General features: G+C 42.6%; 1 protein-coding gene across 2 annotated transcripts; it reads right to left on the bottom strand.

Annotated features, from left to right (window-relative positions):
- Positions 1 to 31,787: 31,787 nt before the first annotated feature.
- On the bottom strand, positions 31,788 to 67,038 carry LOC311105384 (Friend leukemia integration 1 transcription factor-like). 2 transcript variants are annotated; one of them, XM_084147528.1, is made up of 10 exons: positions 66,915 to 67,038; positions 64,258 to 64,346; positions 54,508 to 54,719; positions 54,018 to 54,175; positions 53,053 to 53,256; positions 46,019 to 46,087; positions 35,428 to 35,487; positions 34,999 to 35,058; positions 34,801 to 34,848; positions 31,788 to 34,432 (listed from the first exon to the last, which is right to left on the bottom strand). In XM_084147528.1, the coding sequence occupies exons 2-10, from the start codon at positions 64,300 to 64,302 to the stop codon at positions 33,903 to 33,905; spliced, it is 1,386 nt and encodes a 461-aa protein (XP_084003654.1). In that variant the 5' UTR covers positions 64,303 to 64,346; positions 66,915 to 67,038; the 3' UTR covers positions 31,788 to 33,902. The 2 variants fall into 2 exon arrangements, with proteins under 2 accessions (XP_084003654.1, XP_084003655.1); XM_084147529.1 differs by lacking the exons at positions 64,258 to 64,346; positions 66,915 to 67,038 and adding an exon at positions 60,039 to 60,148.
- Between the last annotated feature and the right edge of the window lie 5,051 nt (positions 67,039 to 72,089).

Genomic DNA, 72,089 nt, shown 5'->3' with positions numbered 1-72,089 from the left:
ACACTTCATAAGCCTCTCATTCACAATTTGAAAAGCACTTGATAATGCCGCAAAATTCATGGTGGCATCCCCTTTGTGTGGCCGTAATGCACCCTAAAAAAATCAATGCCTTTTGCGGCCAGTGGCCATTGTGCCCTTGGCCCGGAGTGCTGCTTTGTGCCCTTCTCCCTGAGTGCTGCGCACTCCGAAGCACCTCTCACTCACATGGCTGTCCATGATCGGGTCTTTCTCACAGGCTACAAGTGAAGACAGACACATCGGGGACGCAAATGCTTGCATCCTTATCCAATTCCGAGGTGCATATTGAAGATATTGGAAGAACTGTCCACATTTACTTTTCATCAGCCAACAATATGAGTAGGCCTAATGAACAGCAAAAGCACGAGCCTACAGTGGCTTGCGAAAGTATTCACTCCCCTTGGCATTTTTTCTATTTTGTTGCCTTACAACCTGGAATTAAAATAGATTTTTGTGGGGTTTGTATCATTTGACAACATGCCTACCACTTTGAAGATGCAAAATATATTTTATTGTGAAACAAACAAGAAATAAGACAAAAAAACAGAAACCTTGAGCATGCATAACTATTCACCCCCCCCAAAGTCAATACTTTGTAGAGCCACCTTTTGCAGCAATTACAGCTGCAAGTCTCTTGGGGTATGTCTCTATAAGCTTGGCACATCTATCCACTGGGATTTTTGCCCATTCTTCAAGGCAAAACTGCTCCAGCTCCTTCAAGTTGGATGGGTTCCGCTGGTGTACAGCAATTTTCATAAGTCATACCACAGATTCTCAATTAGATTGAGGTCTGGGCTTTGACTAGGCCATTCCAAGACATTTAAATGTTTCCCCTTAAACCACTCAAGTGTTGCTTTAGCAGTATGCTTAGGGTCATTGTCCTGCTGGAAGGTGAAACTCTGTCCCAGTCTCAAATCTCTGGAAGACTGAAACAGGTTTCCCTCAAGAATTTCCCTGTATTTAGTGCCATCCCATCATTCCATCAATTCTGACCCATTTCCCAGTCATGCCGAAGAAAAACATCCCCACAGCATGATGCTGCCACCACCATGCTTCACTGTGGGGATGGTGTTCTCGGGGTGATGAGAGGTGTTGGGTTTGTGCCAGACATAGCGTTTTCCTTGATGGCCAAAAAGCTCAATTTTAGTCTCATCTGACCAGAGTACCTTCTTCCATATGTTTGGGGAGTCTCCCACATGGCTTTTGGCGACAACCAAACGTGTTTGCTTATTTTTTTATTTAAGCAATGGCTTTTTTCTGGCCACTCTTCCGTAAAGCCCAGCTCTGTGGAGTGTATGGCTTAAAGTGGTCCTATGGACAGATACACCAATCTCTGCTGTGGAGCTTTGCAGCTCCTTCAGGGTTATCTTTGGTCTCTTTGTTGCCTCTCTGATTAATGCCCTCCTTGCCTGGTCCGTGAGTTTTGGTAGGCGGCCCTCTCTTGGCAGGTTTGTTGTGGTGCCATATTCTTTCCATTTTTTAATAATTTAATAGGGCTCCATGGGATGTTAAAAGTTTCGTATATTTTTTTATAACCCAACCCTGATCTGTACTTCTCCATAACTTTGTCCCTGACATGTTTGGAGAGCTCCTTGGTCTTCATAATGCCGCTTGCTTGGTGGTGCCCCTTGCTTAGTGGTGTTGCAGACTCTGGGGCCTTTCAGAACAGGTGTATACATACTGAGATCATATGACATATCATGTGACACTTAGATTGCACACAGGGGGACTTTATTTAACTAACTATGTGACTTCAGAAGGTAATTGGTTGCACCTGATCTTATTTAGGGGCTTCATAGCAAAGGGGGTGAATACATATGCACGCACCACTTTTCAGTTATTTATTTTTTAGCATTTTTTGAAACAAGTAATTTTTTTCATTTCTCTTCACCAATTTGGACTATTTTGTGCATGTCCATTACATGAAATCCAAATAAAAATCAATTTAAATTACAGGTTGTAATGCAACAAAATAGGAAAAACGCCAAGGGGGATGAATACTTTTGCAAGGCACTGTGTGTCAAACTACTATCCCCCATAGTACAAAAGTTGACCTATTCTATTCTGTGTGAGAAATAAATATTCCAAATAAAGTCTGGGACAGTTGTGGGATGTGATAGATCCCAAATTAATACAACCACTAGCATCAAAATACCTTTTTTACGCAATGTGGCTAACGCAACAGATCAGAACGTTTAGCTTAAAATGTTGATAAATTATTAGGCTATTTCTTCACATTATAAGTGCAGCAATGTGCACATGACAGTAGGCTATAAGCACGAATATTCCATTAGCGGGAAAACACCATTATCAAAAGTGACTGCAAATGCAATTATGCATTAATGCTTTTATTATAAAGGTGCATTTTTATGGTGAAAATTATCTTCCCCAAACTTGAAACTCATGCGCTGCTTATGTATGTCAGTTAGGCTCTACACCCCTTGTAAAGCGGATTAATTTGGCTAATTTTAAGAAGTTATTTGTTGTGATACAAACCTTATCAAAACATATAGGCCTATGGGCTAGGCTAGGCTAGAAAAAGTCACAAAAAAAGGCATTGTTTCTTATGTTGGGCATCAGTCACAAGTGATAACAAGTGATAGGCTAATATTGTCACCCATAAGACTATTCTTGATTTAATCCTGTCTTTACATATGCTAAATAATATATGTGTGAAATTTGTTTTTAGTCGAGGCCATCACTCTGTTTTCTCAGCAATTGCATAGCCTATAGAAATGTTGCGCAACATGAGCTCATGGGCTCTCATTAAGTGTTTGATTAGATTTTCGATTCTATTTGCATTGATGTCAGAGTGATTAGAGGGACAATAGAGTGCTGAGTACCAGGCAGTTAGCAAGTTTGGTAGGCAACTGATGACCATCAGCAGCGTCAGAGCTTGGAGAAGCCTAATTACCGTGACTAAACGGTCACGTGGAATTTGACTGCCTTCATGACTCGTGTCTGTCGGTGTGGCGGTAATACCGTTAACGCAACAGTCCTAGCCATAAGACTGCTGAATCGTTAATTAATGGTTAATTAATGCTTACCCGGAATATCTGCACTGACCCTATCTTGAACTGACTCTATGCAGACTGACAATACTATTTATACACACTATATACACACTCACATACTACACTGACACTCATACAAAACCCAAACAAATTCACATACACTGAATACGCGTAGACACACACAAACACAGATACCAATACAACACAAACACACACATGCACACACACACACACACACACACACCAATACAACACAAAACACACATACACAGGGTGTTATTTGTTGAAAAAGATAACACAACCCTCTGTATGTGTGTTTGTGTTGTGTTGGTATGTGTGTGTGTCTGTGTGTATCCCAGGACAGCGGAGTCACTCACCACCTTCCGGAGACATTTGAAACCCCACCTCTTTAAGGAATACCTGGGATAGGCTAAAGTATTCCTTCTAACCCCCCCCCCCCCCCAAATTGTAAAGTGGTTATCCCACTGGCTATAGGGTGAACGCACCAATTTGTGAGTCGCTCTGGCTAAGAGCGTCTGCTAAATGACGTTAATGTGCCCTTGAGCAAGGCACTTAACCCTAATTGCTCCTGTAAGTCGCTCTGGTTAAGAGCGTCTGCTAAATGACTAAAATGTAAATGTAAAATGTAAATGTAAAATGTATGTGTGTTTGTGAAGTAACCAAAAATTGGGGGCAGGGCTACTGATGTAAAGGCTAATATGAAGAGGGTGCTGGCTAAGGCTACAACTGGCGAGTGTAGAGAGTATAGTCCCTCCTATAGCTCAGTTGGTAGAGCATGGTGCTTGCAATGCCAGAGTTGTGTGTTCGATTCCCATGGGGGGCCAGAATGAAAAATTTATGCACTCACTAACTGTAAGTTGCTCTGGATAAGAGCATCTGCTAAATGACTAAAATGTAAATATAGGGATATTGTTATCCACGTCGGGATCAACAATGTCAGGATGAAACAGTCAGAGGTCACCAAGCGCAACATAGCTTCATAGTGTAAATTAGCTAGAAAGATGTGTTGAGTAATTGTTTCTGGCCCAGTTAGGGGGAGTGATGAGCTCTACAGCAGAGCCCCCCAAAATATATAATTTGTACATAATTGGCGCTCTTTCTGGGATTCATCCACAAACAGGACCAAGCCTGACCTGCTGAGGAGTGATGGACTACATCCTAGCTGGAGGGGTGCGCTCATCTTATATACCAACATAGACAGGGCTCTAACTCCTCTACCTTCACAATGAGATAGGGTGCAGGCTGTTAGCCAGCCTTCTAGCTTAGTGGAGTCTGCCACTAGCACAGTCAGTGTAGTCAGCTCATTTATCCCCATAGAGACCGTGTCTGTGCCTCGATCTAGTTTGGTTAAAACTAAACATGGCGGTGTTCGCCTTTGCAATTTCACTGTAATAAAGACATTCCTGTCATTATTGAAAGAGATTGTAATATCTTACATCTCAAAATAGGGCTAGTTAATGTTAGATTCCTCACTTCCAAGGCGGTCATAGTCAATTAGCTAATCACTGATCATAACCTTGATGTGATTCGTCTTTTGAGTGTCTACAGTCGTGGTCAAAGGTTTTGAGAATGACACAAGTATTGGTCTTCACAAAGTTCGCTGCTTCATTGTTATGAGATATTTTTGTCAGATGTTACTATGGTATACTGAAGTATAATTACAAGCATTCCATAAGTGTCAAAGGCTTTTATTGACAATTACATTAAGTTTATGCAAAGAGTCAATATTTGCAGTGTTGACCCTTCTTTTTCAAGACCTCTGCAATCCGCCCTGGCATGCTGTCAATTAACTTCTGGGCCAGATCCTGACTGATGGCAGCCCATTCTTGCATAATCAATGCTTGGATTTTGTCAGAATTTGTGGGTTTTTGTTTGTCCACCCGCCTCTTGAGGATAGACCACAAGTTCTCAATGGGATTAAGGTCTGGGGAGTTTCCTGGCCATGGACCCAAAATGTCGATGTTTTGTTCCCAGAGCCACTTAGTTATCACTTTTGCCTTATGGCAACGTGCTCCATCATGCTGGAAAAGGCATTGGTCGTCATCAAACTGTTCTTGGATGGTTGGGAGAAGTTGCTCTCTTGGTACCATTCTTTATTCATGGCTGTGTTCTTAGGCAAAATTGTGAGTGAGCCCACTCCCTTGGCTGAGAAGCAACCCCACACATTAATGGTCTCAGGATGATTTACTGTTGGCATGACACAGGACTGATGGTAGCGCTCACCTTGTCTTCTCCGGACAAGGTGTTTTCCGGATGCCCCAAACAATAGGAAATGGGATTCATCAGAGAAAATGACTTTACCCCAGTCCTCAGCAGTCCAATCCCTGTACCTTTTGCAGAATATCAGTCTGTCCCTAATGTTTTTCCTGGAGAGAAGTCGCTTCTTTGCTGCCATTCTTGACACCAGGCCATCCTCCAAAAGTCTTCGCCTCACTGTGCATGCAGATGCACTCACACCTGCCTGCTGCCATTCCTGAGCTAGCTCTGCACTGGTGGTGCTCCGATCCCGCAGCTGAATCAACTTTAGGAGACGGTCCTGGCGCTTGCTGGACTTTCTTGGGCGCCCTGACGCCTTCTTCACAACAATTGAACCTCTCTCCTTGAAGTTCTTGATGATCCGATAAATGGTTGATTTAGGTGCAATCTTACTAGCAGCAATATCCTTGCCTGTGAAGCCCTTTTTGTGCAAAGCAATGATGACTGCACGTGTTTCCTTGCAAGTAACCATGGTTAACAGAGGAAGAACAATGATTTCAAGCACCACCCTCCTTTTAAAGCTTCTAGTCTGTTATTCTAACTCAATCACCATGACAGAGTGATCTCCAGCCTTGTCCTCGTCAACACTCTCACCTGTGTTAACGAGAGAATCACTGTCAAGTTCTGCGTGATTTCTGGCTGACCACAGCTCTGCCCAAACTTGAAAACGGCTTTATCCTTGATGAACGCAAAGGATAACTCAAAACTGTTCACTTTATGATTTTTTATTGTCATAAAGATGGAACAGAATAGCTTGATAACCTTCAAACCACACAAACAAAAACCCATGGATTAGTTACAAATAACCCTCAATTCCACTTTCTCAAAAATAAGCATAAACTAATGTTACTGAATCCTCAAACCTAACCAAACAATCATTTCATCATTTAGATTAACCTAGGATCATTGCAAGTTAATAATTAAATATCAATATCATAATTAAACATTTAACAATACACATGATTATAGTAACGTTACTGTCAAGTACTACGTTCACATAATGAAGTCTTCACTATTTAATTTAATTAATAATTGTATTGTATGTTACAACCAAACCAAAAGGGCATATAGAAGCATGAATTCACAACACATTCTGTCCTACCAGTTGCGTCTTTGGATGATCAGGAGCTGTGGTCATTGGTATCTCTTCTCAGGAATGAGTGAGAGCCAAGTAAGCTTTTTACCAAACATTTCGATGCCATGCACATGCACTGCTTGTGGGTGCGCAGGTTAATATGGTCCCCAGAGCACTTCCTGGTGGTTGGTTTCAACAGCTCCGGTTGCATGGTTGCCCCCTGCAGGTTGGGAGTGCTTTGAGCACCCTGGGTGGATTTAGGCTTGAGTGCTCGGTATAGCTTGTAGTCAGGAATTGACACAACACCTCCCACTTGACCTCCTGGTTCTTCAACCCAAGGAGGTCACACAGAACTGTGATGTGTTGGATTCAGTTACACTATTTTTGATCCTGTTGCTGCTGCTCTTCAACTGGAAGCAAGACAACTATCCGTCTGACATCCCTGTGAAGAACTGTTGCTGGTATCTTGATTGAATGGTTTTCCATCTTTTTAGTGGGCTTCACAGTTGCGACTGGGTAGCTGGGGAAGGATCGGAGATATACATCCCTCACAATTCCCTTCTTGTCAGTGTTAACGTCAATAACTCTGGCAAGCCTGTACTGCAGTTTTTTCTTCATTAAAGATTTGGAATCTTCCTCCACAGAGCAAGAGTCCAGTGTTTTCCTCTTTGACCACAGCAAGCCTGCTGAGTGTGGTGTCTGGCCAGGTTACATCCTTTTGGGCTGCAAGGAAGAGATCCCTGAGTGCATCTTCACACTCCATGATGGTAAGTGTAGCTTTCTTGATTCTGGACTTGATCTCAAGAGCTGAAGGAATTTCCTTTTTCTTTGGCTTGCTTGTGGTGGTGGTCTTGGCTAGCATTTCTTTCCACCTTGTGGCAGCTCTCCACACCCAGGCAATGACTCTTGTCAACCTGGTTAAACTGCTGAACTTGCTGATGTTAAGGATATTCCCCACTGAATAACCAGAAGGTGGTCTTTGGACTTGGATTTGGTGCCCTCTTCCATTAGGGCTGCTTTGCAGGTCTTTACCTTTGTCAGAGGTTGGAGATATTGGTATACGTGGAGCATGTTGGATTTTTTTCCCCACCTGCGCTCGGGTCAGTGCTGCTGTAAAACATTTCCTTTGGAGCTTGTTTATGCCTTCTTTGGCATCTGCAGCGACTTCTTTGGCTGATTTTGTCGGCCAATCCTCTACAGGTCGTTTCAGAAACTCTGGGCCGTTCTGCCACACAGAGTTCTCTTTGAGGTCCTCTGGGGTTGCTCCTCTTGTCATGAGGTCAGCAATGTTTTGCTCACCTGGAATCCATCTCCAGTCCTCAACTGATGTGGACTTCTGGATCTCTCCCACTCTGTTTGCAAAAAAGGTCTGGTACCCATAACTGTCCCTTTGGATTGCACCCAGCACAGTTTGACTATCTAACAGATGGATCCAACGTCCTACTTGCATCCGACTGTGCTTTTCAATGTATTTCCTGAGTCTTGCAGCGAACACAGCAACACAGACTTCAGCCTTCACTGGTTCTCCCTTTTGGTCAAGTGGTGTAAGCTTGGCTTTGGACTCAACAAGTCGGACCAGGATGCCTTGCTCGGTCTCCCACCTGAAGTATGCCACTGCTCCATAACTCTGGTCGCTCCCATCTGAGAATGTTATTCCCCAGGGTTCTCCAATCCTTTTGACTGGAGTCAGGCTTCTATGGAAGGTAATTTGGTTGAGGTGTCTGTATTCCTCAAACAGGCGGATTGCTTCTCCTCTAAGTTTCTCAGACAGAGGTGTGTCCCATGTGTCTCTTGTTAGAGCTTTGCCTCCAGTTTCTTGGAATGCTTTTCTGACTAAAATGGCTCCTTTCTGTTTGGCAGGTGTTGCAAGGCCTATTGGGTCGTACAAACTAGCTACTTGGCTAAGCAGTTGCCTTCTGGTCAGTGGGTTTGGAGTTTTCATTCTCACTTCCTCTCCAACGAGATCTTGACTGATCCTCATCTTCTTTTGTCTCTTTGAGAAGTTTATCGAGGTCATGAGGTACAGTTTGTCTGATTCGACTAAATAACCAACTCCAAGGGCTCTGTTGTCTCCTTCTCTCACTTGGTTGGGGAGGATGAAGACTTCATCTGATGATGTTGGATGTTCTGATGTAGATGTTTGCCTCCCACTTTGGCCTGATCGGACCCACGGCTTGAGGAAGAATCCACCTGCCTTTAGGATTTCTTCGACTTTTTTGGTGGTTCCGTCTAGCTTTTCCAGGTCATTATGGGATGTCAGGATGTCATCTACGTAGGAATCCTCTTCAAGGACCCTCCGTTCCTCTTTCAGATGTGTGAACATGGGCAACTTCGCTGTTTCTCTCATGGCTAGTTGTGCGATACACCCTGCTGGTCGATCGCCCATGTTGACCCTGGTGATGGCATATTCCTCAATGTCCCCATCATCACCGTCTCTCCAGAGGAATCTATGGAGGTGCATCTCCAGGTCTTCGAGCCACACAGAATTGTACATCTTTTTGATGACGCCGAGAGCAGCATGGATTCCTCTCCTGAACCTTAGCAGTACCGCTCGAATAGGATTAAGTACATCAGGCCCTTTCAGAAGAAGGTCATTCATGCTGCTTCCTCTAAACCTCTGGCTGCTGTTCCATACCAGTCGGACAGGTGTAGTTATAGAGTGTGGGTTTGGTGCTATCAAGTGACTGACGTACCATACTGGACCTTTCCAGTCGGCAATGGTCTTTCTAGTGAGTTTCTTTGCTGCCTTCCTTTCCACCATCTCATGAACCTGAGTTGTGTATGCTGCACGCCAATCTGGTTCTCTCTTGAGTTGTTTCTCCGTCCTCAGAAACGTGGCTTTCACTGCGCTTCTGTTGTTGGGCAGGGAACTTGGATCTTCAATCCAAGGGTATTTTGTGTCCCAGTGAGGCTCCTGACTATGCACATCTGACTCCACGTAACTGAGACCTTGCCTGATTATCTCAAGCTCTCTTTCTTCACTAAGAGTCATGTCTTTGCCTCCTGGTTGACAGTTACCACAACGACATCCTCCACACATGGGTTCACAGGCCGCACCAATGCTGTCCCACTTCCACCAGTCCAAGAACTCTTTGCCAATAACAGTGGTTTTAGTTTCAGCTCTAGATTCTTGCATCTCAGCAATTTCTTGATACTTTACTGCTGTGATTCTCATAGATCGTGCAAAATGAGTTTCAGAATTGTGCAGGGCCATGTCCACTACTTCACAGAGGTCTGGATGTGCTCCTCCAACGGTCTTTCCTAAAGGGCTCTCCCACAGGACAAGATCTCCTACTACCTTTACTCTCTGTGGAGCAAGTCTTCCTTCCCGGTGGCTTATGAGAAGCTCAACATGTTCTGGTCTGTGAAGGTCTTCCAGGTTGGTATCGGGGAAGAACTTCTTGAGGTGTTGTGCTTTGATTGCTCTGTGAACTTTTGCAATTTCATCCAACCCATAACAGATCAGCTCATGAGCTTTCTCCGTGCCTCTTGGTGTCTTGACTCTCACCTTGAGTAAGTATCTTTTGGTCTTCACCTTCATGGCCATGCCTCCAACTCCATGGACGACTAGTGTGATCCTTTCACTTCGAAGCTTCAGTCTCCTGGCGGCTGTGTGAGTGATGTAGTTGGTGTCTGATGCTAAGTCAATGAGAGTTCCAATTTTCTGCCCTGCGTTAGTAGTTACTTCGAGAAGCATAAGAATAACTGGTAATTCACGTGTGCTTGAGTCCATTACCCCAGGAAGGCTTCCTCCAGTGCAGTGTGATTTTGCCATGTTGGTGAAAGCATTCCTGAATTTTTCTGCCACGTCCGGGGTGAGCTCACGTATTAATCTCTCTTGCTCCTCTGTGAATGTTTGCCTCCTGGTGCTGGGTTTTTCCACTTTCACGTATTCTTTCCTCTCAGCCCCTCCTTTAAGGCAGAGAAAGAAATGGTGATCCGAGGAGCTTCCTCTTTTGCAGTCTCTGTTTCTGCAAAGGTAAGTGTCCGTACATTCCTCATCCTCTCCATGACATCTGAGGCATCTTCTGCATGCTCCCAGTCTTTCGACAGCATTCAGCTTCTCACTAGGCTTTAGTTCTTTGAACTGCTTACAAAAGAAAATCTTCTCATGGTGCTTTTCATCTCCACACACAACGCATCCTCCCTTTCTCGTGGACCTTGTGGAAGCATACCGCTTCTCCGGGTACGTAGCTTTCTTTTCAGGTTTTTCACTTACACCCAACTGGTCTAGTTTCTCCAGTATGTCCTCTTGTGTCTTTAAAAATCTTAGAAGGCTGTCGAAGTGATTGTCAGGTGTGACTCCATTTCTTGGGTTGACCATGAATGTCAGCCAGTCCCTCTTCATGTTATCCGGCAGCTTGCTCTCTATGGATCTGATGACAAGGGGATTCTTTATGGCTCCACTGCTTTCGAGCTCCGTGAGGTCATTCAGGGCCTTTTCCACAGCTTGAATCAGGTCAATAACCTTCCTTGGTTGGTGTGACTTTAAAGGAGGGATCCTCTCCAGGTCCTCAATTATCTCCAAAGCAATTGTTGGCTTGTTTCCATACCGGTTTTGGAGTACTCCAAACATGTCTTCAGCACTGTTATATGATGACAGGCGCAGGTCTCTACATATTCTCTCGTCCACACTGTCAAGAAGTTGAAACTTCTTCAACTCCACTGAACCAGTCGGCTCTCCCTGCTTTTGCAGGCTCTCCCAGTCTTTCCTCCATCTGTGGAAATTCCTCCTAAGCCCAGTGAATTTAGGTAGACTGGTTGGTTTTATTCTCACCACTGGTTGTGGGACTGCTCTTGGTTGAAGCTCTGTAGGTCTTCTGTCCTCTTCTGCAATTCTCTGTGCGATGAGGAATTCTGTTCTTTTGGCCTCGAGGTTACTGCCGAATATTCTCAGATCTTTTACTCTGCCTTTCAGATCTGCAGTCTCATCGTGTGGGACCCATTTTTCCCAGTCTTTCAGGCTTTCACTTGCATCATGGATTAGCTTCCTCGCTCTTTCCAGCTGTAGTTCATAGCCGTCCCTGTTAATAGCAGTGACGGGGGTTTCTTTGGCTCTGTCACAGGCTTTCTCCGCTTCTTGGATTGCAAAGTCTACCTCCTCTTTACCGTATCTTGGCCAGAGGTTGAATTGGACTGCCTCCCGGATTTCCTCCAATTTCATGTCGCACTCTTCAATCGTCCTTTCAAGATCAGCATGCTGGTCCTTGTCGAGCTTGACCTCTTCATCTCCCTTAGTTCCCGCTTCAGCCAGTAGGCCAGCCGCGTAGTCATCAGTTGAATCACCGACACTTCTAGCCAGGGAACTGAGCTTGCTGAACTCCTCTTGTAGTTCATGCTTAATCATACCAGCTGCAGCTTTACTCAGGTAGTTCGCTTGTCTGGTGAAAGCAGATTTGGCTAAGGTCCGCTCTTGCTTCAGTTGCTTGACTGTTTTCCCAAAAGTTTCCTTGGCCATGGTGTAGAGTTTCACAGGCAATTCTTCCTTTGCGTCGACAGCTTGACTTCAGCCCTTTGATCCTCGTCCTCACTGCCGCGCTGGTTATCAACTGTCAAGTTCTGCGTGATTTCTGGCTGACCACAGCTCTGCCCAAACTTGAAAACGGCTTTATCCTTGATGAACGCAAAGGATAACTCAAAACTGTTCACTTTATGATTTTTTATTGTCATAAAGATGGAACAGAATAGCTTGATAACCTTCAAACCACACAAACAAAAACCCATGGATTAGTTACAAATAACCCTCAATTCCACTTTCTCAAAAATAAGCATAAACTAATGTTACTGAATCCTCAAACCTAACCAAACAATCATTTCATCATTTAGATTAACCTAGGATCATTGCAAGTTAATAATTAAATATCAATATCATAATTAAACATTTAACAATACACATGATTATAGTAACGTTACTGTCAAGTACTACGTTCACATAATGAAGTCTTCACTATTTAATTTAATTAATAATTGTATTGTATGTTACAACCAAACCAAAAGGGCATATAGAAGCATGAATTCACAACACATTCTGTCCTACCAGTTGCGTCTTTGGATGATCAGGAGCTGTGGTCATTGGTATCTCTTCTCAGGAATGAGTGAGAGCCAAGTAAGCTTTTTACCAAACATTTCGATGCCATGCACATGCACTGCTTGTGGGTGCGCAGGTTAATATGGTCCCCAAGGCACTTCCTGGTGGTTGGTTTCAACAGCTCCGGTTGCATGGTTGCCCCCTGCAGGTTGGGAGTGCTTTGAGCACCCTGGGTGGATTTAGGCTTGAGTGCTCGGTATAGCTTGTAGTCAGGAATTGACACAACAATCACTGACATGATGGCAGCTGGTCCTTTTGTGGCAGGGCTGAAATGCAGTGGAAATGTTTTTGGGGGATTAAGTTCATTTTTATGGCAAAGAGGGACTTTGGAATTAATTGCAATTCATCTGATCACTCTTCATAACATTCTGGAGTATATGCAAATTGCCATCATCAAAACTGATGCAGCAGACTTTAGTCTGTAGTCATGAAATCTATGCAGCCTACTCAATCACTTTTTATAGCTACTGTTTACAGGCCTCCTGGACCGTATAAAGTTTTCCTCACTGACTTCCCTGAATTCTTATAGTAATATTCTACGTTTTGGTGACTTCAATATTCACATGGGAAACTCCACAGACCCACTCCAAAAGGCTTTCGGCTTCATTATCGACTCAGTGGGTTTTGTCCAGCATGTCTCTGGACCTACACATTGCCATAGCCATACCCTGGATCTAGTTTAGTCCCGTGGAATAAATATAGTGGATCTAAATGTTTTTCCTCATAATCCTGGACTATCGGACCACCATCATATTACGTTTACAATCGCAACAACCCTACCCAAGGATTATCAAAAGCTGCGCTTTAAATTTTCAGACAACCCAAAGATTCCTAGATGCCCTTCCAGACTCCCTCCACCTACCCAAGGACGTCTGAGGATCTAAATGTAACCTTGCGTAATACCCCACAAGCAGTCACACCCCAAACAACTAAAAACATTTGTCACAAGAAATGAGCTCCCTGGTATACAGAAAATACCCGAGCCCTGAAACAAGCTTCCAGAAAAGTGGAACGGAAATGGCGCTCCACCAAACTGGAAGTCTTCCAACTAGCTTGGAAAGACAGTACCGTGCAATATTGAAGCTAATTGTAGAGATTTTTTTTCTATTGATAATGTCAAATTAACAGCCACACAGAAAGACTCATGTGAAGGTGAAATTACAGAGGAGGAACTTCTGGATGCAATTAAAGACTTTAAGTCCGGGAAAACTCCAGGGTTGGATGGCATACCAATCGAGGTATACCAAACCTTTTTTGATATACTAAGAGGACCGTTATTAGCATGTTTTAACCACTCCTATGTAAATGGTAGATTATCTGACACTCAAGAAGAAGGTCTGATCTCATTATTACTGAAACAGGATACAAGTGGAAAATATAAAGATCCAGTCCATTTACAAAATTGGAGGCCCCTTACACTTCAGTGTTGTGATCCAAAAATCCTAGCAAAATGTATAGCGCATAGAATTAAAAAGGTATTGTCGGATATTATTCATTCTAATCAGACAGGTTTTTTACATGGAAGATACATTGGAGATAATATAAGGCAAGTATTGGAAACAATAGAACACTATGGAAAATATGGGAAACCAGGCCTGCTATTCATAGCAGACTTCGAAAAGGCATTTGATAAAGTTCGACTGGAATTTATATATAAATGCCTGGAGCATTTCAATTTTGGAGAATCTCTTATAAAATGGGTCAAAATCATGTATAGTAACCCTAGGTGTAAAATAGTAAATAATGGCTATTTCTCAGAATGTTTTAAACTGTCAAGAGGAGTGAAACAAGGTTGTCCACTATCGGCATATCTATTTATTGTGGCCATCGAGATGTTAGCTATTAAAATCAGATCCAAAAATAATATCAGAGGATTAGAAATACAGGGCTTAAAAACAAAGGTGTCATTGTACGCAGATGATTCATGTTTTCTTTTAGATCCACAACTAGAATCCCTCCACAGCCTCATAGAGGATCTAGATACATTTTCTAACCTCTCTGGATTAAAACCAAATTATGACAAATGTACTATAATACGTATTGGATCACTAAAAAATACAATCTTTACATTACCATGTAGTTTACCAATAAAATGGTCTGATGGTGATGTGGATATACTCGGAATAAATATCCCAAAGGAAATAAATGATCTCACTTCAATAAATTTTAATAGAAAGTTAGCAAAAATAGATAAGATCTTACTACCATGGAAAGGAAAATACCTGTCAATTTGTGGAAAAATCACCCTGATTAACTCTTTAGTATTATCCCAGTTTACCTATTTGCTTATGGTCTTGCCTACGCCTAGCAAACAGTTTTTTAAATTATATGAGAAAAAAATATTCAATTTTATTTGGAACGGCAAGCCAGACAAAATTAAAAGAGCATATTTATATAATGAATATGAATTCGGAGGACAGAAATTATTAAATATTAAAGCATTAGACCTATCACTAAAATCTTCAGTCATCCAAAAGTTATACTTAAATCCGAACTTGTTCTCAAGCAAATTAGTAAGATTGTCTCACCCACTGTTCAAGAAAGGCCTTTTTCCCTTTATTCAGATTACAACCTCTCACTTTCAGTTATTTGAAAAGGAAATAATCTCCCAAATGTCACTATTTCTAAAACAAGCCATAGAAAGTTGGTTGCAATTTCAATTTAATCCTCCAGAAACGACAGAACAAATAATGCAACAAATATTGTGGTTAAATTCAAATATACTAATTGACAAAAAACCTTTATTTTTTGACAGAATGTTTAAAAAAGGTATAATCTTCGTAAATGATATCATCTGTAGGACTGGTGGAGTTATGTCGCACATGCAGCTAACAAAAACATATGGAAATGTCTGCTCTACCCAAAATTACAACCAAATAATTGCAGCCTTACCGCAAAAGTGGAAGAGGAAAGTTGAAGGGGGAGAAAGTAAGGAACTTGTCTGTCGGCCTTGCATTAAAGAACATAATTGGTTAAGGAAAACTGTGATAAATAAAAAAGTATATCAGTTTCACTTAAGGACCAAAGGATTGACAGCCGTCCCATATAGATTGCAAAATAGTTGGGAAGAGATCTTTGACGTACCGATCCCATGGCATAGTGTTTTATGAACTGACACGCAAAACGACACCGGATTCAAAAATTAGAATCTTTCAATTTAAATTATTATATAAAATTCTTGCTACCAATAGAATGTTATTTATATGGGGGACACAATCTTCCCAGCTCTGCAGATTTTGCTGTGAAGAGATAGAATCATTAGATCATTTGTTTTGGTTCTGTCCATTTGTAGCTTGTTTTTGGACACAGGTCCAGGAATGGCTAAAGGATTGCAATATTTACCTGGAACTAACCTTGCAGATAGCATTACTGGGTGATCTGAAAAGTCATAGTCAATCAATCAATAATATAATAATACTTTTAGCAAAAATGTTTATTTTTAATTCACAATCTGTAGAAGCAATGAGAATAGAAAGGTTCAGAACTTTTGTAAAACATCACAGTACGGTTGAAATATATATGGCAAATAGAAATCCTATATGGATGGTGTTAAGAGATAGATGGGAGGTATTGAATAGAGTTGAAGGATGGGACTAATAACAAATAAAAACAAATAATAACAAAGATAGCTAATAATGTAAGCATACTGTGTCCATAATAAGTATATAGGTTGTATGTTGGGAGCTTTTGGGAAAGAGCACAGTTAGAAAGATATGGCATTTAGAAGCAAACCGGATGGACATCATGAAAATGATCGGAGAGGTTGAGAGTAGAAGAAGTTCAGGAGCAAATATATATATATATATATATATATATATATATATATATATATATATATATATATATATATATATATATATATATATATATATATATATTTATTGTAAAATTAACTCTGTCCATAAGGTGTAGATAGTAAGTATAGACCGGAAGTAGAGGCCTGGGCGTTGTTGTTCACTAATTTACTCCAAGTAGGGAAAGGATGGTGGGGTTGAAAAGTAATAAAGGGGAATATATATATAAAAAATAAAAAAAACATGGGGGATTGGAAGTGATGCAGACAATTACATTAATAGAGGATACAATCTATCTGCAATATTAAGCTGATCCATCCCCCCCCAAAAAAAAAAAAATATATATATATATATATATATATTGAAGAACCCTCACTGCTGCTCGATCAGCCTATTTTTCCAACCTAACTGAGGAGAATAAGAACAATCCAAAATGTATTTTTGATACTGTCGCAAATTTAACTAAAAAGCAGCATTCCCCAAGAGAGGATGGCTTTCACTTCAGCAGTGATGAATTCATGAACTTCTTTGACGAAAAGATAATGATCATTAGAAAGCAAATTTCGGACTCCTCTTTGAATCTGAGTATCTCTCCAAAGCTCAGTTGTCCTGAGTCTGCACAGAACTGCCAGGACCTAGGATCAATGGAGACACTCAAGTTATTTTATCCTGTGTCTCTTGACACATTCATGAAAATGGTTATGGCCTCTAAACCTTCCAGCTGCATACTGGACCCTATTCCAACTAAACTACTGAAAGAGCTACTTCCTGTGCTTGGCACTCCTATGTTGTAAATAATAAACGTCTCCCTATCCTCCGGATGTGTACCAAACTCACTAAAAGTGGCAGTAATAAAGCCACTCTTGAAAAAGCCAAACCTTGAACCGGACAATTAAAAACATTATCGGCCTACAGTTGAAATCGGAAGTTTACATTCACCTTAGCCAAATACATTTAAACTCAGTTTTTCACAATTCCTGACATTTAATCCTTGTAAAAATTCCCTGTCTTAGGTCAGTTAGGATCACCACTTTATTTTAAGAATGTGAAATGTCAGAATAATAGTAGAGAGAATGACTTATTTCAGCTTTTATTTCTTTAATCACATTCCCAGTGGGTCAGAAGTTTACATACACTCAATTAGTATTTGGTAGCATTGCCTTTAAATTGTTTAACTTGGGTCAAAAAAAGCTTCCCACAATAAGTGGTGTAACTGAGTCAGGATTGTAGGCCTCCTTGCTCGCACGCGCATTTTCAGTTCTGCCCACAAATTTTCTATAGGATTGAGGTCAGGGCTTTGTGGGATGGTGTTCTTCGGCTTCCAAGCATCCCCCTTTTTCCTCCAAACATAACGATGGTCATTATGGCCAAACAGTTCTATTTTCGTTTCATCAGACCAGAGGACATTTCTCCAAAAAGTACGATCGTTGTCCCCATGTGCAGTTCCAAACCGTAGTCTGGCTTTTTTATGGCGGTTTTGGAGCAGTGGCATCTTCCTTGCTGAGCGGCCTTTCTGGTTATGTTGATATAGGACTCGTTTTACTGTGGATATAGATAATTTTGTACCTGTTTCCTCCAGCATCTTCACAAGGTCCTTTGCTGTTGTTCTGGGATTGATTTGCACTTTTTGCACCAAAGTACGTTCATCTCTAGGAGACAGAACGCGTATCCTTCCTGAGCGGTATGACAGCTGCGTGGTCCCATCGTGTTTATACTTGCGTACTATTGTTTTTACAGATGAACGTGGTACCTTCAGGCGTTTGGAAATTGCTCCCAAGGATGAACCAGACATGTGAAGGTCTACAATTTTTTTTCTGAGGTCTTGGCTGATTTCTTTTGATTTTCCCATGATGTCAAGCAAAGAGGCACTGAGTTTGAAGGTAGTCCTTGAAATACATCCACAGGTACACCTACAATTGACTCAAATTGTGTCAATTAGCCTATCAGAAGCTTCTAAAGCCATGACATCATTTTCTGGAATTTTCCAAGCTGTTTAAAGGCACCGTCAACTTAGTGTATGTCAACTTCTGACCCACTGGAATTGTGATACAGTGAATTATAAATGAAATAGTCTGTCTGGAAACAATTGTTGGAAAAATGACGTGTCATGCACAAAGTAGATGTCCTAACCGACTTGCCAAAACTATAGTTTGTTAACAAGTCATTTGTGGAGTGGTTGAAAAACGAGTTTTAATGACTAAGTGTATGTAAACTTCCGACTTCAACTGTATATCTAATCTCCCATTCCAGTAAAAAAAAAATTAAAAAGCTCACTGCCTTCCTGAAGATAAATAATGTTTACGGAATGCTTCAGTCTGGATTTAGACCCCATCATAGTACTGAGACTGCAGTCATGAAGGTGGTAAATTACCTTTTAATGGCGTCAGACCAAGGATCTGCATCTGTCCTTGTGCTCCTAGACCTTAGTGCCGCTTTTGACACCATTGATCATCATATTCTTTTGGAGATATTGGAAACCCTAATTGGTCTACATGGACAAGTTCTTGCCTGGTTTAGATCTTATCTGTCAGAAAGATATCAGTTTGTGTCAGGTGTCAGTGTGCAGTGGTAGGACGGAGTCAGGTGCAGAACACAGAACTGAGTAAATAACGATCTTTACTCTGAAAACAACAAATCTAATTTCCACGCAGGGAAATACAACAGCTCACAGCAGTATACAACACCAAACAAAGAACAATCACGCACAACACCATGAGGGAACCAGAGGGTTAAATAGGGAAACAAATTAACGTGATGGGAACCAGGTGTGTACAATACAGACAAAACAAATCGGATCGGTGGCAGCTAGAAAGCCGGTGACGATGACCACCGATAGCCGCCCGCACAAGGAGAGGCACCAACTTTGGCGGAAGTCGTGACAGTTTGTCCCTGTGGATGGTTTGTCCTCTGACAAATCAGTTGTAAGTTTTGGTGTTTCTCAAGGTTCCATTTTAGGACCACTATTGTTTTCACTATATATTCTACCTCTTGGCGATGTCATTCGGAAGCACAATGCCAACTTTCACTGCTATGCGGACGACACACAGCTGTACATTTCGATGAAACATGGTGAAGCCCCAAAATTGCCTACCCTGGAAGCCTGTGTTTCAGACATAAGCAAGTGGATGGCGGCAAATTTTTTACTTTTAAACTTGGACAAAACAGAGATGCTAGTTCTAGGTCCCAAGAAACAAAGAGATCTGCTGTTGGATCTGACAATTAATCTTGATGGTTGTACAGTCGTCTCATATAAAACTGTGAAGGACCTTGGCATTACTCTGGACCCTGATCTCTCTTTTGATGAACATATGAAGAATATTTCAAGTGCAGCTTTTTTCCATCTTCGTAATATTGCAAAAATCAGAAACTTTTTGTCCAAAAATTATGCAGAAAAGCTAGTCCGTGCTTTTGTCACTTCTAGATTTGACTAAATAAACTTCAGTTAGTGCTAAACTCGGCTGCTAGAATCTTGACTAGAACCAAAACATTTAATCATATTACTCCAGGTGCTAGCCTCTCTTAAGGCTTACTGTTAAGCTAGGGCTGATTTCAAGGTTTTACTGCTAACCTACAAAGCATTACATGGACTTGCTCCTACCTATCTCTCCGATTTGGTCCTGCCGTACATACCTACACATACACTACTGGTGAAAAGATTTAGAACACCTCCATCTTTCCATTTTTTATTGGAATTCACACAGCTTAATGTCTTAATGTACTCTGAAATTAAAGCATAGAAAAAATAAACAATTGGAGACAAAAATTAATGGAATCATTTTGTTTAACAAAATGTAATCTACTTTTTTGACTCCTTTTGCAGACATGACAGCCGAACACACTCGTGGCATTCTTTCTACAACGGAAATCAAATATTGTTCGGAAAGTTCTTCCCAACACCGTTGCAGAAGTTACCACAAATGTGTTGCACTTGTAGGTTGCTTTGCTTTCACCTTTCTGCCCAGTTCATCCCAAACCTGCTCGATAGGGTTTAAGTCTGGAGACTGTGCTGGCCATTCCATGATTTGAAGCCTACCGTCTTAGTTAGTTCTGACAGCCTGGAGGTATGTTCTGGGTCATTATCTTGCTGTAGGAACCCCTGACCAACTAGGCGGACACCAGATGGTATTGCATGGCGCCGCAAAATGCTGTGGTAGCCATTTTGGTTCAGGGTGCCACTCACTCTGTGCAAGTCGCCGACTCTGGATCCAGCAAAAGAGCCCCAGACCATCACGCTTCCTCCTCCACAGTTGGTGTCACACACAGAGGAGCCATCCTTTCGCCTACTCGACGGCATATAAAAACCCTGCGTGATGAACCTTAGATTTCAAGGCAAGCCTCTTTTTCTATTTTTTTCCATCTTAGCAATGGCTTTCTTACTGCCACTCGACCTGTCCAACCTGCAGCTCGAACTCTTCCCTTCACAGTTGAAACTGAGACTTGCTTACTTCGACCAGTGTTAAGCTGTGCTTGAAGATGTTGTCCTGTGAGCCGCCTATCACGCAAGCTTTTGACTCTCAGAAACTTGTCTTCTGATTCTGTTGTGGCTTTGAGTCTGCCAGACCTCCTGTCAAGAGTTTCCTCCAGTTTCTGTGCCTTTTGATGATGTAGGAGACTGTACTCACTGACACCTTGGCTTTCTTTGCAATTTCTCTAAAGGAAAGACCTACACTTTTAAGGGTTATAATGGTCTGTCTGTCTTCCTTTGTTAATTGCCTTTTTCTCGCCATTATGATAGCAATATACTACTTCCTGCAGTACAATACTGTCCAAATAATGCTTAAGAGGGTGTAATAACACAGTCTGTTCCAACACTGCTTTTATACAAACAGAGGGTTTGTAAGTAATCAACAAAAGTTGGGACACCTGTAGGAATTGTTAGCATCACCTTTCAAGGCTTAATTTACTTGCATTGCTGCAGAACAGCTGTAAGTTGTTAACCCATTACTTGTTCCCTGAAAAAGGCCTCATTTTATAACTCTGAAACTTTCTTTTAAACCTCTGGCAGTTTATCACTTACCTTTGTACCATTTCAGGTTATTCACTGAACTTGAACTGCTTAAATTTCAATAACACCTGGAAAAATTGGGGTGTACACTACGGTCACAAGACGCAGGCCTCCTTATTGTACCAAAAACGGGGACCCAAACCAGCGACCTATCAGCCCCCGGCCCAAGCTCCCAACTGCCAGGCCACCAGCCCTCCAAGATCCCCCCCACAGTTCCCCGAGAGCTGCCCCTCAACCATCAGAGACCCCCCCCCCCAACCCCCACAGTCCCCACCCACCCACCCGAAAAAATACAAAACTCATAATAAAATACAATAAAATAATTCCATTCCCCACCCATTTTACTTTTATCTTTGGATCGTCATTCTATCCCCCGCCCAGACACTCCACTCCCACTTGTCTCCAATTCCACATCCAAACCTCAGCCCATCCCTCCTACCTCTGCTGTCCACCCTCTTCGGATTTCTACGCGCCATATACCTGTATCTTTCAACTATGCTGTGATGTTTAACATACAATTTTAATCTATCTAATCGAATAGTATCCACAGATTGCGAGTTGAAGATAAATACTTTTACTAGGAGTATCTGTTGATATCCCTCTATTGGTGTGGGGGCTGTGCTTTGGCAAAGTGGGTGGGGTTATATCCTGCCTGGTTGGCCTTGTCCGGGGGTATCGTCGGTTGGGGCCACAGTGTCCCCCGAACCCCCTGTCTCAGCCTCCGGTATCTATGCTGCAATAGTCTGTGCCAGGGGGCTAGGGTCAGTCTGCTATATCTGGTGTAATTCTCCTGACTTATTTGGTGTCCTGTGTGAATTGAATTATTATTATCCATCTCATTCTCTCTCTCTCTCCCTCTCTCCCTCCCCTCCCGGAGGACCAGAGCCCTAGGATCATGCCTCAGGTCTACCTAGCCTGATAACTCCTGGCTGTCCCCAGTCCACCTGGTCATGCTGCTGCTTCAGTTTCAACTGTTCTGCCTGCGGCTATGGAACCCTGACCTGTTCACTGGACGCGCTACCTTTTCCCAGACCTGCTGTTTTCATCTCTCTCGCTCTCTCTCTCTCTCTCTCTCTCTCTCTCTCTCTCCTCTCTCTCCTCTCTCTCTCTCCTCTCTCTCTCTCTCTCCTCTCTCTCTCTCTCTCCTCTCTCTCTCTCTCTCTACCGCAACTGCTGTCTTGACGTCTGAATGCTCGGCTATGAAAAGCCAACTGACATTTACTCCTGAGGTACTGACCTGTTGCACCCTCTACAACCACTGTGATTATTATTTGACCCTGCTGGTCATCTATGAACATTTGAACATCTTGAAGAACATCTTGAAGAACAATCTGTCCTTAATGGCCATGTACTCTTATAATCTCCACCCAGCACAGCCAGAAGAGGACTGGCATCCCCTCAGAGCCTGGTTCTTCTCTAGGTTTCTTCCTAGGTTTCTGTCTTTCTAGGGAGTTTTTCCTAGCCACCATGATTCTACATATCCATTGCTTGCTGTTTGGGGTTTTAGGCTCGGTTTCTGTATAAGCACTTCGTGACAACTGCTGCTGTATGTAGAAATGGGCTTATAAATACATTTGATTGATTGATTGATTGATTGATTGATTGATTGATCGTTTGTATATATCTCTCAGGGGAAATATATTAATCAAATAATATTTTATTTGTATTGAAATTAAAAGTAGACTCAGCAAAATGGCGTTGCCATGAGCAGCACCGTAGATATTGAGATGAGTGAGATGCAAGACTTCTCTCTCACACAGTATCTGCGCAAGTGCATGGGTTCGCGTCACAGCGTGGTAGCCACTGAACCAAAACAGCGGAGAGGTTGAGCCTCATACTTCAACGTTTTTAGTGGTTGCAGAAATGTACCCTCTATGCTATTAACTTCCTGCATCTGCATCACATCTCTGAGTCTAGATTAGATGATATAAAATTAGATTAGATTAGTTTATTAGTAACACGCATAGGGTCGCAGATGTAATTGCAGGGTACAGTGAAATTCTTATGCTCCGAAGCTTCAACAGTGCAGGTAAAAAGGACACACCTACTCATTCAATGGTTTTTCTTAATTTTTTCTATTTTTTACATTGAAGAATAAAGGTGAAGACATCAAAACTATAAAATAACACATATGGAATCATGTACTAACCAAACAAGTCTTAAACAAATCAAAATATATTTTATATTTGAGATTCTTGAAATAGCCACAATTTGCCTTGATGACATCTTTGCACACTCTTGGAATTCTCTCAACCAGCTTCATGAGGTAGTCACCTGGAATGCATTTCATTTAACAGGTGTGCCTTCTTAAAAGTTAATTTGTGAATTTTCTTTCCTTCTGAATGCGTTTGAGCCAATCAGTTGTGTTGTGACAAGGTAGAGGGGGAATACAGAAGATAGCCCTATTTGGTAAAAGACCAAGTCCATATTATGGCAAGAACAGCTCAAATAAACAAAGAGAAACTACTTGTTGGCTGCTTTTCCTTCAGTCTGCGGTCCAACTCATCCCAAACATTCTCAGTTGGGTTGAGTTCAGGTGATTGTGGAGGCCAGGTCATCTGATGCAGCACTCCATCACTCTCCTTCTTGGTCAAATATCCCATACACAGCCTGGAGGTGTGTTTTGCATCATTGTCCTGTTGAAAAACAAATGATAGTCCCATTAAGTGCAAACCAGATGGGATGGCGTATCGCTGCAGCATGCTGTGGTAGCCATGCAGGTTAAGTGTGCCTTGAATTCTAAATAAATCACTGACAGTGTCACCAGCAAAGCACCCCCACACCATCACACCTCCTCCTCCGTGGTTCACGGTGGGAAACACACAGGTGGAGATCATCTGTTCACCTACTTTGCATCTCACAAAGGCACGGCGGTTGGAACCAAAAATCTCAAATTTGGACTAATCAGATCAAAGGACAGATTTCCACCGGTCTAATGTCCATTGCTCATGTTTCTTAGCCCAAGCAAGTCTCTTCTTCTTATTCGTGTCCTTTAGTAGTGGTTTCTTTGCAGCAATTCGACCATTTAGGCCTGATTCACGCAGTCTCCTCTGAACACTTGATGTTGAGATGTGTCTGTGACTTGAACTCTGTGAAGCATTTATTTGGGCTGCAATTTCTGAGGCTGGTAACTCTAATGAACTTATACTCTGCAGCAGAGGTAACTCTAGGTCTTCCTTTCCTGTGGCAGTCCTCATGAGAGCCAGTTTTATCATAGTGCTTGATGGTTTTTGCAACTGCACTTGAAGAAACTTTCAAAGATTGACTGACCTTCATGTCTTAAAGTAATGATGGACTGTCGTTTCTCTTTGCTTATTTGAGCTGTTCTTGCCATAATATGGACTTGGTCTTTTACCAAATAGGGATATCTTCTGTATACCACCCATACCTTGTCACAACACAACTGATTGGCTCAAACGCATTAAGAAGGAAAGAAATTCCACAAATTAACTTTTAACAAGGCACACCTGTTAATTGAAATGCATTCCAGGTGGCTACCTCATGAAGCTGGTTGAGAGAATGCTAAGAGTGTGCAATGCTGTCATCAAGGCAAAGGGTGTTTACTTTGAAGAATCTCAAATATAAAATATATTTCTGGTTACTACATGATTCCATATGTGTTATTTCATAGTTTTGATGTCTTCACTACTATTCTACAATGTAGAAAATAGTAAAAATAAAGAAAAACCCTGGAATGAGTAGGTGTGTCCAAACTTTTGACTGGTACTGTATATAAAAAAGGGAATTTATTTGTGTTTATATGAATGTTGCCAGCAACAACAGAATAAGCTCATTTGAAATGACATACAGTAGAAAAGAGGGGAACATCTTCTTTCTAATGATAAACTTTTTTTCTCAACTCCTAATATTGAGCTCCTTACACTCACTGGAGTCTCTGACATACACTACCGTTCAAAAGTTTGGGGTCACTTTCAAAGAAAAAGCCATATCTCAGACTGGCCAATAAAAATAAAAGATTAAGATGGGCAGTCTGAGATATGGCTTTTTCTTTGCAACTCTGCCTAGAAGGTCAGCATCCCGGAGTCGCCTCTTCACTGTTGACGTTGACACTGGTGTTTTGCGGGTACTATTTAATGAAGCTGCCAGTTGAGGACCTGTGAGGCATCTGTTTCTCAAACTAGACACTCTAATGTATTTGTCCTCGTGCTCAGTTGTGCACTTCTGCCTAACACTCCTCTTTCTATTCTGGTTAGAGCCAGTTTGCGCTGTTCTGTGAAGGGAGTAGTACACGGCGTTGTACGAGATCTTCAGTTTTTGGCAATTTCTCACATGGAATAGCCTTCATTTCTCAGAACAAGAATAGACTGACGAGTTTCAGTTGAAAGTTCTGGCCATTTTGAGTCTGTAACGAACCCATAATTGCTGATGCTCAACTAGTCTCAAGAAGGGCAGTTTTATTGCTTCTTTAATCAGCACAACAGTTTTCAGCTGTGCTAACATAATTGCCAAATGGTTTTCTAATGATCAATTAGCATTTTAAAATGATAAACTTGGATTAAACACAACGTGCCACTGGAACACAGGACTGATGGTTGCTGATAATGGGCCTCTGTACGCCTATGTAGATATTCCATAAAAAATCAGCCGTCTCCAGCTACAATAGCCATTTACAACATTAACAATGTCTACACTGTATTTCTGATCAATTTTATATTATGTTAATGGACAAAACAATTGCTTTTCGAAAACGGGAAGTTTCTAACTGGAAATTTCTAACTGACCCCAAACTTTTGAACGGTAGTGTAGGCTTTGAAAAACCACCCGCGAGTACCAAGATGGCATAGCAGTGCGGTCGCTTTTATTCATTGTCCCTGTGTAAATATCCCGTTTCTTGTTTTTTTGTCTATTTTGTATATATTTCTCAATTTTTACTTTCATTCTTTAACTAAATATACTTTCCTGCAACCCGCCTCACCCAACGTGGAAAGGATTTAATTATTTCTTTATAACTTTCATCAAGAACCGTAAGCTGAAAATAGTGTAGCTGCAACTGAATGGCTACTTACTATTAGTCACCGTTAGCGTCTTCACCACTGTCCGTGGCCTACACTATCCACCAGCCAGCTCTAGCTCTAGCCTGGACAATTCGTCAGCCAGTCTGCACAGCGTGCTATCGACCCAGCGTGCTATTGACCCAGAGCTTATTGGACTTTCTGCCGGAATCACTGGACCCTAGCGCCGGATCATCGCAACCAGCTAGCTAGCTGCAACCTGTTGTTGGCTGATTACCATTGCCCTATAGCAAGCACCAGTTAGCCTTGAGCTAGCCTCAGGCCCATCTCCCGGCTATCTACCTCTCTGTCAACCGGACGGGACCTCCTAGTGTTGACACTGAGCCCCGCCGATCCAACACGACTGGTCTGCCGACGAAATAGTCTGATGTGGTTTCAACAGGCTTCCCGTTGCGACGACCACGAAGATCCATCTGCCAGCCCCGGCCCGCTAGCACACGCAAACTACAACTGTGCTCCCTGCTAGCTGTGCTGAAGCACCAATTTGAACTGCTCTCGGACTCACATATTGCTGCACAGCTGATGTCTGCTGGACTGTTCCTTTACACGGTACCCTGTCCTGTTTATTCTGTTTAGCCTTAGCCCAAACGTTATCGCTATTTCCAGTTGTTGTCTTAGCTCTCTCTAATAACACCTGTGACTGCTTTATGCCTATCTCCCATGTCAATTATGCCTTGCCTATTGCTGTTTGGGTTAGTTCTTATTATACAATTTCACTGTAGAACCCCTAGTCCCTCTCAAACTGCCTCAAATAGTTCCTTTGTTCCACCCCCCATACACGCCGAGACCGGCTCAATCGGTGCCTCCAGTGACGCTATCTCTTTCATTGTTACCCAATGCTTAGGGTTACCTGAACTGTACTCATATCCTTCCATATCCTTTTCTGTACATAATGCCCTGAATCTTTTCTACAACACCCGGAGAACTGCCCCCTTTATTCTATGTACCCAACGCACTAGAAGACCAGTTCTTAAAGCCTTTAGTCGTATCCTTATTCTAGTCCTCCTCTGTTCCTCTGGTGATGTAGAGGCTAACCCAGGCCCTGCAGCCCCCAGTATCACTCCTACTCCCCAGGAGCTATCATTTGTTGACTTCCGTAACCGTAAAAGTCTTTCTGCACGTAAATATCAGAAGCCTCCTTCCTAAGTTTGAGTTATTCACTGCGTTAGCACACTCCGCCAACCCTGATGTTCTAGCAGTGTCTGAATCCTGGCTTAGGAAGGCCACCAAAAATTCTGAAATTTCCATCCCCAACTATAACATTTTCCATCTAGATAGAACTGCCCCAGCTGTGCCCTGGACACCATATGTGAATTAATTGCCCCCCATCTATCCTCAGAGTTCGAATTGCTTGGTGACCTAAACTGGGATATGCTTAACACCCCGGCCATCCTACAATCTAAACTAGATGCCCTCAATCTCACACAAATTATCAACGAACATACCAGGTACAACCCTAAATCCGTAAACATGGGTACCCTCATAGATATCATCCTGACTAACTTACCCTCTAAATACACCTCCGCTGTCTTCAACCAGGATCTCAGCGATCACTGCCTTATTGCCTGCGTCCGTAACGGGTCCGCGGTCAAACGACCACCCCTCATCACTGTCAAACGCTCCCAAAAACACTTCAGCGAGCAGGCCTTCCTAATTGACCTGGCCCAGGTATCCTGGATGGATATAGATCTCATTCCGTCAGTAGAGGATGCCTGGTTGTTCTTTAAAAGTAATTTCCTCTCAATCTTAAATAAACATGCCCCATTCAAAAAATACAGAACTAAGAACAGATATAGCCCCTGGTTCTCCTCAGACTTGACTGCCCTTGACCAGCACAAAAACATCCTGTGGCGTACTGCATTAGCATCAAATAGCCCCCGCGATATGCAACTTTTCAGGGAAGTTAGGAACCAATATACACAAGCAGTTAGGAAAGCAAAGGCAAATTTTTTCAAACAGAAATTTGCTTCCTGTAGCACTAACTCCAAAAAGTTTTGGGACACTGTAAAGTCCATGGAAAATAAGAGCACTTCCTCCCAGCTGCCCACTGCACTGAGGCTAGGAAACACTATCACCACCGATAAATCTACAATAATCGAGAATTTCAACAAGCATTTTGCTACGGCTGGCCATGCTTTCCACCTGGCTACCACTACCCTGGCCACCAGCTCTGCACCCTCCGCTGCAACTTGCCCATGCCCCCCCCGCTTCTCCTTCACACAAATCCAGACAGCTGATGTTCTGAAAGAGCTGCAAAATCTGGACCCCTACAAATCTTCTGGGCTAGACAATCTGGACCCTTTCTTTCTAAAACTAGCCGCCGAAATTGTCGCAACCCCTATTACTAGCCTGTTCAACCTCTCTTTCGTAACGTCTGAGATCCCCAGAGATTGGAAAGCTGCCGCGGTCATCCCCCTCTTCAAAGGGGGTGACACTCTAGATCCAAACTGTTACAGACCCATATCCATCCTGCCCTGCCTTTCAAAAGTTTTTGAAAGCCAAGTCAACAAACAGATCACCGACCATTTCGAATCCCACCGTACCTTCTCCGCTATGCAATCCGGTTTCCGAGCTGGTCATGGGTGCACTTCAGCCACGCTCAAGGTCCTAAACGATATTATAACCGCGATCGATAATAGACAGTACTGTGCAGCCGTTTTCATTGACCTGGCCAAGGCTTTCGACTCTGTCAACCACCGCATTCTTATTGGCAGACTAAATAGCCTTGGTTTCTCAAATGACTGCCTCGCCTGGTTCACCAACTACTTCTCAGATAGAGTTCAATGTGTCAAATCGGAGGGCCTGTTGTCTGGACCTATGGCAGTCTCTATGGGGGTGCCACAGGGTTCAATTCTTGGGCCGACACTTTTCTCTGTGTATATCAATGACGTCGCTCTTGCTGCTGGTGACTCTCAGATCCACCTCTACGCAGACGACACCATTTTGTATACATCTGGCCCTTCATTGGACACTGTGTTAACAAACCTCCAAACGAGCTTCAATGCCATACAACACTCCTTCAGTAGCCTCCAACTGCTCTTAAACACTAGTAAAACTAAATGCATGCTCTTCAACCGAACGCTGCTTGCACCCGCCCACCCGACTAGAAACACTACTCTCGACGGGTCTGACCTAGAATATGTGGACAACTACAAATATCTAGGTGTCTGGTTAGACTGTAAACTCTCCTTCCAGACTCACATTAAGAATCTCCAATCCAAAGTTAAATCTAGAATCGGTTTCCTATTTTGCAACAAAGCCTCCTTCACTCATGCTGCCAAACATGCCCTCGTAAAACTGACTATCCTACCGATCCTTGACTTCGGCGATGTCATTTACAAAATAGCCTCCAACACTCTACTCAGCAAATTGGATGTAGTCTATCACAGTGCCATCTGTTTTGTCTCCAAAGCCCCATATAATACCCACCAATGTGACCTGTACGCTCTTGTTGGCTGGTCCTCACTACATATTCGTCGCCAAACCCACTGGCTCCAGGCCATCTATAAATCACTGCTAGGCAAATCCCCGCCTTATCTTAGCTCATTGGTCACCATAGCAACACCCACCCGTGGTCTGCGTTCCAGCAGGTATATCTCACTGGTCATCCCCAAAGCCAACACCTCCTTTGGCCGCAATTCCTTTCAGTTCTCTGCTGCCAATGACTGGAACAAATTGCAAAAATCTCTGAAGCTGGAGACACTTATCTCCCTCACTAACTTTAAGCATCAGTTGTCAGAGCACCTTACCGATCACTGCACCTGTACACAGCCCATCTGAAATTAGCCCGCCCAACTACCTCATCCCTATATTGTTATTTATTTTGCTCATTTGTACCCCAGTATCTCTATTTGCACATCTTCTCTTGCACATCTATCATTCCAGTGTTAATACTAATTGTAATTATTTTGCACTATAGCCTATTTATTGCCTTACCTCCATAACTTGCTACATTTGCACACACTGTATATATATGTATTTCTGTTGTATTTTTGACTTTGTTTTGTTTTACCCCATATGTAACTCTGTGTTGTTGTTTTTATCGCACTGCTTTGCTTTATCTTGGCCAGGTCGCAGTTGTAAATGAGAACTTGTTCTCAACTGGTTTACCTGGTTAAATAAAGGTGAAAAAAAAAAAAAAAAAAAATTTGTGTCACTGGCTGGTGGTAAGCTTTCTTGACTTGGACATACATTTTTGCCAACGCATGGCTAACCTTTGTTTAAGCAGCTAAACAGCTGCTTTTAGCGAAAATGTGTTTGGAGTTACCTTTTTTTTCTTGCTAATAGGCTATGTTAGAGCTTATACTGTACGTTCTCTTCCAATTACAATGTGGGGAGGTCAAAATAATGAAAAACTATCGACCAAATTTATTAATTTTAAAATGTTAATTACTTCTCCCTGCCATTATCATTCACGTGATGATAAGACAAGACATGTGAAAAAAACAACGTTGTTAACATATGGGCAAGAAAAGGTTGAAGACCCCTGATCTAGGGTGATTAACACAGTGAGGTCGTCAATCGCATTGAACAGTACCAGCCACACGGTGGCGACAGAGAAGCGCTTTTCCCCATTGGCGATGTGCAGGACTGCAATTGTTGATATTAAAAGTGGTATGGGATGGACGGTATGGATGAGACCTCTGTTTAATGGGATACAATAAATGTTTTATCATGCCCAGGCTATTTCACAACCGTTTAAAATCCATGCAGATAATCAAGGCTTTCAATGGACATCACATAAAAAATTTGATATGGAAACTTATAGCCTGATGAGACCTGCATTGTTTGGCCGACTGACATGATACATCGATAAATGAGTATGACAGTATAGGATAGGAAAGTGTTTCTCTCTCCTCTCTCTCTCTCACACACGTGCACGCGCGCACACCCGCACGCTCTGTTATTTTGTACGACTCAATTGTATGTAGGCTAATGGCGGTATACTGAATACCTTTCTGTAAATAAACACACACCTGAATAATCTATAATAACAAGAAGACAAAGGGCTCTCCTCCCATCTATGTACCTCTCAAGTTGTGAAGAAATCACAACATACCCTTCTGAGGCTCTTACATAACACCCCATCATCCCCAGTAGTCATCTGACATTGTTAGCACAGGTACTGGGACTTGGGTCGATGGGTGGTGTCATTATAGAGTATATAATAAACATCAGAGAAACCTATAAAGTATTTCCTGTTACAATGTCTTCTCCAGAGGAAATGTATTTTCTCATCAAATAATTTTGTATAACACTGAAATGATCAAAATGAATGAAATTGGATTATAGGCCAGTTGAAATGGCTAGTAACGATGATTAAGTATTGATTGAAACAGGGCTACACATTAACTCGATTTCTTATAGTGATGCAGATAAAAGGAAAAATATGAAAATGATGGATTTCATGATGTTGTAACTTTGCCTAGTAGCTAAAGATCAGTATCCTACTTTCTGGCAGACAATGGACCAACAGAAGTAAATATGTTCAGAAGTAAAAACTTTTATTTTGTCCAATTTTTTTCCTATAAAAAAGCCCTTTTTCAAAAGTTAGTACTTAATACATGGCAGGAATTACAATAATAATAAAATGGTTAATTGCAAAATGACATTTATATGTTTAATATCCAAAATACATTGCATATACGAAGTAGCACAGTTCCCCTTTCATTGAACATTACTGTTAATGAGAGGTGGATGTAAAGGGTACATTTTAGATTATTACCTTCATGCTACATTTAACAAATTCCCTTTAGTTCACACCTCTAAAGCAATGGAGCTTCAAGAGATGCTTGCTGTGAATATTAGGGGTGTCTGTGCTCATTTGCATAATATACCTGGCCAATTTAAAGGCACAGACAAAAGCTGGCAATTTCTGGGCGGTTGGCTTAATGATATGAGACATTGCAAGTATTGTTGGCCTATTTTAGAATTGAAAGCAACCATAATCATGGTATATACAGAATAACAGATTTACTATAAGTATAGGATTATGATTCAAGCAGGCATTTGTGGTTTTTGGTAATAACTAGCTAGAACAAATATTGTGTTCACTGCAAGGCACTGAGGTCATTACAAATTGAATTTCAGAAAACTAAAAAAAAAACTGCCCAAATGTACAGATATAAAACGTAAAAAAATGTTGAACATACTACATATCAGTAACGGACTTAACAATGTTTGCATTTTTGACCGAGGTCAACTCGTATTAATTCTCTTGACTTTTTAAAACTGTGTCACATATGAAAATAACTCCGCATAATTTATACAGTAAGTTGCTTTAATGCCTAGTTGACCAATGTTTACAAAATAATAGAAAATAGGTCTGACGAACGCACAGCATTCGCGAATCTGAGGATTTCTCTGTTTTCATCCTTTCTTACTCTACTGGTTTTGTTCTTTATTTAGTAAACCATTTATTTTCATGAAGTACTGAGACAAGTCCAGATTCAGCTGTTTAAATACACTTGTTTCTTTCATACAATACATTTTAAACATCTGAAAATGCACGTTTTGAAATGGCAGTGCTGTATGAATGCACAGAGACAGTTAGATGAGGGTTGACATGACATGACATAGTGCTATGGTAAGTCACTCTGTGTCGACACTTGCCAAGGCCTGGACAGAAGAGGAAGAGACCACCATAAGACACGCAGCTCTTCTAGAAACATCTGTGATTGTCAAATTGAGAATGTGTTCCATGGACCAGAGGGCATTCACATTAATAATGACTTGGTCCAACAAAACATCTGGGAATGGAACGAACCAACGGCTGAAGAGGACAAACAGCATAGTTCCTATAACAACAGCCAACCGGTGTGTGGCACCCTGAAAACATAGCTACAGCGCTTCACTTCCAATTCTGGTCTCCAACTCACCTACTTCCAGTTTGGAGGATAAATTAAGTGTGAATCAATGGCGTATTCCAGTTGCCAACATTTCATTTTCATTCAGTGCTGAGAAGTCCTTTTATTTGGAGCCCTACCTCCACAGTTCCAGATGACTCTCCACACACTGTTAACAGAACATGAGACAGATGGACATGATGTTGATCTGAGACCCTCATACAGGACTGGAACGAGGAACAAGGCAGGAGCTTACCATATAAGGGAAATGTAGATTGAGACCCATAGAGAATGGGTCCATGTCTGTGATCAGGAACAAATTAGGTATGAGAGCCTCTATGGTCACTCAATAAGGCTGCATCTGTGTGGGTAACCGTGTCCAGATTTTGGGGGGCTCTGAACTGGCCCATGGGTGCTGCTTACAGGGGACAGAAAGGCAGAAAAAACACAGACGCACTGTTACGCACATCAAAAACACTAAACAAAACAAACATGGAAACACTCTTGTCTTGTAAATAAGTAGTACTCCATTTGGATCACAGCATCCAGTTTTTTTTTTTATCCTTCAAAGATTCCTTCAGTTAGCTTCCTTCATTTTGCCAGTTAAGAGCAGACTTTGGGTTGAGGCGGAGAATCCCCCTTTCTCTCGGTCTTAGTTGGTTTGGTTTCATTGTGGTTTCAGGTCAGCGCTGGTGGGTTTGGTTGGAGGAAGAGGAGGGAAGGTTGGGGGAAGACGTCACGGTGCAGTGGGGTTTAGTAGTAACTGCCCAGGTGGGAGGGCACGTGGGAGTTGGGGTGGCGGGGGACGCTGTGGTTGGGGTAGATGCCCCCTGTAGGGGAGCTCCAGTACGGAGCGGTGGGTCCAAAGAAGTTAGAAGAGGTGACGGGCATGGAGGGAGGGTGTGGGGACACGAAGTTGACCTTCTGCTGGTGGGCATGGTAGGAGGGCACGTATGCCAGGTCCGAGGGGTACTTGTACATGGAGGACTCGGTGGGGTGGGGCTGCAGGGCCTGGGCGATACCGTGGAAGTCAAACTTGTAGGCGTAGCGCTTGCCGTGCACCTTGGTCATGATGTTCTTGTCATAGTAGTAGCGCAGGGCGCGGCTCAGCTTGTCGTAGTTCATGTTGGGCTTGCTCTTCCTCTCGCCCCAGCGACGCGCCACCTCGTCCGGGTCCGTCATCTTGAACTCTCCGTTGGTGCCCTCCCAAGTGATGCAGCCGGCATTGGCGCTGTCTGACAGGAGCTCCAGCAGGAACTGCCACAGCTGGATCTGTCCTGAACCTGACCAGGAAACACACACACACACACACACACACACACACACACACAGACACACACACACACACACACACACACACACACACACACAGACACACACACACACACACAGACACACACACACAGGTAAAATCAACAGCTGTTCTATCCCTGAACAACTAACAGTCCATTGATCAAAGACCCATAACTCATTATGTACTTACTGAATACTGCAGTAAAGTAGAATGCCAATGTGCACAATTCTCAGCAGATAAAAAAATTCTGTGACTATTTTACAGAGAAATCTACCAGGGCCATAATGAAGCAATGTAGGTTGAGAATGTAGTTTACATCTGATATATGATTGGTCTCATACATCCTCCTGAACCTACCTGGGTTGGCCAGTCGACTGCTGGTGGGCCCCAGGATCTGGTAAGGATCTGTGGAGAGAGAGAGAGAGGGGTCTGTTAGTCTGTAACTATCACTATACATTAGGCTGATACTCATCCAGATGGGTGTAACCCACCGTGGCTGTCTTAGGTGGAATGCACACACATGATGGAAGGAATGAGCAGGGTGAAATACATTACCTGGCTGAGGTCTGGGCTGTTCAGTGGATTTGGACACGTTCTGTGTGACCACAGGTGAGCCTGAAGAGGGAGAAGTTAGGAAGGGAAAGAAGGAAAGAAACAGGAGGGAGGAAAGCCAGTTGGGCGGTCATGGATAAATCACGGTACACATCTTAATGGCACTTCAGCCCCATTCCAAAGAAAACAGCCCAATAACTGGTGGCTAGGGTAAGTGCTTAAAGTTCACAGATTTCAGGGTTGACGACTGAGGATTTAATCATTGGTGGTCTGCCTTGCGTGCTTAGGTTGAGTGTGGGCTCTCACACGTATCACTATGAGCTAGGGAAGAATGTATGTGATGATGCGTGATGGGTAGGACCATATCCTAATTCCTTGTGTGGTTTGGCTACAAGTCTTTCTCCGACTCAGTAAAGCAAAAAGCATGCTTACCTTTCCCACTGTGCATGTTGTTCGACCATCCAGTCCGTCGTACAGCATCATATGAGGGGTCTGAGAAGTAGAGAGAGAGAGAGAAAGAGAGATTTGTCAACATTAAACACTCTACTGCACTTCCTAACATTTAATATTGGAGTATTGCATTTATTTTTCCTATAGACGGTTGACTGACATCGTCACGAAATTGATGCACACACGCATCGATGAGGCAGAAGGCCGTGTGGTGTTAAGACTCTGAATGGTCAGATAGCTAGCAACAATTACATGAAGGTGCTGTGTGGGGTATCGTAGGTGGCTCGTTTTAACTTGATGTATCTTGTTTAAAAAAAAAAATATATATATATATATATATTAAAACATACAATCTACCTGCAGTGAAGCCACTCAACATTTACATTACATTCAGTCATCTAACAGACTCCCATCCAGAGCGACCCACAGCAGCAAGGCCATCTGTATGCGTTTGAGTGCATGTGTGGCACTATTTACATGTGTGTATATGTGTGTCCGTGCGTGTGCACGTGTGCGTTTGAATGCGAGTGTGTGTATATGCATGTGTACACTCATACAAGCACATGTACGGCATCAGCCTCAGGAAAACAGGCATTGGATGTAACAGTGTTCCCCCTAAGTTTCATTCAAACATACTTTATTTTGACTTTATTTTTGACCGTCATTCTATCCCCCGTCCAGCAACTCCACTCCCACTTGTCTCCAGTTCCACATCCCAACCCTCAGTTTCCCTCAGCCCATCCCACCTATCTCTGCTGGCCACCCTCTTCGGATTTCTACGCGCCATATATCTTTCAACTATGCTGTGATGTTTAACATACAATTTGAATCTATCTAATCAAATAGAATCCACAGATTGCGAGTTGAAGATAAATAATTTTACTAAGAGTATTAGTATATTAGTAATTGACTGACCAGGTCTCTCCAGATCTCCCAACAATGCTATTTTAGATTAAAGTTATGCTTTTTCAGCCATTCCTGAACCTGAGACCAGAAACAGGCTACCTGTGGGCAATACCAGAACAAATGTTGTATCTTGTAATTGATACCATGTCTTGCTTTGAGGTGTTTTGACATGTCATGTCTATGCTAATATGGCTAAAACTAACTGTAACAATGTTTTTTGAGAGACAACGAGTGCTCATTGTACAAATGTATTTATGTTTTCAATAAACTTTGGAGACTAAATATAGTTGACATGTTGTCAACAATCTAGGCTAACCCAATCTATTTTGCCCCATGGTTGCGCACACATTGGTTTTGTTGCTAAACAACCAAGCAGCCTATACACGAGTGGGAAATAAACTGATTCTAGCTTGAGAACATGAACCCTCTACTTCATCTCATAATATACACTAGTCCTGAATTAAAAAGGGGTAGTGGCTCTTTTCGATATGTGGCTGTGTATGTTCTTGGCTGTACTCTCTACTTCCCCACCTGCAAGTGAACCCATCTCAGGAACACAACTTGGCTTTATACAAGCAACAAGATTGTCAAGGAAATAAGGCAGAGGAGTGATGCCAAGAGCCGGCTATAAAAAGGTTTGCCTGCCTATCCAAGCCCTGTCCAAGAAACCCTGTGCAGCAGGATATCTGGCCCAGGTGATGTGGGTTTATCTGGCATACAACTATGTCTCAAAACTAGAGGAACCAACAAGATGTCTTCGATAAAATGACAGTTTCACGTTTGCGAGGTTCCCAACTGATTGAATGCGGTCTGGGCACCTGGATTGCTACCAGTTGTAATCAATCTCCTTGAAGTGCAGATAAAACAGGATGTATATTTTCGCCATCAAGGCATCAAAAGCAGTACTGCACATTCCCATCTAAATTGAAAGTACGTGCAATTTCACCTTCATTTGGCTGGCAACGACTATAGCACCCCTGACAGTTAGCTTTGTTACCAGCTAAGACTGTACCACATGCAGAGAGTCACCAGACAGGAGGAGATATAACAGCCAGTGAAGGAAGACACATATCTAACAGATATAATATCCCACTAGTCTTACATATAGCCGATGTAATGTCCTACTAATATAACATATAGCCGATGTAATGTCCTACTAATATAACATCTCACCGATATAATGTCCTACTAGTTTTACATCTAACCAATATAATGTCCCACTAGTTTTACATCTAACCAATATAATGTCCTGCTAATATAACATCTAACCGATATAATATCCCACTAGTCTTACATATAGCTGATGTAATGTCCTACTAATATTACATATAGCTGATGTAATGTCCTACTAATATTACATTTGCTGATGTAATGTCCTACTAATATTACATATAGCTGATGTAATGTCCTACTAATATTACATATAGCTGATGTAATGTCCTACTAATATTACATATAGCTGATGTAATGTCCTACTAATATTACATATAGCTGATGTAATGTCCTACTAATATTACATATAGCTGATGTAATGTCGTACTAGTCTTCCATCATGTTATAATGACTATATTAATCCTTTTAATGTGTCAATTCTCATGATGTCACCACTGTTTTTATGTTTGGTCACATAAGTGGTGCTCATATAAGCCCCTGCTGAGCTCAACATGCAATTAAGAGACACAGCAGGTGTCTAACGTGAAGACGTAAGGCTCTAAATCGTAGTGTGTGTGTGTGTGTGTGTCTGTGTGTCACGCTACATATACAGCCAATGGGACAGCTAGAACTTAACATGCTTCACTGTGGTGATACAGACACCCTTCTATTACAGGAGGTCTTGACACAACTAACCTTCCAACACCACATAATGTGGCTCCTTCTGACTCATCAGTAACCTCAGCATCTACAACTGGTTGAGATCCAGGTCATGGCTTCTCTAAACATTATCCAACACTGCCCTCTTGTGGTCAGAAACATGCCATTTCTTATAAAACAAACATTTGGAAATGCAGACCTTCCACTGGTTTACTTCAACCAACATTGAATAAATCAAAACGCATGTCCACTTTAGTGTTGAGTACTTCTCAAACCACAAACATGACTCAAAGCTGTAACAGAAAAAAACACCCTGGCTTTGTAGGAAGCAATGTCACTAGAAAGTGTTTTATTGTCTAACATTAATTATACATCTACAATTACAATTGTAACTTATTTCCTTTTGCTCATGTGTGTTTGTGCTTTATAAAACCGTCCTTCAGCAGAAACTTGCATTTTAAACTCTGAACCCCAGAGTTGGCTCAATGGGCCCGAACCTGGAAGAACTAAACAAAGAGTGGGCCTCTCTTTTCTCTCTCTGTCGGATGGACCTGGGGTGGGTAGGATGAAGGGAGCTGGGTGGAGTGGTAGAGAGAGAGGGGGAGGGAGAAGACAGAGAGAGAGAGAGAGAGAGAGAGAGAGAGAGAGAGAGAGAGAGAGAGAGAGAGAGAGAGAGAGAGAGAGAGAGAGAGAGAGAGGGATAATGAATTGAATTGAATTGAGATAGAAGAGAGTGAGAGAGAGACAGCGAGTGAGAGAGAGAGAGACAGAGAGCGAGCGAGCTAGGAATAACAGTTGGGCGGCCGGGGCTCAGTAGAGGCTGTCAGGTCCAATCTGCAGTGGGCTGGTGGTAGTCTAGGAGCAACGACTGGGGGAGAGTCCTAGGAGAGTTGCGTTTCCTGCCTGCCTCGCCTGCAGACAACCTCTCTTTGTTTTACTGCCTCTTTTTTCCCCTCTCCCGTCCCCCCTCCTCTGCGAAAAAACACACAGGGGCTACCTCCTTCCAAGAGAAGGGTCACAAACAGAAGGGGGGGAGAGAGAGAGAGAGAGAGAGAGAGAGAGAGAGAGAGAGAGAGAGAGAGAGAGAGAGAGAGAGAGAGAGAGAGAGAGAGAGAGAGAGAGAGAGAGAGAGAGAGAGAGAGAGAGAGAGAGAGAGAGAGAGAGAGAGAGAGAGAGAGAGAGAAAACCCAAGATACCCAGGCAGACGAAACACAACGTTGGAATTTGAAAAGAAAACAATAGCGTTGTATCCCGCTACTGTCTGATTTGGAGCAGAGGACGTGGTTGGATAGACTACGCTCAGCTCCACTATGTAGCCTTTTGACATGAGAGAGGGTCACATCCCTGCAATATCCTCATATTAAGGGTTCACCACTATAGACAGTGGGGAAGTTCCTATTCCTGATTCGATTAGGGTCCGAGTCAGACCAGAGGGGCATGGGTGGACATGAGACGTAAGTGAGGCACCATTCAGCAGAGGACAGGAGAGGAGAGGTGAGGAGAAGTGAGGAGAGGAGAGGTGAGGAGAAGTGAGGAGAGGAGAGGAGAGGAGAGGAGAGGAGAGGAGAGGAGAGGAGAGGAGAGGAGAGGAGAGGAGAGGAGAGGAGAGGAGAGGAGAGGAGAGGAGAGGAGAGGAGAGGAGAGGAGAGGAGAGGAGAGTACTAGTCAGTTGCACAACTGAATGCATTCAACTGAAATGTGTCTTCCACATTTAACCCAAACCCCTCTGAATCGGAGAGTTGCAGGGGGCTGCCTTAATCGACATCCACGTCATTGGCGCCGGGGAGCAGTTGCTGTGGGGGTTAACTGCCTTGCTCAAGGGCAGAAGAGGAGACGAGAGGGGAGGACAGGGTACGAAAGGAGAAGAGAGGAAAGGAGAAGAGATGATAGGAGAGGGGGCAGCCAGGCAGACAGACTGGGAAGGACGACCAGAGTCCAGATGAGCACACCAGGTCAGGGACACAGTCAGCCATGCAAACTCAACAGACACCACAAAAAGTATGGCACGTCAGAGCCCCTCTCCCTCTTTTTCCAGGCCCTCTCTGAGTGGAGCCAGTTTCCACTCTAGGCTGGGGTGTGGTGCAATGCTCGCTCCTGGGAGACTTGACTGCAGACCAGCTATTCAAAACAAGGGCTGGGCACCAGCGAGAGAGAAGTCTAGTCATGGACTGCTTTTAACCCAAAGTCTCAGCCAAAGACACAGACTCAGACAGAGCATGGCTTTTTATACTGTATGCAGGTGCTTTAAAAGCCATCTGTGTGAGAAAGGAAAAGAGCTGACAATATGAGGAAGAGGCAGCTGCCAAGCTTTAGCAGACACAATGGACATACAATGGATAGAGTACTGTACGTATGCCTGGCTATACAACCAATGTAAATCAGCAGTCCTCCACTTGGGAGGCCATAGAAGGAAAGATAAAAGACAAAGAATTAAGCCCATCAATATCTAAAGCTTCCCTCTCTGTGACCACTGAGGAGCCATGTGGTAAATCACTGAATCTCCAAACTATCTCCCTGTACCCTTTAGCTCAACACACATGCAAGCAAGCACATGAACACACACACACAAACGCACTCACACACACCCACACTTTTCATGGCTGCTGCATTCCATGTTTTATAAGATCACTTTTATTCATAACATTGCTTTTTACATCAGACAGTCTGGAAAAGATTTGGAGGTCTCCTGCTGAATAATGGTGCTTACTATACCCTGAGAGAGCTGAGATGGTATGTGACCCATTTCTACAGGCAATATGACTGTGAACATCTGGTGTTAGAAAGTTGATAGAAGTCTCAATGCTGGCATTTCTTGAAGCAAAAGGCTTTTATGGAATTTGGGCTGTGACTGAGTTTGTATTAGGAGAAGAAGGAGCACTGTTATTTGGTAGCCTATAATAGAAATCACTTCTCTGTGTTGGGGAAATGGTGTTGAGGGGAGTTGACCTGCTGGATCTGCCAGTCTAAATACCTGCCACTGAGAACCAGGAAGAAGGGGTCAGAAGTGACACTGCAGAATCTTATTGATCGTGTCTATTGTCTTTTGTCAATGTCTATTGTCTAAAAAAAACTAAATAAAATTGTACAAAAAAAATGAATGTTATCGAGCATGCCCATTGGCCTGATGATATGAACCAGGGTGAGAACAGTGTAACTCATCGGTGGAATAGAGGGGCATGTTGAACATTTATCAGCCTAGTTTCTTCCTCTCTCCCCAGCTAGATACGCCCTTTTCCTGTGAGCCAGACTATCAGTGTTATTGCAGCCTGTTCTCATGTACTGTATGTGGTGGTGACTTCACAGTCCACATGTAAAGGATATGTACCTCATCTCACAGGCACTAATACAGGCTTAGGCGGGTCTGACGCACCAAGTCTGGAACCAACAGGATCCTGAACAGCTTCTACTCCTAAACCATAAGACTGATAAATGGTTAGTTAAATAGTTAACCAATCAGCTATCCGGACTATCTGCATTGACTCTTTTTGCACTTATTTTTTTAACTCATAACATACGCTAGTGCTACTGTTTACTATCTGTCACTTTATTCCTAGTTACAGTGCAATCGGAAAGTATTCAGACCCCTTGACTTTTTCCACATTTTGTTACGTTACAGCCTTATTCTAAAATTGATTAAATCGTTTTTTTTCTTCATTAATCTACACACAATACCCCATAATGACAAAGCAAAAACAGGTTTTTAGACATTTTAGCACATTTATAAAAAGAAAAACTGAAATATCACATTTACATTAGCATTCAGACCCTTTACTCAGTACTTTGTTGAAGCACCTTTGGCAGCGATTACAGCCTTGAGTCTTCTTGGATATGACTCTACAAGCTTGGCACATCTGTATTTGGGGAGCTTCTCCCATTCTACTCTGCAGATCCTCTCAAGCTCTGTCAGGTTGGATGGGGAGCGCCTCTGCACAGCTATTTTCAGGTCTCTCCAGAGATGTTCGATCGGGTTCAAGTCTGTGCTCTGGCTGGGCCACTCAAGGACATTCAGAGACTTTTCCTGAAGCCACTCCTGCATTGTCATGGCTGTGTGCTTAGGGTCGTTGTCCTATTGGAAGGTGAACCTTCGCCCCAGTCTGAGGTCCTGAGCACTCTTAAGCAGGTTTTCATCAAGGATCTCTCTGTACTTTGCTCCGTTCATCTTTCCCTCGATCCTGACTAGTCTCCCAGTCCCTGCTGCTGAAAAACATCCCCACAGCATGATGCTGCCACCACCATACTTCACCGTAGGGATGGTGCCAGGTTTCCTCCAAATGTGACACTTGGCATTCAGGCCAAAGAGTTCAATCTTGGTTTCAGCAGACCAGAGAATCTTGTTTCTCATGGTCTGAGAGTCCTTTAGGTGCCTTTTGGCAAACTCCAAGCGGGCTGTCATGTGCCTTTTACTGAGGAGTGGCTTCTGTCTGGCTACTCTACCATAAAGGCCTGATTGGTGGAGTGCTGCAGAGATGGAGCTCTGACAGAGTGACCATCGAGTTCTTGGTCACCTCCCTGACCAAGGCCCTTCTCCCCCGATTGCTCAGTTTGGCCGGGCTGCCAGCTCTACGAAGAGTCTTGTGGTTCCAAACTTCTTCCATTTAAGAATGATGGAGGCCACTGTGTTCTTGGGGACCTTTAATGCTGCAGAAATGTTTTGGTACTCTTCCCCAGATCTGTGCCTCGACACAATCCTGTCTCAGAGCTCTATGGACAATTCTTTCGACCTCATGGCTTGGTTTTTGCTCTGACATGCACTGTCAACTGTGGGACCTTATATAGACAGGTGTGTGCCTTTCCAAATCATGTCCAATCAATTGAATTTACCACAGGTGGAGTTGTAGGAACATCTGAAGGATGATAAATGGAAACAGGATGCACCTGAGCTCAATTTCGAGTCTCATAGCAAAGGGTATGAATACTTATGTAAATAAGGTATTTCTGTTTTTTATTTTAATACATTTGCAAAAGTTTTTAAAAACCTGTTTTCGCTTTGTCATGATGGGGTATTGTGTGTAGATTGATGAGGATTTGTATTTATTTAATCCATTTTAGAATAAGGCTGTAACGTAACAAAACGTGGAAAAAGTCTACCTCAGTTACCTCGTACCCGTGCACATCGACTCGGTACTGGTACCCCTTGTATATAGCCAAGTTATCGTTACTCATTGTGTATCTATTATTACTTTTATTATTATTATGTGTTTTACTTTTCAATTATTTCTCTATTTTCTTTCCCTCTGCATTGTTGGGAAAGGCCGTGAGTAAGCATTTCACTGTTAGTCCACACCTGTTGTTTACGAAGCACGTGACAAAACAAATGTGATTTGATTTGACAAATGCCAGTGCAAATGCTCATTAGCCAAGGTCTCCTCAGAAGACCTTAAAGACATTCAGAGATCTTTAGGGACCATAAAGTCACATTTTAGCTGTCTGCAAAAAACCCTATCCTCCAGACTGATCAGTTTATCTGATCGGAGAGAATGAACAAGCCTCATCAACACCAAACAACACAGAATGCTAACCTACATGCTATAACACTGAACAGTGCCCTTCACCGCTCAGTGTAACAGTTGCCCTCCCAAACCCACACAAATACACACATTAACCCCCCCAAAACCTTTCCTGCCCACCACCACGTGTTCCCTCTTAGATTGAGTCAAAGATTGAGTCAAAATTGTGACAACAAAAACAACTAATCTCCCTTTCTGTCTCCTTCTCTCTGTTTGCATTGTGGCTGAACCACCTGTCCTTTAAGTATTCCCCTCCACAAAAATGACCTTATTTAGACGTTCTATCTGAGCCCTCCACCCTATCCTCCTTTATCTCCTTCTGTGGATGGGGAGGTTAGCCACGGCATGCCTTTTGTTTTGCTAATTCCCTTCCATTCTAAGGTGGCCCTCGCTTTCCCCCATGTGCAGGTAGGCCATGAATAGCACAGACTGGGGTAGCGCTGCCTGGTATTATTCCCCTGTACAAAAGATGCACCTGTCAATAGCTGTGTCTCTGCTTGGTGCTGCCAGGACCTGGGCCTGTTGTCCTCTGTGGCAGCAGAGAGGGAACTGGCACTCACACTGAGACCGCCATGCGCTGAGGGGCTGGCAGACAGAGCGGAGCGTGCTACAGCTCTATTGTTTTGGCTAAATGATCATGCTAAATGAGAACTCTCTCTCTCTCTCTCTCTCTCTCTCTCTCAGCATATACAGTGAGGGAAAAAAGTATTTGATCCCCTGCTGATTTTGTACGTTTGCCCACTGACAAAGACATGATCAGTCTATAATTTTAATGGGAGGTTTATTTGAACAGTGAGACACAGAATAACAACAAAATAATCCAGAAAAACACATGTCAAAAATGTTATAAATTTATTTGCATTTTAATGAGGGCAAAACCCTTTTTAGTATTCACCGAGGTCAGACGTTTCTTGTAGTTGGCCACCAGGTTTGCACACATCTCAGGAGGGATTTTTTGTCCCACTCCTCTTTGCAGATCTTCTCCAAGACATTAAGGTTTCAAGGCTGACGTTTGGCAACTCTAACCTTCAGCTCCCTCCACAGATTTTCTACGGGATTAAGGTCTGGAGACTGGCTAGGCCACTCAAGGACCTTAATGTGCTTCTTCTTGAGCCACTCCTTTGTTGCCTTGGCCATGTGTTTTGGGTCATTGTCATGCTGGAATACCCATCCACGACCCATTTTCAATGCCCTGGCTGAGGGAAGGAGGTTCTCACCCAAGATTTGACGGTACATGGCCCCGTCCATCGTCCCTTTGATGCGGTGAAGTTGTCCTGTCCCCTTGGCAGAAAAACACCCCCAAAGCATAATGTTTCCACCTCCATGTTTGACGGTGGGGATGGTGTTCTTGGGGTCATAGGCAGCATTCCTCCTCCTCCAAACACGGCGAGTTGAGTTGATGCCAAAGAGCTCCATTTTGGTCTCATCTGACCACAACACTTTCACCCAGTTCTCCTCTGAATCATTCAGATGTTCATTGGAAAACTTCAGACGGGCCTCTATATGTGCTTTCTTGAGCAGGGGGACCTTGCGGGCGCTGCAGGATTTCAGTCCTTCACGGCGTAGTGTGTTACCAATTGTTTTCTTGGTGACTATGGTCCCAGCTGCCTTGAGATCATTGACAAGATCCTCCCGTGTAGTTCTGGGCTGATTCCTCACCGTTCTCATGATCATTGCAACTCCACGAGGTGAGATCTTGCATGGAGCTCCAGGCCGAGGGAGATTGACAGGTCTTTTGTGTTTCTTCCATTTGCGAATAATCACACCAACTGTTGTCACCTTCTCACCAAGCTGCTTGGCGATGGTCATGTAGCCCATTCCAGCCTTGTGTAGGTCTACAATCTTGTCCCTGACATCCTTGGAGAGCTCTTTGGTCTTGGCCATGGTGGAGAGTTTGGAATCTGATTGATTGATTGCTTCTGTGGACAGGTGTCTTTTATACTGGTAACAAGCTGAGATTGGGAGCACTCCCTTTAAGAGTGTGCTCCTAATTTCAGCTCGTTACCTGTATAAAAGACACCTGGGAGCCAGAAATCTTTCTGATTGAGATGGGGTCAAATACTTATTTCCCTCATTAAAATGCAAATCAATTCATAACATTTTTGACATGCGTTTTTCTGGATTCTTTTGTTGTTATTCTGTCTCTTACTGTTCAAATAAACCTACCATTAAAATCATAGACTGATCATTTCTTTGTCAGTGGTCAAATGTACAAAATCAGCAGGGGATCAAATACTTTTTTCCCCTCACTGTTCCTGGCTCTTTTCAATTCAGGAAACATAGTCCCCTATAAAAACACCTCTGAAATAGAAAACAGTTGCCCATATTTAACATTAATGCTGTCCTACCTTCTTTGGCAGCCAGGCGTGCAGACTGGTCCGTGTGAGATGGAGTGTTGTAGGATGATGATGAACTACCTGCAACACGCCAGATGGGCACAACGTCAGAGCTGTATGATCTCAAAGTTTACAGTTATCTGTGCATAGGGCAAGACAAATTAAAAATACTGGCTAATAGGTTATATAGTATAGTAATTCAAGTAATTAATTCTAATGATTCATTATTCATTATAAACTGAGTGTACAAAACATTTCCATGACATAGACTGACCAGGTGAATCCATGTGAAAGCTTTGATCCCTTATTGATGTCACCTGTTAAATCCACTTCAATCAGTATAGATGAAGGGGAGGAGACAGGTTAAAGAAGGATTTCTAAGGCTTGAGACAATTGAGACATGGATTGTGTATGTGTGCCATTCAGAGGGTAAGTGCCTTTGAACAGGGTATGGTAGTAGGTAGTAACACTGGCCAATAACCAGTAGGTGGCAGTAAGAAGATCTTTGATTACTGTAGATCTCAATTTCCTTTCATTTGAGATGCCTCTTAAAAGTATACCTAAAAACTGCCCATGGTACATGGTAAACAATCAATCCATTCTACCCAATAAAGAATTGACCCAGCAATATTTTAATATGTAATCCTTTAAACTCGGAATGCTGTGCTGAGTCAACAATTCCACCACAAACCTCCTGACTATTAAAGTCCAGAAACCAAGACTATTTATAATAGCATAATGGCTAGCTTTTCATTTTACCTTATGGAGCAGAACTGTGCTCTGCATTCCTCTGCTTACACAGGCACCCTGGGCGGCACCAAAACGCTCTCTTAACTTTAGCTGCAACTACGCATAAATCAGAGTGGAAAAACAGACCAAAAATGCACTGGGAAAATACCATTGCTACTACTACCATAGGGAGTGTACAATTTAAGACAAAGACTACTACTATGGGGAGTTGCTGGTTAGGAAGGAACTCTAGGAGCTTTTCTGAATGGGCAGGAGGAGATGGAGAGATGAATAACAGTATGGGCTACAGCTTGGGAATTGCCACAGCAAGGGGGGTGGCGGGAGGCGAGGGGCTCTACACACCTATCCCGCTCCACCCCACGCCACCCCCAAGGCTCTGGCCCTGGTTTGGACCTGGGGCCGGTGAACAGGGGAAGCATTATGTGAGGCAGGGTCCCTGCACAGCAATCAAACGCAGCTCCCCATACAAAAATTATTCCACACTCTCAGTGTAAGCGCACGGGGTAGGCACGGCACCGACCCATCCTCAGGGGGAGAGAGAGAGATGGGGTTAGGGTTAACTACTGCGTTCCACATGGGGGCCGCCCCAGACAGGCAGAGCTGCTGAGAAAACAGATTCAAAAGAGAACGCTGGGACCGCTATTCTAAGGAAGGGAGATAGAGAGAGCGAGAGAGAGAGAGAGAGCGAGGGAGTGAGAGAGAGCGAGAGAGAGAGGGAGAGCGAGGGAGAGAGGGAGAGCGAGGGAGATAGAGAGAGCGAGGGAGAGAGGGAGAGCGAGGGAGATAGAGAGAGCGAGGGAGAGAGAGAGAGCGAGGGACTGAGAGAGAGCGAGGGAGAGAGGGAGAGCGAGGGAGAGAGGGAGAGCGAGGGAGAGAGGGAGAGCGAGGGAGAGAGAGAGCGAGTGAGAGAGAGAGAGCGAGGGAGTGAGAGAGAGCGAGGGAGAGAGGGAGAGCGAGGGAGAGAGGGAGAGCGAGGGAGAGAGGGAGAGCGAGGGAGAGAGAGAGCGAGGGAGAGAGGGAGAGCGAGGGGGAGAGGGAGAGCGAGGGAGAGAGGGAGAGAGGGAGAAAGATAGAGAAAATGGGGAGCGCCAACACTGACACTTTGGGCGAGGGAGGCTTGGCCACACCGCCTATTTATTTGGACACACTCTTCCCCCTCGAAAACACTTCCCAGTAATCTGACTGCGCAGTGGGATGACTGGCTAATGTTCAGCCTCCTTCAACCGAGCCACATCTGCCCAGAGCACTGTTTTCTTTTCTTTCTTTTCTATGAATGATGACTCTTTAAAACGCCCCCTGCCCCTCCATCCTCCATCTTGACACACCATAATATTGACAGACATCCTTGTGAGATGGTTAGACGTCATTGACCTTTGCTGAGCCCTGGCCTGTTGTTGATCCTACCAAGCTAAAATCTGTACTACCCCCTCAAACATGTATACCATTTTCTCCATCAACAAACCCATCTCAAGCCCCACACCCCCTCAAACATGTACATACCCTTCTTTCCATCAACAATCTGAGGGGCACCCACCCAGGCGGTGAGGCCACTGCCCCTTAAAGGAGTCCTCGGAGACCCCACTCATTAGACTACATTAGCTCAGTTCCCTGACCAACCCAAACCAACCAGAGGTGCTGTGTAATGGTACCTAACAGCTAACAACAGAGGCAGCCAGGCCTCTGAGCCCCTCCACTGCAGTGCTAATCTGCCAATAGAAATAACTAATGCAGGGGGAGCTCCATAAAAACCTAAAAAGAAAAGGGGAGAGAGAGAGAGAGAGAGAGAGAGAGAGAGAGAGAGAGAGAGAGAGAGAGAGAGAGAGAGAGAGAGAGAGAGAGAGAGAGAGAGAGAGAGAGAGTAACTGGCTGCGAAGGAGAGAACTTCAGACCTCCTTTTCCTCTGCAGCCTTCAGCCCAGATGTTTATGGTCTGAATAAACTATTGAGGTCTTGAGAATGTCCCCACACTGGAGCGGGCTGCACCAGCAGCAGCAGTAGGATCAGCAGCAGAGGCAGCCCGGGAGGCTGGGAGCCCAGACTTATCACTCTGTAAATCCCTCCAGCCACAGTCAGCCACACAGAGCAGACCAGACCAGAGCAGGGACAGCTGGGAAAGAAAGCAATGCAGCTATTCTCCTATGGCACTCAATCAGAGCCACTTCAGGCTATTTCCACGCACTTCAATAAAAACTCCCACTCTTTCATTCCCTCTTTTTCTCTCTCTCCCCCCTTTCTCCTGTCTCTGTGTCTGAGGATACAATCTCTCCTTGTTGGAGGTTTCACTGTGCTGTGCTTGGTTCGTTCCAGCACATGTGGTATCAAACCGACCTACATGGGTGCAATAAAGCAAACAGTCCGCAGTCCCTCCCTGACAGACTAATTTGAACAAATTCTCAAATTGCGCCCCAAATTGAAAGCACATTGGAGAACAGGCGGCCATCGCATATAAAATCTGGATAAGTGACCAACAATGGGGCCAAAATAATGCACAGGCAACCACCCTTATTACTGTTCGCAGCTGGAGACAGAGATTCAGATATGTGCAGAATGCCTTGCTGGCATGTGCATTTATATGATATTCCTCCCTGTGTATGACTAAGAGTAAGCAGACAGGCGTGTTGTTTCTGTTAGCATACAGCCGCAGGGAGGGGAAATGTCCCTGCCCTGCTCTGGCCTACAGTGAACAAGCTTAATGACACTGAAGAATGTTAATCAGAGTTTCAATAAACAGACCCCAAAGTAACACACAATGTACACAGATGTGTATGAAATGATTCCAGCTCGTCGAGGGCGGACCGTCGTCGGGTTGGGAGGAGAGTGGAGAAGTGGAGGACGGGAGAGGGTGAGGCATCACACGGCCTGTAATCACTAAATACTTCCAGGGCCTGCCTCTCCCTCTCCCTCTGTATGTGTGTCTGAGTCGGAACCGAGAGCTCGGCCCCGCTCCAGCTCTCCTCGTGAGTGAAGCCAGAGGTCTGCGTTCTGGACGGGCTAGCTCATTGTCTGTGATTGTGTTTGTTTGTGCTGCAGGGGGAAAAGATCAGCTTCAGTTTCAAATCTGTGGCCCTGAGGTCAGGATAAACCCTGCCCTCTTCCGACATCGTGCCTTTACTAACACAGTTTCTCCCACCTCAACCCGAGCTCACCGCCCCGCGTTAATATACGCCCTAGTGCTGCTTATTTCTCAAAAGGCCTGCCACTGGTCAGCTAGGCACGGGACGAAAAAAGAGCATTTTTCTCCTGGCTTGGGAAGGGGTCCAAAGCAATTTCAATAGCCGAGCGGAAGATTCCGAAACATCTCTTCTGTTTCCAAAACACACAACAACTAAATCAAAAGAATCATGGCGGGGGGAGAGCCGCAGTGCAGGACGCCTAAGCCAGGCTAAGTCCCGCGGCAACCGTTCCTAATGAAAACTGCTCTGCGGAGAGGGAGAGGGCCCGGAGGCGGTCAGTCAGACACACAGAGCCTCCAGTCCATGCTGCATTGTAACACAATGGGGCTGTTATACTCACGGCAGTCATCCCCATTCCCTGAGCCCAGACGCCACGCACAGCACAGAGAAAACTGTTGTCACTCACAGAATAAAGTTCCCATTACATCACAGCAAGACCCATCACAATTTTTAGGAGAAACGTTAGAATTATTAACCATTAGGGGCTCCACCCAGCTCCATGTCATGACATTTTGTAGCTGCAGCTGCTATTCTTGCCATACAGTAGAGTGCAAACAGCAGAGGATAACCGTCATACATAGAGGGTGGGATATCCATGGAATTATATTTCCTGGTTTACTGAAATAACTGATTTTATGGATGGCCACCAACATTATGGCTTAGTATGTTTTGTGATGGCCATCCACCAACTCCATAAAATGCAGTGGATGTCTATAAAACCTAAACTATACAGCACAGAACGGTACACAGTCCAGATGATCTGTACGCGATGCCAGATGCTGCCTGTTCTCCTGATATCTTGCTTATAGATGGCATTTGCATATTGGTGCAGAGAAACCTTGTTTCTTTACAGTCGTGTCTCGCTGCCAAAACATGCGAGGCCGTAATGTACAAAAGGCCTTGCAATGAATCAGCCAAGCTGCCTCCATTGTATATTACAGATAAACTTCCTGTTCTCTGCTGAACACATAGGCCTCACTCGCTCGCGTGATTCCTGAGGCAATGCACCTGGGCTTCATCTTACTGTGGCCTATGTGGAATAAGGCAATCCTAAATGGAGGGAGAGCGGGTTACAGTCCAGAGATGATGGTTATCTACAGGGAAAAAACTCTTAAGTCCTCATGGCTGCGATGGCTGTATGTGCCAAGGCCTGCAGGGCAGCCATTTTGGAGAAATGGGGTCCAGGTTTCCAGTAAGGCTGTATCATTGTCTGGCGACTGTAACATGATGACAATGGTGACAAAACACAGTGAGTCATGTTATTCCCCTTGGTTTGGCATTCTTACCCTCAGTAAAACATCTAAAAGCAGGGGCGATGCGCTGAGAAACAGAGATGGAAATGTCTGTGCTATTTAAGCCTCCTCTACTCTTTATGAAAAAAACTATCCAGGCAAAAGACATAATGTAAAACATTACAAACGGGTAAACCACGTTTTCTGGCATTCTCACATAGCCGGGTGAACGAGATTGGATGTAAATTATGTCAATGTCAGACTGCAGTACAGACTGGCTAATGGAAGAATTTCTGTTTTGTCATCTTGTCACTGTTTGTTACCACATTGAGAATAAAGATCACTGAGAAACTAGAGTCCTACACATCCACAATCCATCACTGACATATACTGAAAAAATATATAAACACAACATGCAACAATTTCAAACATTTTACTAAGTTACAGTTCATATAAGGAAATCAGTCAATTTAATCTATGGATTTCACATGACTGGGAATAAAGATATGCATCTGTTGGTCAAAAATACTGTTGATACCTTTCAAAAAAAGGTAGGGGTGTGGATCAGAAAACCAGTCAGTATCTGGTGTGACCACCATTTGCCTCATGCAGCGCGACACATCTCCTTCGCATAGAGTTGATCAGGCTGTTGATTGTGGCCTATGGAATGTTGTCCCACTCCTCTTCAATGGCTGTGCGAAGTTGCTGGATATTGGCGGGAACTGGAACATGCTGTCGTACACGTCAATCCAGAGCATCCAAAACATGTTCAATGGGTGACATGTCTGGTGAGTATGCAGGCCATGGAAGAACTGGGACATTTTCAGCTTTCAGGAATTGTATACAGGGGGCTGTGCATTATCATGGTAAAATGAGGTGATGGCAGCGGATGAATGGCACGACAATGGGCCTCAGGATCTCGTCACGGTATCTCTGTGCATTCAAATTGCCATCGATAGAATGCAATTGTGTTCTTGTCCGTAGCTTATGCCTGCCCATACCATAACCCCACCGCCACCATGGGGCACTCTGTTCACAACGTTGACATCAGCAAAACGCTTGCCCACACGACGCCATACACATGGTCTGTGATTGTGAGGCCGGTTGGACTTACTGCCAAATTCTCTAAAACGATGGTATGGAAATTAACATTTAATTCTCTGGCAACAGCTCTGGTGGACATTCCTGCAGTCAGCATGCCAATTGCACCCTCCCTCAAAACTTGCGACATCTACAGCATTGTGTTGTGTGACAAGACGGCACATTTTAGAGTGGCCTTTTATTGTCCCCACCACAAGGTGCACCTGTGTAATGATCATGCTGTTTAATCAGCTTCTTGATATGCCACACCTGTCAGGTGGATGGATTATCTTGGCAAAGGAGAAATGCTCGCTAACAGGGATGCAATCAAATTTAAGAAATGGAACACTAGTCACTTTAAAAATGTTTACATATCTTGCACTACTCATCTCATATGTATATACTGTATTCTATTCTATAATATTCTACTGTATCTTAGTCCATGCCGCTCTGTCATTGCTTGTCCATATATGTATATATTCTTAAATTCCATTCCTTACTAGATTTGTGTGTATTGGGTATATGTTGTGAAATTGTTAGATATTACTTGTTAGATATTACTGCACTGTCAGAGCTAGAAGCACAAGCATTTCGCTACACCCGCAATAACATCTGCTAAACACGTGTATGTGACAAATAAAAATTGATTTGATTTGATTTGTGCACAACATTTGAGAGAAATACGTTTTTTATGCATGTGGAACATTTCTGGGATCTTTTATTTCAGCTCATGAAACATGGGACCAACACTTTACATGTTGCGTTTATATTTTGTTCAGTATAGATCAATTCAAATGGCTGCCAGAACTTACTTTCCCTGAGGTAATTGAGATGAGAGAGTAGGACTTCAGCGTTGTACATGGTGGTCAGTCGGAGGAAGTCGTCCTTGCTCATCTTACACAGCTCCTTGCCGTCTGTGTTCTGGAACATGGCCGTGTCCATCTCCAGCAGGCCGTACTCCTTGATGGCCCACTCTAGCCACTGGCGGACATGATCCTGAGACCACAGCGATGGATCTGGAGAAATACAAGGGTACAGAGGTAGTGTAAACAGCACAGGACAATCTACTCTTTTCACAGTGATTGAGAATGCATTTAAAGTTTTGGTCTCATAATTATTTCCAAATGATGGCTAATGTATCCATCCGTTATTTTCACTTGTTTATTTATCTAGCTATTCATTCATCCATCTTTCAATTCATTTATGTGACCCATCCTTTCCCAGATTGTTTAGCCTATTTAATACGATTATAGAGTCAAATCATATGCCTACATTTATTCTAGAGTATATCTGATGTACCACACATCTCTTCCAAGACTGACAGAGAGAGAATGTTTCCTAAAGCATTTATCCCTCATAAATAATACTCTGTAATATGTGAATCAATTAGCCAATGTAAAGAGCTCTGGCTGAACAGACCTCTGTTGCCTGTATGTGTTTAGTCATGCTCCCATGAGTAAGCTAAAACATTACTAACAAAAGCATCAAAGAGCCTTCACCCGTGACCCAGCTAAATACATCCGGGGCTAATAAAAACATTTCTACAACATCGGAAAATGTATGCCAATTGAGAGCACGTTTATAGGCCCTCCATCTGACTATGAAGAAAAACGATTGAAAAGTAAACCTTTCTCACAGCCTGGAATGTAGAGTCATACTACTTATAGGTCTAGTTTATGAGCAATGAATAACATCGGAAATAAAATAAAAACAATATGTGATTTTCGTTAATTATAAAGAAATACCACGTGGTTTGTATCATAGAAGTCATCGTTACCTGCGGGGACGATGACTCTCCTCTCATTGGTGGTCATGTTGGGGGGCGGAGCGTTCTTCTCATCCATGTAGCTTCCATAACTCATCTGAGACGTGTCGTTGCCCCCCACCAGCTTATTGCATTTACCCCCCACACTGCAGTCCACTGGGGACTCCCTGCTGCACAGACACAAAGTGTCAGTGTCAGGGAGAGACATCTTTATATTGGCTCTAAGCATGTATTAAAGTGTGATGAAAATGGTTTGAAATATAGACCAACCACAGGGCCAATGGAGCAGATGAGTGAGTGGTAGATGAGCAGCTCACTTACTGCAGAAGGTGGCCAAAAATCATATCTAACTGTACACAAGCAATTGTTATGATCAACTATCCTTTTGAATATAGACTAATCTAGGAAACATCAACTCAAATCAGCAGAGACGAAGACATACAGGGACAAGACATAAGAGCTGGAGTCCAGTGAGATGGACTGTGTCTACTGCTGAATGTACCTGGATCCATTGATGTGGTCATACTCTCTCTTGACGTTGACTCGGACTGGCTGGTTAATCCACTCTTGCTGAGGGGGTAATGGGTTGATTTTATGGGGCTGGACGTAGTCCTGTGTGCCAGATGCAGTCATGTCTGTCTTGGGTAGAGGGGCAGCAGCAGCGTAAGGAGGCTCAAACAGGGACTGGTCTTCACTCACCACTGACAGTGCCTCCTGCAGGCCAGAGGAGGAACAGGTTATAGCGGGGCACCTCTAGAACAATAGAGAGAACCTGTGATCTCACAACTTCAATCTCTCACTTGTTGTAGACACATTTTGTTTACAGTAATTATGTGCAGTTATGTGTCATATCGCAATCTGGCATTCTAAGTGGTTTGTGTATACAGCGATTGAGCCTATGTAGCAACTACAGCTTCCTGTTGATGTTGCCATGACTTCAAACATGACTACAATTCTGATGACTACTACACACAACAAGATCTAGTCTGAGTTTTCCTTCCACAGAGAAGGAACGTTAGCTGAAGACTCAACAGAAACAGCGAGGGGGTCAGTTCTACATTGTCCCCAGAGCAGTGGCTCAACTGGAGCAATGTACATTTATTAAAGAAAACAAACAGCTCCACTGGAACACTCCTCTGTCTGTGTCCACGTGTTCCGTGTCATGTCTGGTAACTGATGCATGGAATACATATCAGCTCTATCCTTGCCAGATATGTATATGGACTAATGGGAATACAATACTTGCTATTCCAATAATCCGACATACAATAACCTATACACAGAGCCAAAGAGATGTACAGTATGTATGAGAGATACAGGTAAACGGCTCTGCCTGTATAGACTATGGCAGCCTCTTAGTTAAATCAGTTTCAAACCCTCTGTTTACTATGGATTAAGGAGCTGGTGAGGCCTGCCTTGCCTCAGCTCTGTCAACAACATATTTTAGTGAAACAAAGCAGCAGCAACAGAGACAAACTGATCTAGAGTCATTACAGTTAAGCCATTTAAAGGATAAGGCTCATGTCTGACACACATCTGATCTGATAGCATCTGATGTCACAGATTAGACAGAGATATCTGTAATCCTGAGGGATTAAAGATATTTTCAAAGATAACATCCTAGATCAAGACAAATATGTGCGATTAGTGCATAGTTCTTTCCCCGTCGAACAACAAAGTATGTAGGCATCAAAACACGTCTGACTGTTCATGAAATAGCAAACATCGATAAAAAAAGGCTACTAGGGCTACATTTTAATGAGCCCTAACAAGTGAAAAAGTGAAGCAGAGTTTGCCCTGTGGACTGGAGTTGCAGTGATACATGCAGTGGCCAGTCTGCTGTTTACAGCCTGTGTACTCATCTCCTGAGATGTCCAATCTTGGGATGGTGATTTCTATCTTCACTGCTAATCAGAATAATACAGTACATTCACGTACAGTGCATTCCAGCAAACTAACGCTGAATGTACAGTACCAGTCAAAAGTTTGTTTTTCTTTATTTTTACTATTTTCTACATTGTAGAATAATAGTGAAGACATCAAAACTATGAAATAACACATATGGAATCATGTAGTAACCAAAAACGTGTTAAACAAATCAAAATATATTTTATATTTGAGATTTTTCAATAGCCACCCTTTGCAATGATGACAGCTTTTCACACTCTTGGCATTCTCTCAACCAGCTTCACCTGGAATGCTTTTCCCAACAGTCTTGAAGGAGTTCCCACATATGCTGAGCACTTGTTGGCTGCTTTTCCTTCACTCTGCCATCCGACTTATCCCAAACCATCTCAAATGGGTTGAGGTCGGGGTATTGTAGAGGCCAGGTCATCTGATGCAGCACTCCATCACTCTCCTTCTTGGTCAAATAGCCCTTACACAACCTGGAGGTTTGTTGGGTCATTGTCCTGTTAAAAAACAAATGATAGTCCCACTAAACCCAAACCAGATGGGATGGCGTATCGCTGCAGAATACTGTGGTAGCCATGCTGGTGAAGTGTGCCTTGAATTCTAAATAAATCACAGACAGTGTCACCAGCAAAGCACCCCCACACCATAACACCTCTTTCTCCATGCTTTACGGTGGGAACTACACATGCAGAGATCATCCATTCACCCACTCCGCATCTCACAATAACACGGTGGTTGGAACCAAAAATCTCAAATTTGGACTCCAGACCAAAGGACAAATTTCCACCGGTCTAATGTCTATTGCTTGTGTTTCTTGGCCCAAGCAGGTCTCTTATTATTAATGGTGTGCTTTAGTAGTGGTTTCTTTGCAGGAATTTGACCATAAAGGCCTGATTCACACAGTCCCCTCTGAACAGCTGATGTTGAGATGTGTCTGTGACTTGAACTCTGGGAAGCATTTATTTGGGCTGCAATTTCTGAGGCTGGTAATTCTAATGAACGTATCCTCTTCAGCAGAGGTAACTCTGGGTCTTCCATTCCTGTGGTGGTCCTCATGAGAGCCAGTTCCAAAATAGTGCTTGATGGTGTTTGCGACTGCACTTGAAGAAACTTTCAAAGTTCTTGAAATGTTCCGTATTGAATGACATTCATGTCTTAAAGTAATGACTGTCGTTTCTCTTTGCTTATTTGAGCTGTTCTTGCCATAATATGGACTTGGTCTTTTACCAAATAGGGCTATCTTCTGTATACCCCCCCCCCCACCCCCCCACCCCCCCCCCACCCCCCACCCCCTCCCTACCTTGTCACAACACAACGGATTGGCTCAAACACATTTAGAAGGAAATAAATTCCACAAATTAACTTTTAAGAAGGCACACCTGTTAATTGAAATACATTCCATGTGACTACCTCATGAAGCTGGTTGAGAGAATGCCAAGAGTGTGCAAAGCTGTCATCAAGGCAAAGGGTGGCTTTGAAGAATCTCAAATATAAAATATATTTAGATGTTTTTAACACTTTTTTGGTTACTATGTGATTACATATGTGTTATGTCATAGTTTGATGCTGCACTATTATTTTACAATGTAAAAAATAGTAAAAATATAGAAAAACCCTTGAATGAGTAGGTGTGTCCAAACTTTTGACTGGTAGTGTATGGGTCAGTGATGTGCCAAAGGTTCTAAATTGCCCAAAGTTACAGCTTTTGAGGCCATTCATTGGGAGGGCTGGATGGACGATACTTTGTGACAACATCTGATAATGTTCTCAGAGTTGGACAGACGTGCCAGTGATTTCATCAGTCAAACCATCATAGCTGCATACTGGCAGTCTGGCAGCCATATACCCTATCAGAGTGGTCTATACAGAAGCTAGCCTGGGCTGTGGATGATATGTTGAGAGCAGTGAGGGAAAGGGCAGCTGTGCTATTATGGCTGTTGCACGTTACATTTACACTGACATATCAGCCCCTGCCATCTAATTAATGATTGGCAAGTGGCATGTGCCTATCAAGATTACAGGTTTTAAAAATACTGTGTGTATGCACTTCCAAACAGACAGTCTAACACACCAGTCTGAGTCTATTTGGTATGTGTGTTCTGTATCAGTGTGGAACACACACACTGCCAATGGTAAGGGTGCAACAGAGATACAGTTCATTGATCTACATTCATTGATCTACATTCTTATCTTCTGAACATCTTGTGCTAACATCCCTTCCCATGTAGGCTATTCAAGTAGCCTACAAAATAATATTCACAGGGAACAAAAAGAATAGCAGTCCAAGTCTTGCTTTCTCTAAATGATTTACAGTACTTATCAATAATTATATGGTACCATATGATGCCATTATCAACTCAACATAGGCTAATGTTGTTCACCACTCTCATTTATAAAGTAACAGGTCTTCCTAAGCTCTTCTTTGGAAACTGTGACAGTGAAAGTTGCCACCTGCCTGGGCCACCACAGATGCTTTACAGCCAAACGGCCTGGCTGCAAATGCCTCACAATGCGTTTTTTTTTTTAAGGGTCTGTGCGCCAGTACCCAGTGCACCACTTCCATCCAGACTGCACACGTCTATTGTGTCGTCCACACACACCCATCAGCATCGTTGCGATTCAGGAGGCATTCCTGTCCTTTGTTTGAGGAGGAAAGGGAAACCTGTCAGGAAACCAGATTGTGTAGAACAGGAAGCTCTCATGGCTCGATAACCCACCCCTTTGATGAGTAAAGTCTGAATACAGTTAGTAGTCAATCAAATATACAAACAGATACATACACAGTCCTGATACATTCATAATAATATAGTCATTATTGTTGTTATATTATTGTCATCATTACATTATAATTTAGCAGAATGTAATCAATCATTTCACAAGGCCTAAATGTTTCTATTTTGCATGTTTGTGTATTAAACAATCACAAACCAGTCAGGTGAGAATAATTTAATATAAATTCAACTTTTCTGTGCAGTCAACGCCTATACTGTTCCAAAACTTACACCGCACCAAGCTGCCACTTCAACCACACAAACCCACTTATTTCAATATCCAAAGAAAACACACTGGCAGAACAATACTATTATAACGGTCCAGTTAGTTAGAAATAGGTGCAGAATAACTCTATTTGACAATCGGCTATGTCTACTCAAACTCAAGACACAATACCGTGGTGTGAAATGCTGGGACCTAACCATCAAACATCTGCATAGCCATGCATCTGGAATTTCAATACTGGAGGCTGCATGGAGGACCACGCTTGAATACCCCTCCCTCAAGACTAAAATATGCACTCCCCTATTATGAATTACTTTTTGTCTTCAATATAAATATAAATACCCAGGTAAGACTGTGAGCCTTTTGTTATTAGTGAATTACAAGAAGGAGATGCGCAGTTTTCGCTTCTAAATCACTCCATGATATTTCCAAATGACATTTTGGCCATTGATAAGGCTACTAAAAATGGCAAGTGTTCAACACTCGTTTTACAACCGAAAATATGCGTTAAAAAGCTATGGTTTTACGCATGGATTCTACTTCCTTGTATAGCCTGCATAATAAACGCCATGAACCACCAAAACACCATCATTAACGTTTTGAACCATGAACTGTGAGAGGATCCCCGAGCACAGTGCCACCACTATTGCGCAGCCACATCTTTGACACATCATACTTTACAAAGAAACGCACGTTCATCTAATGACACAGCCATATATTGCTTAATCCCTCGCCAACACTATTTCAACTGGAGAAATATAATTGCTCTCTATTTTGTTATATAATACAGACTTTTCACTGAATAAAATAAGCACTTTGTTTAATTCCAGATGTGCGTCTACGCGCTCGTTCCAACATTGAAAACATATATCGAGTCTAAACATTTCTTTTCCAACCAAAGCTTCTTTTCACTTTCAGAGTTTCCTAAAGGAAAATGAAACTTCTGGATAAAGAGGAAAAGAGAAGGAAATCTGGTTACCGCTTTAGGAGCAAAATAAAAAGCCGTTCATTGATCAACATTGTAGGCTACTGCTCACAGACATAGTAACTCATGCTAAAAGGAGGCGCAACTCCGAAAAGCAAAGCTCTCACAAACTCGTCCACCCCGTCCTCTACCCTTACCTTAATAGTTCCGTCCATTTTGGGCAATTTTCAGCGGACCCCAACAATATTCCAAACATGACACGCTCCTGAATTAAATCCAGCCCCCGATATGTCGCAGAGAGAACGAGACAGTTAACCGGATGGTTTTTTTCCTCTACATTTGGGAAGTGAAGTCACCGCTTTTGAGAAGGAAGCTATGAGTGTCACTGCAAGCCCTGCCTTCATTGCAGCTCCAAAAAGCAGGATACTTGTCCCAAAGAGATAAGCAGGGAAAACAATTGCGTGTTCCCCCCGCTGTTAATGTTTTTACTCGGAAATATTTACAGAATGGTTGCCAGCGTTATGCATATGTTGTTGTAGGCTACATTTGTGTAATTTTTTATCCAAACGTCACAGACACTGGCGAATGAGTTTGTTTCAACAATTCCATCAATATACATTTATTATGTTAAATTAATTTGCCAATGAAAAGGTTATAATTTAAGCCGGTATAGACTGTTATGTGATTCCATAATGTTTTATAACCTCCTACTTGCTTAAATGCAATACGTAAAACATTTGTTTCCACAATTCAGATTTTACTGTAGCCTAAATCATCCCCTACTCCTTTAACGTCTTATATTCGCGTTTCCACTGCGAGACAGAGATATAAAATAGAGTTTCACTTTCAAAGCAGACAGATGTTCTCCTCGAGAGTGCTGATGAAATTAACTGTAAATCAAACCAAGAGGAATACGAACATGAACTACCTGTGGCAAGGGTTGATGCGATCTAGGCTACTCTTTGTTATAGCCTTCCAAGCCTCTGTGAAGTTTACCTGAAACACCATTAATAAAATCCAAGCACGCAGCGCCCCAGACGCATGTTATCATGATCTGCTCTACACGTGTGCATCTGCTATCCAACACAGTAGGGAATGATAATGGATTGTATATTTCCAAATATTGCAAAGGGGAACCCCCTCTCTTAATATGTTTGGAGTTTAGTAAATGTGTATGGTTTTCATTAATGTAATGATGAAGTATACCTACTCCCATGTGAAGTTATTACATTGCTATTACATGTTATTACATTATTATAGGCTTTTATTATTATTACTATTATTATTTTACTATTAGGACTAGGCTATAGTTGAACTACTTTTTTCCTTAGGCTACTGGAGCCATGGACAAAAATCTCCAGTCCCCACCCCCAACCATTTTTCCTCTACCTTTGAAAATTGCCCTCATCAATTCAGACAAAATTTCAGCGCAGATGCTAGACATGGAGCCAGTTCTGAACGTGACCAGACCAATAGGGCTCTGCCTGGGGAAGCGGCCATGCCACAGAGCGGCCAAACCGAGCCTGCGCCACTGCGACTGACAGACGGGCCGGCCTGTCTGCTCTCGACTTGGGGGTCTGTTGCAGGAGAGGCCCCCTCGAGACCACCACATCTGGATCCTGCTTGGGGTCAAGGCTTCTCTTGCCTGAGGCCAGTTCAGCTTCGTGTAATTAAGGGAGACACCTTGTTTAACTATTTAGTGGCCGTTACTTTTTCTTATTCAACATTCCACTGTTTTGGTTTTGTATCGGATTTCGTTCATTTTCGTTCAAAAGGAAAGTAGGCTGAATTATGTTATGGTATACTATTATTATAGATTCCATCCAGTTTAGACCCGTTTACAATAGCAGAGGGCATTGGTATGGCTTAAGTTTTTGAAAATAATAGATGTGTATTATTTTAAATAGCCTATTGACTAGTAGGCCTAATAGTGAACAACTGTCATTTTATGGGCCATATAAGTAGGCCTATTTCAAATATGCCTAATAACCCATAGAACGCTAACACAATCTTGTGTGATTTGTTGACACCTGAGGTTACTTGAGGTATAATGTGACCAAACTCTGAAATCACCTGGCACTATTGATTGAGTTGGTCATAGAGCCACAGTAACCGAGGCAAACCACTAAAAAACTAAAGACTAAGTAAGAGCTAGGCTATAGCTAATCAAATTATTCACGCCATTACGCACGAAACATGCAGGTTTATGCAAAGAGAGAAAATATGTCCCGGGATCCGCCAAGGCCATAATGAATACAGTGGTAACAAACATTTTCGGAGGCCAATAAACAGATGCAAGTTGGTTTATACAGCGAACCACAGAACATCTGGCTTGAGGCTGAAACTTGACAGCCAGACATTTCCTACCACGAGCTGTGGGAAGCCATAGCTCCTCCATTGGACAATACAAGAAGTGGGTGGTTACCACTTAGGTTAGTTTAAGTTTTTAAATGGTTGCCCTTTTGCTCATCATGAATTTACAGCACTTCACAACTTCACTTGCTTACATGTGCGCAAGAATAGCCTATATAGGCCTAAACGTCTCCATAATGTTACCAAATGATTTAAGGGTAAATTATAACGGTGATGATTATGCTGGTATTATTATAGGTTTTCATCATAATTATTATACAAGATTAGTAGCCTACTGAAAGAGGCCTATGTTTCTATTATTCGTGAACAAATATTAATTCATAAAAGATAAAACAAACTAACATTAGGCCTACTAAAAACCACTTCTATAAATTAATTTATGTGACAAACGTTTCAAGCCTATTATTCTAACCACTAGGCCTACATAGCCATAGATATGGATCGGCCATTTAAGTTCTGGTAAGCCCCTTCCATCTCTCGGCAAAAAGAAAAACAAAGTAAAAATACTCAGGCCAAACAGCGGAGACTGCAGCACACAAGACCTAACTGTCTGGTCCCTTGCTCCGGGCCATAATTAATTTGAGATTTATTTTTATTGGAGAGCTCGAGTCTCGCCTGGCCTTAACCAAACAAAACAAATGCTAGACCATGGATTCGCTTGAATGAAGCAGAATATTTCTTTAAAATGTGTCTTGAGGCGTGCCTGGTTCACATTCTAACCAATATCTTGCCCCAAAATGCAAAATAATTCAATGAAGGGTTCGATTAAAACCAGGGCAATGCGATATTCATTGACCTGACGAACTTTGTCTTAAATTTGGGTTGCTTAATGAATCTTAAGCATTCAGTGGTTAACCAAAGAGTACTTTGTACAGGTTTTTGGATTGGTTTCCCCGTCATTGCCTTTTTGTCTTATTTAGGGAGCAAAAATTGTAATTTCAAAGCACATTTTCTCCTCAAACATTCCTTGCTGTCCAAGTCTCCCAAAACAAATCGGGAATTGTTCAAAGGACTCAAGCAATGTGGCCAGTGAAACTTAAGTATTTCTGCAGAGCGCTACAAACGTTATGACTGTATGAAAAGAGCCCTTATATGCAAAGGGAAATAAGTCGCCAAAACATAACAACTCACTCTTGGAATATTTTGATTATAAAGATATTATGAATGGCTTGACAAGCACAATTGTTCATTTTCAAAACCATACAGGCTCCGCCTATATGCAATTGGTCTTCGACCAATGATCGATGTAAGATATGGCATCACATTTCCAATATTATTTTAAAACAGCCTGATTCACATAATAGCCTACCGAAATGTTGATGTATTATGATGAGCAATCAACAGGCAGCACAATGACAAGTAGGCATATATACTAACACAACACATTCCCATAATACATGACGACTGCACTTACACTGATAGTTTCCTAAACTCAGGTTATGGCATGTCCTGGATTGTGCCGTTTAATGTAGGATATAAGATTAACAATGGGAATTAATATTTCGTTTCAAACCAATTGTCCCAAGGCCTATAAATTGTCTGGTTGCAGGAATTACACGATGTACCATATGATTCAATGCACAGAGTTTTAAACGTGAAAACCAGATGTCCACTATTTGCTTTGTTTACATTCTTTGAGACTGTGGCGGAGAGAGAACAAAAACTGCGTGATGTCAAATATAATAATGTGCTATAACAGTCCCGCACTGAAGGCAAAGAAATTAAATGGATCTTGATGTCCAGACAGATGAACAGAATCACATTATACAGTAGGCTTCCATACAATGTTTGAATACAGGCCTATTCTTGCAGAACGGTTATAACATGATAACGACGATGGAATAGAGAGAGACACTTGTGCCAATTTATAGGATACCTATTCAATATCCCTCTCATATTAGGTCTAGGGTAGGCATACCGATAGCGATTTAAAAATGACAAGCAGACACTAATTATTCACAAAGTATCATCATGAATATAAAATTAGGGAGGACCCAGACAGTCCACCAAAATTACCTGCTCGAAGAGACGATGTTGTCTTACCTTGACGTAAGACGAAGTGTCAGGCACGGTCTGAAACATGTTCATAGAACTGAGAGGGCCGAGAGGTGTTCAACAGTGTTCAACCGGCCCTGGGGAGAGGAGAGGAATATTAGCACAAAATAGGGGGAAAACTGAAAAAGCGAAATATATTCAAAAATAATAATGCAATAAAAGAATTATAACAACACAAGTAAATAGAATAGTAAAACATATTAGTAATGTACTAATAATGTGCATAATACTACTTCTAATAATAATGCGCATATTGATCAATTGTGGTTCAATGCAAATGAAAATAATTCAGTATGTAATAACAATGTCATGACAAATAAAGCCTATAGTGTGGGGAATAATGCATATTATGTCATGCCAATATGTAATGTCTAAATAGCTATGATAGCTATGTCTGATTTGTGGAAGAACGACTCTGCTTCCTATTGGTAAAATAGCTACAGTAGGCTAGACGTAACACTGGGATAACAAACTCTCCCGCCCACTCCTTCAGTAATGCATTCGACCATCAACAACCTCTCTTCATAATGCACTAGCATCCACACAGACAGCATTCAAGCTTCATTCATCCATTAACTCATACTTCATTGACTCTTTTGTTAGCTATTTTATTTTATTTTAAATGAAATATCTTGTATTTTTAGGGCCCCATGCACACTTTTGTGCATTTTCAATGGCAGTGATCTCCTGAAAATATTCCCTTCAGGCTAACAGTCCCGTTTTCTGCACTCTGGTTGTTATCAAATTAGTTTTGTTTGGATATTTTTTCTATTCGCCCTCAAGTGAAATTCTTTATTTATATAGACTTTTAGCCAAGTCTCCAAGCCTCAGGCCACATATTGTGGTTTCAATTAAATAAACAATTTGAAAAACTTTTTACTTTCGGAAGCCTTTTGCTATTGTTCATACTGTTGTGATATCAGGGTAAGTTATTGAAAAAGTAATCAATAACCACCACAGCTAGAGAGAGATCTCTGGAGCCCGCCACGAGCACCTTGCGGTTTTGTGAATTGCGATCCATTCCGTGCAACCACTTCCACCAAAATAAGGAATAGGTCAGATTTGGTTCATTGGCCCACTGTAAGTTATTGGACACAGACTTGACTCATTCAGACATATGACCGTCCTTGCCGTGTTGTTTCCTTCGTCACATATTTAGTGGCACAATGATAATCTAATAACCAATCACATATTCCCATGCATTATACCACTGTTCATGATGACCAGAACCACTACCATGGTTGAATGACTTTAACTTGCTCCATAGACAACTCATGTGGAGAGAGCAGGGCAGCAGAGCCCCAACCCCAACCCCCATCACGTTTCTCCCTAAAGCTTAGCACATATTGAAACACTTTTCGCTTTAATAAGTGCAGCTTACAAAGTCTAGGGTGAAAGGGCAGCTCGAGGACGGTGTCTTTAGCGGTTCCCTGTGTGCAATTATCAAGAAGGCTGGCACATTCAGCATTTAACATTCCTAACATCAAGCAAATTACACTGAGACAAACACTGGTCTCCAGAACGAGTGAATAATGAAAACGAACTTTTTATTGTCAGTGCAAAGATTGCAGCCATAGCCTAATTAATTTTGACACATCCGCTGACATGAGACATTCACTGTCATTGTGAAAACGGGGAATACCGAAAGGTAAAGTAGCACTTGTCACTATAGGCCTACAATACATGGTGCAGGGCTCCCAAAACAACAGCGGCATTATGTTAAAAATAACCACATTTCAGAAATACGACGAAAACTAAATCGACCACTACACATACAGAATTCATGTTATATCAATCTATAAATAAATACATATAAAACACACGGACTGACTAGTGTCTGATCAGATATTTTATAGGCCCACATTCACATATTTTATGGAATCCTTTCACGTTTGGCTGAAATGTTTTGGTTATTGAATTTCTGCCTCAGAACCGGCTACTGATACATTATCCAAGGGGCTTATGATCATGGCACGATTTATAATTGTAGGGGACCAATATTTTCGTATTTTCAGCTCCTGTAGGCAAACGTTAGGCTCGCCTCATAAAGTTTCCCAAATGCATCCAATTTCTAAATGGTAAAAGAGCATAGAATTCCGCATCTGTAGCCAATTAGCCGACTCGCGGCTCAGGAGGACTGTTGAAAAACGGCAGTGACTTTCCTCCGAGACAGCCCGTGGGCTGGAAGCCTCTAGTGTTACATTTTAAGCAAATTACCTTGCACGAGAGCTTGCTGTTATCCATCATACATGAGAACGTACTGATTTCCCCTAATCTATGCACTTTTTTCTAACCACAGTTTTCAGTCATCTAGCAACCATGAAAGCGAGTTATATTAGGGCAAACTAAAATACATTTCGAAAACAAACATGACTTGTAAACGAAAAAGAAACAAAATGTCATTTTTCTCAGATGACAGCCTGCAAAACATTTGTTTAATCTAAATGGAAACCAGTTCCGACGACTGGCATTGAATCTTGATAAATTAGATAGTTTTATGAAAAGACAGGCTACATTAATTTAGAATTAGTAACAAAACAGTGAAATTGATTCATGGTCACCAAACACACAGCATGCACAGAGCTTTGTGGCTGGTTAGAATAGCCTACGAGTCGCAATCTTACAAATGCCATTTCCTCACTCACCTGTCGTTATGTTGTCAGTCGTCTATTCTTTCAGTTTAATTATTCCCCAATTTAAATAATTTGTCCCGTCTATTCAAAGTCGTTACCATGGATGACAGTAAGTTATTTTGAGAAGGTGTATGGAGCGCAGGGTGTATGAATGGGAATGTTACTGTGATGAGAGAGCCGCCAGCCGGCAACCAATGGGAAGTGAGTGAAAAACCTCCCCTTGCGTTTAGTGTGAGAGGGAGCCGGAGCTGCAAGTCAATTGAACCATGAAATAAGGGACATCTAGAAGACCTAGGAACAGCACCATAAAAAAGGCAAGTAGTGAGAGGTCCTTTTCAAATTGGAAAAAGACTAGGGCCTAATGTCCTTCCGCCACCCTTTCGTAGGCTATTGACTGTCACCAAGTGTTTTTAGGACAAAATAAATAGGCATTTCTACACACCTGTCCATGCAGGCTAGGCTTATGCTATGGATACACAGGAAATCGAATTAACTTTTTTACAAAACTTAATTAAAATGCTTTACCCAAATAAATATCATGCCAACTTTGAAACCACAAATGATATCTTATTGATATCAACCATATGAAACAGTTTCTGTTGTTAAACATCATGTGTTATTTTCACACACAGAAAGTGACAACATAATGTCTGATGGAATACGTTTTCTTTCCCTTTACGCATTTACAACAGTACAGTCAGCTTGAATTAAATGTCAATCTTTAAAAAAAAAAAGGAATTTCTCAGATTTTACTTTGAAATGTATCTCCAACAAAGCAGGTATTCTTGTGATAGTTCCCGCAGGAATAATTGCAGCCATAGCAGGATCCGCGCTTCGTGGCCTCGTGACAGATACACGCGTCTCCAGTGAGTTTGTCTTTCCTGTTCAGTTGACCGCACTCAGTTCAGTAACTTCATTTCCTACACAGTGCCCTTATCCTCCACCCAAGAGTCCCTCAAAGGATGTTGGGCAATTCACAGTGAGAAAAGTTGCCCAAGCATAGGATTTTACAGCCTCATCAAGGTCGTCATTTAACGCAGGACAACAAACGTGAAATTGAGCTTTCAGTTATCTACATAAGCCTTAGGTATAGGCACTTTGCATAAGACCTAACCCATGCGGTCAATAGTCTGTAATGGATACATGTTGTAGCCTAGGCCTATGGGACAAAGCTGGCACATTATTGTATTACCATGGCTGGTGCGCACTGATGTGGTCAAGGAGTTCCTATATAAAATAACATCAGTTGCTACATGATTGCGCTTCTACAGAACAATGACCGGAAATTCTAACATCCATTATCTGACAATGTTCTCAACTTCTCAATAATGTTTCCTTCTGTTCCATGACATAGGCTACAGTCATATTCCGGTAGCCTTCTTTTAATACAATCTGTTCAGCACCTGTTGATTTTGTAACAGATAACTAAAGCGTGGAACCATACAGACCTAGGTGTGTGAATCATTGAAAAACAAACCCCACAGAACATACACACGACTTCAACATTCTAAAGTTGAACATCCAAGAGCCTTCTAGCGGGACACCAGGAAAAGAAAACAGTGGACTGACTAGCCTACCTATAGGAGTTCCAGTTAAAATGGTTAGGAACATTGACATTTTGAAATCTGTAATATATGTCAATCTAATCACAGAAATGGGTAATGGCATTCATGACAGATGCTACTGTCAATTTCATACATAGTTTATTGCCAATATGGTAACTTTATTTTCCTTTTTAGAAGACCCATTGGTACCCTGTGATAGAGTAGATTTTTACATTCCCATCCAGAGGTTTTGTGTCAGTTATTTACTCTGATTGTATTTTTTTTAGTTACCCTTTATTTCACTAGGCAAGTCAGTTAAGAACAAACTCTTATTTACAATGAGAGCCTACCCGGCAAAACACAGACGACGCTGGGCCAATTGTGCGCAGCACTTGGGACTCCCAAAAACTGCTGAATTGTGATACAGCATAGAATCGAACCAGGGTCTGTGACGCTTCTAGCACTGAGATGCAGTGCCTTAGACCGCTGCGCCACTCGGGATCCCTTTAATCATCTTCACTTACTACAGCAGAAAGATATTTCAATGGTTAAAACATGAGTAAATGATTTGGCTGTTGATACAGAGGCTATTGATTGAGAGAATGTCTGGGATAATATATTTCACTCATCAAAGAACCCAAATCATCAGGTAATTCATTTTAAGCTCTGTCATAGGTCGTACTGGACACCACTGGTAAAATGTAACGCAAAACAGGATCCAAGGCCAAACTGTGACCTATGTTCCCTCAATAGGACACTTTGCACATATAAACATATGATTTGGGATTGTCCTGAGGTTTACGAGTTTTGGAGGAAAACGTAATCTATTCTCTCTGACATGATTGATAAAACTGTAACCAAAGACAGACAGTGCAGTATGAAGAAAGTCAATACAGTATGAAGATAGGCTAAAACTGCTTCTCCAAAAGAAATCCCATGTCACACTTCTAGGCAATGTAATGGCGACTTCATGCATAGAAACACGTCATCGGGTGTAACGGTCGTCTCACGCCTAACTGCGCATGGGCTGGCCATCAAATTAAAGGCATTACTTCAATATAAAGTTGTTTATTAAGAAAATGAAAACGTGTCAGTTTGTCACGTTCACGAGGTTGGAGTAATAACACGGTCAACTACTTAAGACACAGGCTCGAATCTAGGTTGTGCTTTAGATTGAGAGAATATTAACAACTAAGAAATATTTGTCACTTCTCTCATTGACTTCTCAAACCCCAAACCCAGGCCTGGTCTGTTTGGTCTGTTTCACAAGCGTTCCCCGAAGTCTCGCAATGTTGCACCTCTGGGTTTAGAAACTCTGTGCTTTAACCCTTGAACCAATTCCTCTGTTACTTAAAAGGACATTTCAAACATTTTCAACTTCATATTCATCATCTCCAGCACCACCACAACATCAACATATGTGAAAATGGCCCGTTTCTATGTGTTGTAGAAAAAAAGATAGAGGAAGATAAGTGTTTCCAATGACATCATCAGTGTGCATCATGTGATTTTAACCAAATACAGTAGGCGTTGATGATGTCACTGGAAACGCTTATCTTCTATCCTTTTTACTGCAAAACATAGAAATGTGCCATTTTCACATACACTGAGCATACAAAACATTAAGAACACCTGCTCTTTTCATGACATAAACTAACCAGGTGAATCCAGGTGAAAGCTATGATCCCTTATTGATGTCACTTGTTAAATCCACTTCAATCAGTGTAGATGAAAGGGAGGAAACAGATTAAATAAGTTTTTTTAAGCCTTGAGAATATTGAGACATGGATTGCGTATTTGTGGCATTCAGAACAAAAACCACATATTTAAGTGCCTTTGAACAAGGTATGGTAGTATGTGCCAGGAGCACAGGTTTGTGTCAAGTTTTTCACACTCAACAGTTTCCCGTGTGTATCAACAATGGTCCACCCCCCAAAGGACACCTAGCCAACTTGACACAACTGTGGGAAGCATTGGAGTCAACATGGGCCAGCTTCCCTGTGGAACGCTTTCGACACCTTGTAGAGTCCATGCCCCGACGAATTGAGCCTGCAACTCAATATTAGGAAGGTGTTTCTAATGTTTGGTATACTCAGTGTATGTTGATATTCGGGTGGTGCTGGAGATGTAGATTCAGGTATGTAGCTGAATGAGAAACAATGTAAGGTTTGCCTGGCTGGTTTGATTGCTGCCAAAAGACTTGTTGTTCATCGCTGGTTGCCACCACATGACCTTCATACAAGGAAATGGTTTGTAAACTTTCAGGACGTGGTTATGTAGAAGTTATCCACTGCCCGAGTGCATAAAGCCAAACATACTACTCTTGAAATGTGGAAAGTAGCTGATTCAGAAATCTCTGAGATGGTGCATGTGCGGGATAAAATTGCTTTCTTGATGTTGTTATACTGGTCATAAATCTTACTGTGTGTACTTTTAATTTCATTGTAGTGTTGGTTTGTTGTTATTTTTTAAATCATTTTCTTGTGTGTGTGTTTTCTATATTATGTGTTGACTGAGGTTGGGGATGGGGTGGGGCCGCCAGGGGTATGTTTAGGGTGGGGGGTGGGGTTGTTAAAAAAGGGGGAACATTTTATTGTTTTGTACTGATTGCATTGCCTTTGTGACACAATAAAAACAATGGTTCACAAAAAAAGAAGACCCATATGTATGCTAATCTGATGCTGAATCAGAGAGATGCCATCCAATCTGCCTTCCAATCTAACTTCAGAAATTTTCCAAAAAAACTACCTCACAGGTACCATTGATTAGATTTGGATTCACTTGTAAGCTAGTTGTGCACCTGAGGATAGTCATTGTGGTGTTACAGTTACATGATAATGTAATGTGTGTAATTGTTACAGTAGCTAGACTAGCTTTTGTTATGTATATTTTGGTTCTAGCCATTCTCTCTGTCTTGCTCTGTAAAAAACATGTCTGCAATCAGGTCTGTGCCACATCTCCATTCCACTGGCAGGCCCTGGCCCCCAGACTGGTGTTAACATCATGGGTTGTTCCAGAGTTCCACACCCTCTTCTGGGATTCCACCAAAACAGTTGTGTTTAGGACTTTGTGCCAGCAACGTCGTACAGACATCTCTGATTACATCGACTGGAGTAAATGAAGCCCCTTACTGACTGAACTGTAATGCGTTATTTATTTAGTTAGAGGAGCTACCAGGAGAGATGATCTGGAGATGGAGATAGCTCCTATTGCAGCCCTGTTTTTAACTCCTCAGGGGCAGAGAAAATTGGAGCGTGGCACCAGGGACGGCAAGGCAGGGCGGAATATGACATATTTTCACGCTAGCCCCCGTCAAGCCCAGATGCAGCACAGTTAAACCCAAAGATCCAAACATTAAAACCGTGACTTCTGGGGAAGAGAGTTCTGGTCCTAGGAGGGGGGTAAGGAGGGAGTGGGTGGGGGTGGAGGGGGGCCTATGGACTATGAGCAGAGAAGACTATAAGGCCTATATAAGTCTCATCATTCCTCTTTTCATATAAGACTGTTACAGTTGAATGTCTAGAAGAAGAATGCTCCAGATTCATGTTATGTAATATAAATTAATAGAAGACAAGAGGAAAATGCCCCTATCAATCCCACCCTGTGTAAACAGAGGCACGCTCACGTGTGTCGTAGTAATTTG

The sequence above is a fragment of the Coregonus lavaretus genome (assembly GCF_964263955.1).
Source record: "Coregonus lavaretus genome assembly, chromosome: 30".
Lineage (NCBI taxonomy): Eukaryota > Metazoa > Chordata > Actinopteri > Salmoniformes > Salmonidae > Coregonus > Coregonus lavaretus.
The sequence above is the reverse complement of the archived record's forward strand: the minus strand, read 5'-3'. Positions and strand labels throughout refer to the sequence as shown.

Excerpts from the sequence above, each read along its gene's own strand:
- LOC311105384 (XM_084147528.1), bottom strand. The coding sequence starts at position 64,302 with ATGAACATGTTTCAGACCGTGCCTGACACTTCGTCTTACGTCAAG. Across the intron at positions 53,257-54,017 it reads GAGAGTCATCGTCCCCGCAG|ATCCATCGCTGTGGTCTCAG; the intron begins GTAACGATGACT and ends GTATTTCTCCAG. Across the intron at positions 35,059-35,427 it reads CAACATGCACAGTGGGAAAG|GCTCACCTGTGGTCACACAG; the intron begins GTAAGCATGCTT and ends CTCCCTCTTCAG.